The sequence below is a fragment of the Varroa destructor genome, unplaced genomic scaffold (genome assembly GCF_002443255.2).
Source record: "Varroa destructor unplaced genomic scaffold, Vdes_3.0 BEIS01000001.1, whole genome shotgun sequence".
Classification (NCBI taxonomy): domain Eukaryota; kingdom Metazoa; phylum Arthropoda; class Arachnida; order Mesostigmata; family Varroidae; genus Varroa; species Varroa destructor.
The window spans coordinates 62924225-62996313 of NW_019211454.1; the positions used below are offsets into that span (position 1 = coordinate 62924225).

The 72089-nt window shown below is 40.1% G+C and overlaps 3 long non-coding RNA genes across 3 annotated transcripts in view; 2 read left to right on the top strand and 1 right to left on the bottom strand.

Moving 5' to 3' along the window:
* The first annotated feature begins 24380 nt into the window (after positions 1-24380).
* LOC147758949 (uncharacterized) lies at positions 24381-30841 on the top strand. The gene is made up of 2 exons (XR_015328113.1): positions 24381-28682; positions 28935-30841. It is a non-coding gene; the product is annotated as an uncharacterized LOC147758949 (long non-coding RNA).
* A 6022-nt stretch (positions 30842-36863) lies between these two features.
* Positions 36864-40263, bottom strand: LOC147758950 (uncharacterized). The gene is made up of 2 exons (XR_015328114.1): positions 40022-40263; positions 36864-37572 (listed from the first exon to the last, which is right to left on the bottom strand). It is a non-coding gene; the product is annotated as an uncharacterized LOC147758950 (long non-coding RNA).
* Positions 40264-69596: 29333 nt separating this feature from the next.
* LOC147758951 (uncharacterized) overlaps positions 69597-72089 on the top strand; it is a 7326-nt gene continuing 4833 nt past the window's right edge. The window contains exon 1 of the long non-coding RNA XR_015318492.1: positions 69597-69765. This is a non-coding gene — a long non-coding RNA (uncharacterized LOC147758951). The remainder of the gene's footprint in view (positions 69766-72089) is intronic.

Consider the following 72089-nt stretch of genomic DNA (forward strand, 5'->3'; position numbering starts at 1 on the left):
AACGCTAGTGAACTGTTTCAGTAAGATCTCTGCGTCCGACGCAACGGCGGCGTCTTTTGCTGTCTTCCCTTGTCGTCCCAGTTCGCCGTTTCTCCCTCATCCAACTTCGTTTGTCAAACAGACTTAACTCTGTCCCTAGTGTTTAATTCAAATCCACAAATGCAATAATGTCCAGCGGCCAAAACTATCCTCCATAGTTGGGGACCCAATGAAGGGCTTCCTCAGTGCGTTTCCATACGATCGCGTAGCCGACACTAGGATCAAGACTAGCTGCTGCATTAGGAGAAAGAAAACCGGTTCTCGACTAGCTACTGGACCATTCTCCCTGGGTGGAGTGCACAGTCGTGAGGTCCAAATGGAGAGGGAGTCTGCGGCGCTCCGTACAACGGCTGCAGTAGGATTAGCATCGCAGACTGCTACTACCGACGGGAGCTGAAAAAGAACTGAAAGTCAGATACGACCCCATCACCCACAGATCTCTTTCCCGATACACAACTCGCGAGTGTGGCGCAAGCAGACGTACGTAACCCTCTCTGAACGATTTTCAGTATACCAAGGATCGCGTCATTAATAGCCTTCTTCCTCGAAGTTTATCATTGTTCGAGCGTATTTTAAACCCATTAGCAACGATTAACTGTGCTGAACACAGCTACGACCCGCTGAGGTGCACGATCGAGGAGTTCACCCGCCTGTTTGCTCAGCTTCAAATCACTGGGGGATAGCACTCAGTCTACCGCATTCCAGTGAACAGACATACAAAGCCGTCGGATCACTCTTCATTTGTTCATTTTAAATCTCTTTTTTGGGGACCGGTATCCCGCTACGATAGAGTTTTTCTAGGATAGTTTGATTTTAGTTTATATACAAATATATATGTTAGTGTGAAGAAATCGTATATTTCTGTAGTACCTGAGGGATACAGGTTAGTGCTGTATAGGTGCACCGGACGTAGTTTTTTTTAGCGATTTCACGGGTATGCTGACGGATAGCTTAACATCCTATGAATCAAATTCTCAAAAAAGAATATTTACTGCTGTTCTTATCATTAACCGAGGAAATAATTCAGTAACCACAGATTAATCAATATGTGCTTCACAACATTAATGATCAGATAAGGTAGACGTTGGGAGCCAGAATGCTGTCTGTAGAGCAGCTCTATGGGTCAACCTGAGAAACCTTTGATAAAGGTGGGGTAGCAACTGGTAGTAAGTAGATCGAAGCTTTTATCTAGGCCCATGGTTGTATTTTAGGACGCTAATGTTTATGTATATTTGGCTAAAAACACAAACACTAAATGTGCCACGAAGTGTGGCGAAGCTCAGGACCGAACCATGTGAAGTAATATCTAATGGCCTAAAGACCGGAAGCAGGACACGGAAAATAACGCAAAACATTTTTAATTCCCGCTAAAATTGATAACGACATATTACATTTTAATGCGTATAGTATGGTAATAAAAGTGTATCCTCAGAATTATCGAGGAATAATTCGAGGAATTTATGAGATGGTTCGTTTGCTTGCATTGCGAATTTCGAAAATAACTGCCAATGGTAAAATAGACGCGCTATTTAACTGAAATTGAGCGAAAGCATTGAGAAAAGTGGGGTAATGTTTATGTGTGTGTGTGTGTGTGTGTGTGTGTGTTTCATCGTGAAGACGCCATAAATATTCATCTGCATAGTCCAAAGTGTGCCCGAGAACGGAGTCAATTGTTTAAATCAAAATCTAAATGTTAATTTATACTGTTTGTCAGTAGAAGATTTTGCCATATATTTGTATCGAGAAGGACAAAACCTTGTCCACAAATCATTGCCTCTGAGACGACTACTCGAAAATTGGACCACTTAATTTTCTACTAGCCACAGCCGCCGATATCCACTATTCTCTCGCTCTATAGCCGTCCAGGCCCTAGATCCGTTTGGTGGAGCATGTCGATTGTTATAGCTAATGTAATACAACAGATATCTGCATGCAACGGACTGAGTATTTATTGCGTGACAATAAACCGTATGTCAAATAAGTGGCCTTTGATTGGGTGCCGACGCTGTCGGGTCTCTGTGCAACATGCCAACAGTTAAACGCCTAACCTGTAATTGCGGAAGGATTACAGATTTTACCTAGTTAACAAAAATCTCCGCGAAGTGATTGCTCGGCTCTTGCTTATATTATAACATTTTCAACAGGATTTGCATGGCAGCTCGCGTACAGCCAGCCGCACGCACGTGCATAACATACAGGGTTATCAGCATAATATGTTCAGTCGGTGTTACACATGCAGTTAGCACATTCACAAGACGTGCAAGATGCATGAATGTTTGCAAGTTTGAATAAATGTAGGTTAAGTCTATGTTTTACGAAATTATAATATATTTGATATCTGTAGTTACGTGTCCGTACACCTCTGTTTTCCCTGTCTTCTGTCTCTAACTGGATGCTTCACCTCGTCCCAAGGGTTAAGCCAGGTCACGCGGTGCACGTTTCAGCCCTACTCAGGAACTGTTCGATTGTGGCTCGCTTAACGTTCAGAAGTCAGAAAAGCGTCAAGACAGAAAAGAGCGTTAACAAAGATATAGGGACAAGTAGACAGCTCTATATCTGCTCCATACGAATGCAAGGCTACCATTGCCAGAAACAAGTCGACCAATGAGGTCAGGTCGAAATTGGCTGGAAATAGAATAAAAGCAAAGGAAAACGCCTATTTAGAACTGGAGATACAGCACTGAAATGGTATAAGAATATCTCATACATCCAGAAGGCCATATTTATTGAATATGTCCGTACAACTCAGCTACTACCGCACTCACCACAGTGAGTTACAATTGTTTCATTATTCGCGTATTTGACGTCTGACCATTTTCGGCAATTTTTTATACGATCTACATGTTTGTGTTGCAACTCCCATGCAATACATCATGACATTTCTGTATTAATACCACAGCGCAGCATTACAAGTAATGTAGTTGGTCACAGAATGAAGTCGAGATGAATGGCACGCTTGGCGTAGGCTCAAAGGACAATATGTCAGATTATTGGCCTGTTTCACAATGGATAAAACTTTTATATTTGTTAAGTCTGATAATAAGTTGACGGGGCTGGTGTTGTAATTATTGAAAAATGGCGCTGGGGCTTTTTTTGAGAAAGAAGTGACGACTGCCAATAAATATATACACTGACCGATTGCCAATTAACTTGCAGCACTCCGTCATAGAAGGCAGTTTGGAAGCGTTTCCTTTTGTTGATTGGCATTTTCAAACAGACAACGATTCGGTTTGCCATTTTTTTAAATTATTCTAAATCTGGTTAACTTCAAGGAAAAATATCACGTAAAGATTTGCTCATTGTAGATTATAGATAGAGATGTTGTACGTACGCGATTAAGCATTACTTCGAACGGCCGGCTCCTAGCAGGAAACAAAACTACTAGACATAGATGCGTAGGCATACCTGGCTGATTTCGGCTGCTTGTACACGTGCTTAGGTGCTAAAAGTAATACAATTTCTAAAAAATAAGATCTACAAGAGATACATTTGGTGTCTTCTCTTAAAGAAACTAACGTTTCTTGGAATTTGAGGTTCTGGTTCCTGTTCTTGAAGTACTCTTTTACTACCTTCCTTTCAAGAGTGAGACGTGTAAAAGCATATGACCCTCGTGCCTGTATAAGTTGGTAAGTGTGTTCAAAATTTGACAGGACGCGGTACCTTTCTTTGCAAAAGGAATGCCGTAAGGAATTGACAGTCATTCAGTTGTCTACCTTGATCAAATATCAGGCTCTTGATGGATAATAGTTTGAAGTCGTCCTTGTCTTTAGCCAGCGCCTAACTCGGTATCTCCTGTGACGCAATGTTTACACACTTAAGAGATAGCTCTCTATGCGTTCATTGCGTCCGCGTAATGAGTCAACTAGTAAGGTACAATGTAACCTATTCCGGTAACGTTAACTTATCCTAGTAATATAATTTTTGTTTTATGTATGCTTCTTTATTTTAACCACATCAACTATGCTTTCCATGGTATTTACATGTTTACTGAACTACTGTATGTATATATTCCTGGTTTATATTTATTTTAAATGTCCATTCGGTTTGGTGGAAACTCTTTGTAGTTTTTATCGTCCGCTGATCGTAGTCCGCAAGCTTCTATAAGTATGCATATTACCGCATCGTTTCTTGACCGGAAGCAGTTGCGTCGACCTGGTCGAAACTAGATGACCGTCGCTTGGTTGGAACGCAAAAAGTAGCTTGATTCACAGTCCTGTCGGGTCTCAGCATCTGCCAAACGAAATTGTGTAATCACGCCTGTAAGGCCGGCAGCTTTTCTCTATGTATGAAGCCTGGACTGAAGCTCTGCTGTGCATCTTCAATGAGTGGATACGCTGGAGTGATACGAAAATGATAGCATAGCCCCCTTCCCATCGAATTCCCCGAATGACCCCTTCGCTTGCTTGCTCCCCCATTCGTTACTCACTAACTATAGGTGCTGCCATCAGCCCTCAGCTTTCCTTTTTTTTCCAATATCAATGAAGCCAATGACGTGGTCGATTCGACACTGTTTCTGCTATCACTATAGCTGCTGCTGTTACCATCTGGGCGAACTCAACGGACCTTCTCGCTCTCTTCCTGAGCAATCCTTGCTTACTCATCTGAAGTGTCACGCACAGCTATCGTAGTTGTACAAAAAGCGCTCACGGATTCTAGCAACAGTCGCAGTAACGACGATGGCTTAGCCGCGGCAGAAGAAATACTATGATGAACATTGTGCCAAATGGCCAGTCAGAGCCCAGTCAGCCGTCGAATGGACTCGCAAAATGACGACCAAACGAAAGCGTAGCAGTAAGGAAATCGTTTATTGGAAATTGATACCTCCTACTGGGACTCATCAACCACTCCTCATTCTGGGCGATATCGAAGGCGGTCCCCTTGCCGCCTCCGCTTTTGCCCCTAGCAGCAGCGACAGCGATGGCAAAACCGGAACGATGCAGAGCTCAGTGACCAGCCTCTAACAAACAACACAAGGTCAACATGGAGCGCCTCTAAAGACTTATAAATAAATGAGCGAAGAGGGGACCTCACGTAATTAAGCTTCCTATTCCTATTGGCAGCCTTATCGGGAATCGAGATGGCTGCAGAGTTTGGAAAAGTCGATATGAATTTCATAGGCTGTATTTGTATCATATTTTAGATATACATTTGTACGTGATCGTATCGTATTGCTCCAATCAAAGCGGGCCTCATCCAGTAACACACCTTCGCTGCATTGAGTGATTGATGTGCTCGACTACCGTCACGATATGTACAAGCGTAATGCTTTCGTTAATATCTCGAAAAACCCCCTGGAAACTAGTCGTTACTAGTTGTTAAAAACTAGCTCCAATCTAAGGTGAGCGCCAACAAGTAGTCAAGTTTTGCTTGATCTCACTTGACCCTTTACATATGTAAGTTCGTGTAGTATCGTTATTGGTAGTAAAAAAAAAAAATAATATTAGTAGTAAAATGTATAACATGTATATTTTAAAGGAATAGTTGTTCAGAATACTCTGTAACGAAAATGAATATTGCACACATATTGATGTATTCCACAAGCATTCGGGTATATATGTACTAGAAATACAGGACCGACAGATTACACTCGGCCACAGCTGACGCCAGTGGTCCTTTGGCGCTGCGATCGTACAGGTCCAGTTGTGCAGTTCGTTATAACCCAACTTTACGAAAATAGAGGAAGCATTTTTGAAATAGTCTAAATCTTCGCTGGCCGACTGCGGCGAGACATGGCCTATATGGTGAACTCCGTCGTTAACATGTTTCGTGCTAAAATGAAACCTACGTCTGCTGTTTCGTGTTTGGCATCAAACGTTAACAAATAGCGGTTTGCGAAATGCATATTGCTATGAATAGCACATTACCGGGATTTCTGCCTCGGTTTCTGCTACCTTTTTTTTTTGGGCTGTTATGCATATGCTATACTACGCACCTTCGTGTGCTGTGCTTGCCGATAATTGTTATTAGTATTACTACTTTTCGGGATTTATTTATCGGGAAATTTTGGGATTAATCATCATCTAAAGGGTTGCTGAGCCACGCATGGAGGTAGCCTTGCCTTGTCATGAATATCGAATTTGAAATTATTCCGTTTCGTGTAATGATCAAAGGTACATTTGAAAACGTTGATGGTTCCCGTATTCGATGTGTGGACGAAGCAGAAGCAGCTAGAAAAAAACAAACATGACCACTCATGCTGCCTCTCCGAGTACTTATTCGCTGCTAGTTGCTTAGCAAAAAAGGTCATATTATGGGGCGTGTTCTCCGACATTATTATCTGTCTGGATAATATTGAAGTAATGCGTGTGCCGGTCCTCTATAGTATAGAACATTTATGTACTTCGAAGGACAGAAAGAACTGCGGTGAACCAGTTAGAATCGATGTGAGAGCTGCGTAGGGTTAATAGCGTCTTCAAGCTGCAAACTATTCTACTTTGTTCGACCTGAAAACTCCCTTATCGCGCACTTGTATCAATACGCACAGAAAACCTCTGCTGGAAAGTTTGTGGTTTTTAATCGTTAATGTGATCGAAGAATCTCAGCAAGCTAGAATCTAGAGCTAGAAGCTAGAGGCTAGGTTCTTTGAATAAGTATTTGCCCAGGTCGATTTAGAATTTCGACAGTCTTGTTGGATTATACCGCTTATATGGTTCTACTAAATAACTTTAGTTTTGAGGAAGATGCATCCAACGGAAGTTCCCGCGCAGATTTAAAGAAATTCAGAAAAACTTTTGGAAAAAGATATCTTGGCCCTCGAAACAAAACTAATAGATAGATAGTACATTTATTGTTATGACTGCGCAAACGATATAGGCCAATAGTGGTTATTCGAACGCATTTATTGTCTCACAAAAATAGGGCTACTTCGTTGATTAATAACGATTGTCTAAGGAAGTGTTTCACAATAACAAGAAATTTCCTAATACTATTGAGCATGCGTACAACTGTGAAAAATCAACCTTGTCACCGCGTATCTGATATAATAAAAATCAGATCTTCGTAACTGGTATCTGTACACAAATGTCAACCGTTTACCTATTGATCACCAACGAAAAGCCTATTGTTTACTCCAAGTGAAGGTCTAATATTTTCCAAAGCGTTCGCCCCACCTTAGCACTCACCCAGCTCTCCGTATCCCAAGTATTCTCGTATGCTTCTTGAGTATGAGAACGTTGTGTAGCAATAATATTCCATTACGGAATTTCATTGAAAAGCAAAACAATTCCCATGAGTTGACACCCCACTCAACAGATTTCAGCGAGTGCTCTGCTCATAAAGCCGGCGGAATATTTTATCTGGTGGCGAAAAATCTATTGTTATTGATGTCTTTCAATGCGAGACAGCTACGCACGAGATCAGCATTTGAGGGAGGCGTACCTTTCTTCACCTCTATCTAGCCATCTCATACGTATGTAAGTATCGTTTCATGCGCTTATCAAAGTGTGCCCGCCCAAAAAAATCGCTTGCTTGTTATTTACGCACCAATGCCTTGCCGCCTTGCGTTACAAGATGGGGGAGGCACGAAACCAGACTGGTGCGGGCCGAACACATACAACCCAACTAGTCTAGCTTACACCTGGGCCACCCTTATCTCCCGGCACGAGTCAGACCGGACATGGAGGAGCGGCAGGGCCCGAAGACGTATGCAGACGACAGACGATGATCCCCGATTGCCCTCTTCTGATAAATTAAGAAGATACCGTTGGTAAGCGTGGGAAAAGGGGAAGCAAGAACCCAGGAAGGTATTGAGTGTGTATCACCTTGACAAAGGAACGATAAGGTCGTCCATGAAAATTGCTAGGCAGAAAGGGACTAAGCTAGTAAGGATCTACGGGTATTTTGTGCGAAATGCTGGTCAATTCGGAAACTAGTTTCAACAGCGAACGTACATTTCACATGGATTGTTAGAGCGGTGTCGAGAAGCAGCTGTTTTAAAAGGCGGCATGTTGTGAATCAACTTATTAAAAATATTATACAATAAAGTTATTTGTGTAATTTTTAAGCTGTCGTACAACGAAGGAATTGATATGAAAGAGCATTTCGATCTGCCGAGCGAACGGTATGTCAATGATTTAAGCGAAGTCTCGTGTATAAAGTCACATAAGCAACCCATATTTGAGTTTTTTTGGTTTTTTTTTTTAGAAAAAATACTTTCTGAGAATAAAGAGGGAAAAGCTTTAATCGTCAGGCAACAAGCGAGTCTCAGACGCAAGCACCAGCATGAGCCTATACCAAAGGGGAACATTACGCCAATGAAATAATAAATATCCCTTAAAGGCGCTATTATTGCTTCTTTGTCTGGTCGAACATGTGATTCACTTGTTGACAAATGTAAATTCGATAACTAACATGTAAATGCTACAAGTATACACTGACCTCGTGCACTACCCTTCAAAGGCGTCGGCCTTCAAAGACTTCAAACATGCACTCATTTAGAACAATCGAGACTGCATTGGCAAGTATATAATTTTAGGCTAACGCCAAAGCAAAGTTTGAATGTACAATATATATATGCACATTTAACACGGTGGCGTGAGGTGTGTAGTGAGCGTATAGGTAATATATGTGTTTGAAACAACATAAAGCTACATATTCATCATATTAAGCATGATAATAACCTTAAGCTCGATCTATTCACTCTTTGAAGCAGTTCAACGACTGCTTCTACTTTCACAGGCCAGTTAATAACGATTACCAATTATAATAGTTAAAGGTCCTAGCCTTTTTAGAATTAACGCCTTTTTCGTCGTAGGACAATTTTGCAGCCATCAATACTGGCAACCTTCCGGCAGTTCCTATAACGTTTTCCGCTTTATTTAAGCTGCCAGTTTGGCAGCCATCTACCCAGCTGCAATGATCGGAGCGGTGCGAAACGACGACAGTTGTCAATACCGAATGTCTCGATCGTCTCAGCGCCCACCTAATTGACTGGACCTTCGCATGTACTCTACTTTAACAGCATTTTCGTCTGCTCTGTTTTCAGACCGAGATCATATACGTCAAACAGATTCACACAATTCAAAGCCCGCTGCGATACACCATGGCGCAAAATTCTTAAATGGGTTGCGGCTTATAGACGCGGCGTTACTCTACACTGATACTTTACATGTGTCAATTAAGACATCGGCAAACTGCTGACAAAAAATGTAATCCGTGAAGGTAGCATATTCTATCATAGTGATCGTAGACCGTAATCGTATTTCAACGTATTCAGTATTAATATTTCGTGCTTATCTCTCGTACAACGCTTATATAGAGCGTATTTTGCCGTCACTTAACAACGAAGTCGTGCTAATGTTTAGTGATCTTGACTGGTGATTTCAAAATGAGAGCAGGAACAGATGTCGCTGAGCGAAAAACATCAATTAGAAGATTGCTTCATTAAAACAAATGTGTTCAACAATACAGAAGTGTTTCCCATACAGTCGCCCACAGCTAAGGGATCGCTGCATACGATCGCTATTAACAATCGAAAAAACGCGAAAACCTTGTGACCGTTTATGAACTTCAGAAAGATAGATTGGTCTTGTATAATGCCTTCTAAAGGATTGTGGACTTTCTGTGTCGAAAATTACGCTTCGCCTCCGATGCTGGGTCCAAAGGCGGTAAACCTACCGAGCAAATTCGGTTGAGTGCCCGACCGATAAGAGCCCGTGTTTATTGCGCAAGCGAAGTCATATATTAGGTGATTAAGAACTCGGAAAAGGTTTGTTTCTCAGATGAATGACATTTTCAGATTCTCGAAAAAACAGCCATCATACCTTCAAGCATGTTGACAAGCAATGACGAGAAAGCTGCGTTGTAGCGAAAGCTAGACATCCATCAAAACTTATGACATGACTTATGATTTCTGGTGAGCGCACTGGGATAATGTACTTCGCACAGGAAATACTAGAGCAGCAGGAATATATATGAAGTTACCCAGAGCAAAACGCTGCCTCAGGCACAGGAATGGTTCCCTGACTACCACGCCTTCGTGCATCATGCCTTGTCATAGAGCATAAGCCCCTTCTAGGTTATTTACTGTCAACAGCGTTCAGGTTATGCCGTGGCCTGCTAACTCTGTAGACCTTAATCTCATAGAGAACATCTGGAAAAGCATAGAACCAAAGGTTCGAAAGGACAGGAACTCGAGTGAATCAACCACATCAGTGGGGCAACAGGATTCAGTCGTAGCAGAGGCAACGAAAAACTACTATCAGGAGCGTGCCGTAGACAATTACCGCTGTGCTACAACAAAACACCCCGATGCCCGCAGCTGTATTACATCGTTTATCAACAGTTTGAGCAGTAAATACTTGCCGATACTCTGTTGAACTGCAGGGTACCGCCGTAAAGTAGAATGATGAAGCCAAAAATCGCTTGCTTTGAAAGTTCGAACAATTTGATTGAATTTATTAGATTGAGAACCGATTGTAATATTATATAAAGGCTCGTATTTACGGTGTTGCACATTTTTTGCGGAGTACCTATAGCAATTGATTTCATACAGTAGGTGCCGAATTAGAACGTGACACATTGTTATGGGCTTTACTAACAAGAAATGGTATCACCCCAAAAAAACAACACTTTTAAGCAATGAACTGTCGGGAATACCTACGCTCTGTCAAGGCTGCGACTAAAGTACGCCTTGAGCTTTTCCCCAAGTTCTATCTCAACATTGGTAATCCAACACGAACAAGCGATTGTTGGCCTGTTTGGTCCCGCCAACGAAATTATGAAGTGGGCTAAGTGCAACTTCATATTCTCCGGCTGATTCAATGTTCACTTCCTGCCTTCTCGATATTGAGGACAATTAATAGAAGCTTCAGACTAGAAGCTACTGCACAGAACTGGTATATATGTCTATCCACTACATATGTAGCATCTATCAAAGGCCGCCATTCTTAACATTATAATTCCTTCAATTAACATTGACGTTGCACACATGAAGATCCGTGACCTAGCACATAGGCACACATGTTTGTCCATCAATATAACGACGAGTAATGACGCAAGTGGGAAAGTACTACTCGGGTCGATATGAAATCAGGCACGTATGTATAGCTACTTTATTAAACATCTTGCTATAGACAGCATTACGAAAAAAACATGTTTCTTTTTTTTACCAGGAGACTCAAACTGAAGTACTCTTTGATCTGTGTAACAATAAAGATATCCTATGTAGTGAGTGTTTCGTACAGATAGGATCCTAATGTGCAGATACTGCAATGGTGATGAAAGAATGCCAGCAGTCGGAATAGTGTGAAAAGATACTTTGTGGAATCAGCTCAATAAAATCTTAATAGATAAATAAGTACGAAGGAAAAAAATTTGACGTTTTGCTTGATTTGACTGAAAAAACTAATAATAGTAACGTAAACGTGACTAATAAACCAAGTGTAATATCTGCACACACTGAACATATGAACCCTTTAGCATATAATAATGCAATTGTTAATTAACGAGGTATACTTGTTGCACTACGTCCGTTTAAATAGGATTCCCCAAAGAGAAATTTTGCTACAAGCATTCATTGAAATCAGTCTCAGGATTCATATGGCAATTAATAGTTAATTTTTTTTGTTAAAAGTTTTTTTTTTTTGTTTATCTTAAAGAAATTCAACCAAGTGCTGAAAGATAACAAATTATACTCCAATGTAATGTCCTTTACGGTATACCTGCTGAACGTTTTCGGCCGATGTTACAATGCATACACTGCTAATTCCACCAGTTTTTTTTCTGAAACTCAATTTATTAGATTGTTATGTACACACAAAACGGCCTATGATAACCGGTACATATCAGAACATTAGAAAATTTACAGAAGAAGAAGCAGTTTATTTTTTTTTCTCATGTCCGTCATCTAAGTTGAGTCCTAGCAACTTTTCAAAAATAAGAAATTCACAATAAAGATAATTAACAGTTCACAGGGTGGTTTTCGCTGCTATATCCAAAAATTCTGTTGAACTGTATTTTACCACCAGGCTGACTAAATCTGCTAAGTCAACTCAAAAACTGAGTTGATATAAAATGCATGCAAACAAATAGCCAAAATGGGGCAACCGCCTAATAAGCTGGAGCTTTTACTGTTCCGTAGTTTCTTTCGCATTTCACACAACTATACACCACCTACTTTTCCGTTTTATATATAATTCCAAGGTCTTTTTTTCAAATGCTCCTTCTTGGGGGGAAACAACTGTTCATTGTTGAAACCCCCTTGAATTGAAGCGATATTTTTTCTAGGCTAAGGTTCAAAGACATGATTAGGCTTGTCGAAATACTAGCTAAAATATATTTAGGTATCCCTTTGATTTTCTACGGCATTTCCGGGATGTTCTGTCCAGTAATTATGAGAGAGAGAGACGTGACTACAAAATAATATATTGATATATCTTCTGCTGCTGCTGAAAGTGAAAAGAGCAATCCGCTTCAACGCAGTATCAAAGCGGCAGACAACGCTTAAGACATCAATCCTTTGAAAAACCTCTAGCGAGGCTTCATTGCATAAGTTTTCTAATTGGTAAAATGTGATCCACTTTGATCTAGGGGAACGTGGACCCAACAATTCTGTCTAGCTATGGCACAGAATATATAAAAAGTCGGGCTCCCTCGACCCAGCGCTCGTGCAAACGTAGATCGTTCATTTTTTGACGCTATCCGCCTTTGATCTACATCGTTTATTTCACATCAGCTCTAGAGGAGTGATTATTGAATAGCTGGTAATTGTAAGTTTTCATTCAACCAAATGATTTTCGTGTAATTATTGTTAATACGGAAGACAAGAGCTGGCTACATCTTATTTACATGCTCGACTGGGCAGTATAGGCACATTTATGGAATATATTACCGTGGCCCAGATACCATGATCACAGAAGTTTCAAAAAAGTTGTTAACCAAATGTTCAACAGCTTCTTTTAATAATCAACGTTATCAACGATAGTTCCTGTGACAAAACAATGCAAAAAAATGAGCGTCAACTTTGGTGTGAAAAACTTAGTGTTTACGCAAAAAACCAAACTAGTAGTCATTACTTAATGTAGATGAGAGAATGCGTACCGGGTATAACAATAACAATGCGAACGCTTTTTTCTTAAAAAGGCTATGATGCTGTGCGATATTTATCGTGCGGTAAAAACAACTATCGAACGACAATACAATGAGTCTACAGATTTCGGGAAAACGTCATTTTCAAATATCTCGAACATTTTCGTGAATGATAACCGATTATGGGGTGTCGCGCGAGATAAGCCTGCGATTATCAATTTCGTGACTCAATCGCTCATATGGGCTGGGTATTGTGCACTCTGGAACCAAAGGATATAATGTAGGATAACTCCTCGCGGGTAGATAAAGCTTCTTAGCTTTTATTACTTCCTAGATGCATGCCTGATTACTGCTTCGTTCTGTATTATTATTACAAGGAGGTGCTTTTTTGTTTTTTAGGCTGAGAGTAAGCAAAGTTGCAGTGATGTGGGTACAAAGTTGAACCAGCTGATGGTACCCGGCACGATATGGGTGGAACCCGCTGGGGCTTACCTCGAATTGAGTAAACCATAAGACGTGGGCAGAATCACTAATATTATATTGTCGACGAAATCGCCCTTGTTATAGCGCAAAAGAAAAGCAAGAAGCACGCTAAGTACTTCCGGGAAGATCAAGACGCGGGCAAAATGCCCTATTCCTTTATACCTCAAAATGATTGTAAACCGGTGGGGGTCATAAATGGCCATGAGCACATACGACAGTGTTACGAGCGATCAGAGCAATATACGAAAAAATATTGACGCATTTCCGTTGTCTCCTTACTGTAAACCTTAACCAAATGTTTCCGGAATCCAAGATTAGTTTTATAGAAAAAGGAGGAAAGCGTGGTACACTAATTTAATGACTAATATTAATTTCACTAAGCGTCTGTTTCTATATGATCCGCATAGGACAATTGTAGAAGCATTGGATAAATATCCGAATTTTTCCCCACTCGTTACACACATTTTGCTCTTCTTTATGCCTGCAAATATACAAAAATAGTTCGTCTTAAGAAGGATCTGGGATATCACGCACAACCTATTTCATAATAATCTATCAGCCTTCATTAATAAGAGCCCTTTTACTTAGAGCTTTTGCGAGAATCGACTAAAGGTCAATTGGTGGCAACTACGGAGACATCAGAAAATGCGCCGAGCGGTTAAGGGTTTTTATCCTCAAAATTTAATTTCGATGCCCAGCCAATACTGAGTCCTTGAAGTAGAGTTCGATTTCTTATACCGAATTTATACAGGTGTTCCTTATTTAATATAACAATACAGTGAAAATGAAGACGCTCAGTCTCGTCCGATTTTGTAAAATTGTTCAAATATACATTACGGATCAAAAATAAAACAAGCGTCATTTAAAGATCTCTATTTCAATCGTCTTTTCCATTAGCAATCACATCAGTCTCACAGATAATATGTAGTACAATATAGGACGTCCCCCTACCAGCTAGCTTATTATTCATTATGTACTCTCTGCTTACATGGGTATGTTGTCATTAAGCGTCTACCTTGTATAGATCCAAAGGATTATTGATTACGGTAGAAACGGGCACAATCAAATAGCGCGAGAGGGAAACTAGCATGCAGCACGCAGAGAACGGCTCTTATGAGTACGTTTGATGTAGCATAAACAAAGTAGGCCAAAGCTCATTCTGATGCAATCAAATGTTTAATAAAGGTTGAAATGGTTATGATAGTATAGAAAGCCGAAACGGAATTGTGATGATAATCGGCTATAGGAGGATGCCGTACATTTATTATAAATCTTATTCGAACCTATTAGACTGGCATTTGGAGAATCCACAAGATATAGCCAAATATATGTGTGAGATACAGAAACAGTGAGGAAGCGTATAGGCATAGAATTATTGAACAAAAATGATGATCCAGAGAAAAGGCAACTAGTACAACTACTGAATCAGCCTGCAAACTCAGAGCCTACAAAGCAAGTCCTGTATGTTTCAGAAGCCTGCAGTTTAGAAACGAAAGTAGACCTCTAAGCAAATAAACACATAAATGGCATCGCCTCCGGTTAGCTTCGTAGCTTCGGATGAATCAAGAAATTTAAGCCCTCGATCATAGTCTAACGCGATTGGTATAATGGCGAACGCGACCAAGGTAGCCTTTGCCAACATATCCAGTGAATGCCCTCCGCGTTTCCTATCACTTAGATAAAAATTTACGCTGGTAAACAGTGACGCTTATACAGGGAGATGATATGTAAATTTAGTAGGCTTGGTTTTAACGGATTAAGCCAAACCGCCTGGGCCCTGGAAAAAGTCTCATGCTAAACTACGTTAACCCAGTAGCGTGCAGTAATGTATTCCCTAAAGGAAACATAGATTGACGCCTAATTGTTAGTCGCCTAGCTAACCCGAATTTATGAATCGTCTACGAATATGAGTTTTTGGGGACCTCTTAAAAGCTCCGTGTCCGATGTTGTTGCACCTGATATAAATATCTATTTTTGCAAAAATCTTTGTTTAATGGGCGCCTCGTTAGGGTCTTGAATCATTTGAAGTGTTGATATGGCGTGTGACTGTGGCATGCAATAATAATCCTTTTGTTGCTTACAATATTTAGTATTTCGAATATACATATATATGTATATATATATATATATATATAAATATATATATATATATAAATATATATATATATATAGTAATAATGACAGAGCAGTAATAATAAAACGTATACTGTATATATTTAACCATATTCCATCTTAGATGTACTATATACATTTATCGAAAATGCACAAACGTGGGAGCCGATTGGTACAGTGTGGAAAAGCATCATTAGACAAATAGACGTTTCCTCAGGTATACGTAAACGCATTATTTAGTCTGCTACTGCATAATGTGGCGTCACCTCGAGTTCCTTCGCCTTTGCACTATTTCATATGAGTCGTGAGAAAAGCTCCTAGGAAAGAAGCAGACGTTTCTTTATTATTCAACGATTGAACACTTCGAAAATTATTCCACACAGAATGGTCCTCCAGTGTCGTACTTCGTACTTTTGTTAGAATAAATAACTAAGTGGGCTCTGTCATCCTTTCGGAAGTATACCCTATCGCTGACACGGTACTTATTAGGCGTTTCGAAAATCGCCAAAGCAAATGATAGGTGATAACTATACAATAAGGAAGAGGATTATTGGTTATGAGATTCCGTACGATCGTAAACAGAGAGACCACAAGAACAGTTTTTGCAACAGGACTTAGACCAGACCGTAGAAACGCTTGATTGGCTGACGTAGAAGCCGTATGATGCAACTTTGCATGACATGTACTTCATTGTAATTAAATTGTCTAACTACTAATACAAATTTACTTCGGTTCTTTATCCAGTTACGTGATTATGAGATCTCAGCGTTGTCCTTTACCAGCTTCCTTTCTGTTTCCCCGTCACACAGCATAAAGCAAACTAAAATTTGGATATCGGTATATTTCTCTACTCGGCCAGAATACTGCTATCATACGCTACGTAGTAATCGGACGTATCAGATTGTTGTGCTTGCCGTCATACCCCCTCCATGATCGTTTTTCTCGACCCCGACCGAATTGAAGTTAGCTAAAATTTACTAGAATATAATGTCTTACCACGTTACCATATATTATATATTGTAGAGTTATCTATCTATATACTAAACAATCTACTTTTGAAGGTCAATACAGTAAGCAAAAAGGTACGGGGTGGACCACCTATTTAACTATTCGTCTCCGCAGAATATTATTTCCATTGTTATTACTTGACTCCCATTACCGGCACGTATTAAATAACGTAAATTTAAAAATATGATTGCCCGGCTATTTCCCAAGATCTGACTAGTCAGCTTATACTGAACAATTGTTCAGAGCTAGATTGGGCAGTTGCCTTTAAAGAGTTCATCAGAAAAATGTCACGCAGTGATTGTAGGTAGGTTTGCCGAAAACAGCCTGTGCCTCAAGGCTAATGTAAAAATTGTTTTTTGTGAGCTGAAAATGTGACCCTATTTAATTTAGTAAGGTAATCTGAAAAATTAATGTGATATAAGTGAACGGATGTTGTACGTATAATAATAATAACTAACGTCGACCTTTCGAACGTGCCAGAAGAAAATATAGTTGTTGAAAGTGTGGCAACCGCTGATCACAAATCTAACTAGTAGTGCCAATCTTATATAACCACTGAACTGTCCAATATATGCTTATATGAAATATGCTTCTTGTGGAATGAAAGTTTAGCGGAAAAAAAGCGGTGCCGCAAAACGTCACTCGATTAACTCAGTCGTCTCTTCATCGTTGCTTCGGAGCTAGCGAATGAAGTGCAGGCTGTTGTCTGAACTAGCCAGGCCGAACAGTAGCCAAGATGAGCCTAAAAGGTTTAGGGCGCGCCTGACAGTCGCCGCGCGGCTCCGTGTCGGCTTGTCAACGTTTCGACCAACAACCTGACCCTGGTAGCGCGAGGCTTCTGAGTAATGACTTGGAAGAAGAAAAAAAGGATGAAATAGATAAAAAGACCCGGAAATCAGGAAAGCTGGCAGCGAAAGAAAAGGGGCGATCTTTGAATGAATACAACAATGTACTGCATCATCACCACCGCTACTGCAGGCAGAAGCTGAAATGGTTTCTTTTATGGAGGATGGTTTCTTTCTAGGTCTTCATAATGTTGAGAGAAAATGCGATTCCGCTGGACGTGCTGTTATTTCCACTAGGGATAAGAGGCGGGGTGGGGAGGTTAGAGCTTGTGATGGTTTTGCTGCTGCTTTCTGCTATTTTTTTTCCTCATTTTCGACCGTTTTTTACTCTCTCCGCAGATCTAGACCTAGCAGATATGGACGAGGATAAAGAAGAGAGATAGGCAAACGACACTAAAAGCGATGACGACAGTCAGTGGCGTTAGCCGTGGTTTCAGAAAGATTGAAGCTAGAGGCCGAAACGTCCTAACGCTCGTAAGAGAAAGAAGCGAGGGGAGGCACGCTTGGAGCCGGTGGTTGTACGATGAACTGAACGAAAACGCTTAGAGTCAACCATACCCGCGGACGCGAGCACACGTCCAAGAGCACGCAGCCACATATATAGAGAGAGCGTGAGCTAGCGGGTGAGCGCTTTAGAGTTCTACAGAAGAAATGGGGCACCGGAACAGACCATCATCTGCTGCTATAGCTGCTGATGCTGTCGCTGCTATTCGTTTCGTAAATTGTTTTTGGACAATGAGCGAGACTTGAGAATGATTAGAAGAACGCGGATGACGACCACAAAAGAAGCGCGTTGCTCGTTGGGACACGAGAACCGGGTAGAATGCGATAGTTGGAGCTGCCACTGGCTAGCATTGAGTCGGCAGTTATTGCGGAGAGTTAGCATAAGGGCTCGGTCACTCGCGCTCATGCGCTGCGTTTAAAAACGAGAATATCCACCACCGCACAAGCCTCCATAGCACCCCCTAAATGTGCTTAGCGTTTAGCTGTCGCGGAGGGCGATGCAAAGAACGGTGGGGAATGAAGCGAGATAATTTCAGTTATTCAGACGGACAAATTGTTTAAATTAGCTTGGAAAATGAATTTAGAGGGATGGCATTAATCACACTCATATTTGATGATGAGTCTACACTCTCTGACTCTACCACAGCAGCTACCGAGCGGTAGCAAAAACTTTATTCGCTTATCGATATATTTTACGGATCGTCACTGCTGTGAACTTAGTCACTTTAGTCTCATATATATCTACGTAAAAATGAAGATCAATCGTTTAACCCTAATCACACGCAAAAGGCTAGCCATAGATGTAACTTTAACTATCTTATGTTATCTGCAAAAGTTGTTGTGCCAACTTAGATTCTTTAAAATATACTGACGATGCCAGTTTGCATAATATACTTGTCTGTAGAAGCGTAGTATAAACTGTGACTAATAGAGTGCCTAAAGAAAAAAATTCATCTTCTTAATTATAAAAGTCTTTTAAATATGCATCCATGCAAAAAAGTTTTCTATCGTTTTCAGGCAAAACCGTTGCTACTGTTTGCGATTTTCTCACATGTCTCAATTAACGTATTTATGCCTTTCAGCTACAAGACTCTCAAGCGTAAGTTTTTGAAGTCTGACGTCTGACCCTGCCGTTATATGTTTCTTTAGACGAATGGCTCTCAGCAAAAAACGAAGTGCGTCTAGTCTGGTCTTAAACTCAGACCATCACGTGCCTCTAAATTTAAACGGCAAACTCTTTACCACTGCAGCATCTCAGAAATTAAAATTTTTAAGTCTGATATTAAAAACATCAACCGGTCAAATTTTCAAATCCTTTTTATTGTCGAATGACATCCTTCCAATTCGCTTTGGCAGTGAGCGGCTCGAAGTCCAGCAACGACGCCGGCTGCAAACGAACCTTCCGCTCAAAGTCCTGCAAAGTGACTTTAACGAGCACCGCTTTCTCCTTCGTGTTTTCGAACGTTGTCGTGGAGGAGAATGGCTTTGCCATATTTATCGAACTTTTTCCGTCGTATAGCCTCGTTTACTTAATGCAGCTAGGCCATATAAAAATCCTTGCCAATCTTCGAGTTTTTCCCAGATACTGTGTAATGTATAAGACCTTTCTAGACACACCAAATGCAAATCATGCTCTTCTCCAAATGGAAGTCTGACTTAGGCGTATATCCCAGAATTGTCCATCGCTTCTCTTTTCTTCGAGTCGACGTAGAGACGCTCCTTCTCATTATTTATAACAATTCTGCGTTCGAATGTCTCATTGTAGCTTCCGTGCCGAACGAAATGTTCATAGGGCAGTCAGAAGTCGCGTTTAACTCAATATATAAAGCATTTAGATTTTAAATTTTTGAAAAGTTCCGTAGGTGAAAAATGCGTCCCAATAGCCGAGGATCCGTAGCCTATCCTTCCAGTCAATGAACGGGTTGTCTGCCATCCGGCCTAGTCGTCGACTAGGTAATAGATCGACCAACAAGGGTGGGGTGCGCCCTACAGGCACACAGTGGTACACTTAAGTAAAGCTCTCTCTATACAACACGAATCTCCCATCCCGCTCCGGTAGATTTATATCATAACGACTTAGAGTAAGTACCGAAAATCCTTTTCTTCGGAAGCATCTAATTTCCTACAGCCCAAATAAAGTTTTATCCACCACAAAACTTAATTACAATGGAGTTGTAAAGGTCAGGGAGCTTTTAAAACAAATATAGGCAAAGAGCGGAAAGCCAAAGGAGAAAAAATATTTGAGACAATACATTAATTATCAACCAATCTAATATTGCTCCTTGCTTTTCTTTTTATCGCACAATGGCGGACCGATTTACCCCTAGACGTCTCTTATCATTGATCGCTTACACGCCAAGTCGTCTATAACGTTCCTGATTCTGTTGCACAGTACAATTGTAGGTACACGCTGGCAAAGATGCGTCTATGCTTCTGCTCAGCTATATTTCGCGTCACGCTAAACAAATAAAGCTCGAAGGACATGGGTTCAGAGGAGGAGTAGCGGCTTTATTTAGCTAAAGGATACCAAAATCTGTCTCGAAGAGAGCCTCACGGCGGCCCTACGCCAGAATCGCTTACGGCATGCTATACACTATTGATATGCTACCACCAGGACTACTCGTTTGGTTACTGTTCATATTATATGTGGAGGATTGGTTCGCAGAATTATGCGCGTATTTCGAATGTTCGTACGATGCTATACGGATGAGAATGTATTGCAGGGTCGTAAAAGAGATTCTGAATCCTTGTTGGCTACGCCTGGCACCAGGACGACGTCTGCATTACATAACACGTCTCTTTATGACATAAATAGTTCATGCACATGTTAAAAGAGAGAAATAAAAACGCAAAGTGGAATCAGGCAGGGCAGAACAGGCAACGACATTGTCTAAAGCTCGTTGCCACGCCAACAGAGACAACGTTTATACGTACGCCGTTGTAGGCCCAGTGTTTATCGCAGTGTTATTGCGTAACCCACTGGCTAGCCAGTAGCTCAGATCAAAGCGCCATATAACGCTGTTTGATAACTGCGACGGAATGGTCTATAGGCAGATTGCATGCGGTAAACAGAACCGAAAGAAGAAAAAGGGCAGCGCGCTGCAGACGCCCAAAAAGAGTACACAAACACTATATCATGACATATCGGAGAAATATGTATAGAATATTGCAGTATCCAACGTCAATTTCAATGGGAATTGCAAATTTTGATTTATGCTACCTTCGGAGACGGATTATAACACCCTCAATTAAACCTATAATATTAATTAAACTTATCGTAATAAATATGCAGAAAAAGCGTTGCAATGAAAAAGAAATAAGGTATAGCACAGATTTGTATCGCTAAATCAATTTCTGTCCGCCTATAACCCATAACAAATTACGCGCTCAGGTAAAAAAAAATCAAAACATGCAGATCGGAGATGACGTTTTGTCACGTATATATAACGTATATATAGTAACACATAGCACCTATACGAGAATCATTGATTCTCGTATAGGTGCCTGTATGTGGTTTAGCCTGTATGTGGTGGTAAGCTTACACAGAAGGCTTTCAGTTGGGGCTCGTAGAAATCTTCAAGTGAAACTTTCCTGCACCCTTTAAATTGGTGGAGCGTCATGGCCATATACTGAATATGTTTGCTCAACATTTGCCAGCTTTCTAAGATAAAATGTGACCCGTTCGAACTGTGAACGAATTCGATGGAGACGCATATAAAAAATGCCGTCTAGAACGCTCACCCATAGTTATGATCACAACATCGTCTGCGCAGCCTTAAACCTCAAGGAGATCAGGTAGAATCGGGATCGTTTTTTTGCCAAATAATCGCTGATTCGCTGTATCCCATAGGCATGTCAGTGGGTTTGAATGGTCCCTTGTGAGTTTTTGACGTCCTGACAGTTCAAATGCAGTTTGAGGACCCCTGACTCTACAACGCCATACAGCGGCTGGTACCATTTGTGGTACAATACAACACGATATTTCTTTATTTATACACAAACTGGTCCACATGAAAGAGAGATGCCTGTGTGAACAACGTGAAGAGCATGCTACAATAAAACATTCTCCTGATATTGTTTTTGTTGCCGGTTTTTAGCTCTGCGTTCAAGACTCTTCTAGTGACTGCAAAAATAGTAGTAGAAAGCACCTCAGCTACATGTGATTTATTATCTCGGCATCTATTTAGTATATTCAGATTATTTTTGCATACTATTTTGCTAAGAAAACATCATTATAAACAACTTTATCGTACTCAATTTCATAGACAAAGCCATAAGTCATACAAGCTTCCTTTGCACCCATTATAAGAGTGTTTCATCCTTGATTAACCCTAAGTTTCGCACTGGAGAGACATACATGAGAACTGGTATCACAGCAATCGCACAAAAGAATTGGCTCTACTGATTTCAAGTTAGCGTAGGTTTTTTCGTTTAAAAGGTGCAGATCACAATGCCTGATTTGAAATGAAGTGACCATTGCTCATTACGAGGTTCGTTCGCGCTGCGGCTCCTACATGACGCAGTTGACTAGCTGCTGTCGATTTAAGATTACCAATCCCATAGAATACCTGTGGTCTCAATCGCCGGTTTCAAACCCAACTAGAACCTACCAAATGGATTGGGCGATTGGTAAGCAATGCCCGATAGTTGTGACTCGAGAAACCAAAAAAGTACAGGCAGGCTTAGTCGATATGCGAATTGTTTCTTACAGACGAAGTCCTATCGGTTTAATAAGTGATCGCTCCACTGGTAATACCTTGCATTATTTTTTGTGTCCGGCTGGCTCCTTAGGTGAAGCCTGATCGCAGAATTGAAGATATTTAGGACATTCAAGTGTGCGCTAAAAAGTTGGCAAAAGCGGTGCGTATATGGAGTATCCTATTGATTTGTGCATATAAGCTAAGACAGCCTTACTGATTAAATGTTTTTTGAGGTACTTGTACTCGTTTTCGGCCGAAAAATCAACACTATTGAAAACTACGAGGTTCTTTTCACATGGATGGTATGAGCGTAAGTTTTACCTTTCACTGCTGTTCCTTTAACATTTGATGAACAGGTCTGTAAGAAGAACTTTTACATAATATCAGTTTTCTCGTTGCGCAGACCCATCCATTTTGCGTGCCGGTACTAGTGAATATTTGATGCTTGTACGTGTCGATATGTGTTTATGGATCACGTTAGAATTGCTGAAAGGGAAAAGTGCGATTCCGTATAGAACTCTTGTTATTTCTCTTACCTTGCTTAAAAGGTTTTGTAATTTCTTAGCCCTTCCTTCCGATTTGCAGCTGAATAACCAAGGAGAGTCTTGTGAGCTAAGCGATATTTAAGCATGTTTCTTAACAAGATGTGAAGGTCCCAAAGGAAGAGCATGTACGCCACAGAGCGTCTATACCAAGCTTTCGAAAGTACATGTCACCGACGGAAAGACGCCAGTACGCGTTATGTGGGCTTGCTTTCATTGCCTTATCTTCTTTGTAATCATATAATGGACGAAACGAAACACACTTTTGGTCTGGTGTTTGGCGGATATTACAAATAATTGTTTTGAGACCTGTATTTCAGCACGAGAAAGGATCTGGCTAGAGTCATAGTCATACAAAACTATATTCATAATGATTGCAGGTGCCGCGCTCCTGCGTCCGTGCAGGATCTGTTACGACTTGAATTAAGCTATTGATATTATGAATTATTAAGGTTAAAAAAGAAGCTTCTTTAAGTTCATCTTCACTCACAATGTCAGTGCACAGTTCGTGTTTTCGAGAACAGCTTCATGGCTCTAGTCTATGGCGAGCAATATAAATCGGCTAATATAACATTGTATTCAATATGATATACATCGTTGGCTTCAATAGCTTGCTGTTCCAAGGTGTCCTACAAAACACTCCTGTTGCCAGCCGAGGAGGAGTAGGCACAAGATATCTGCGTTAAATCGTAGGAAATCCGTTGACGAAGACCAGTTTCAATTTGTTAATGTGAAAGGTTCTGTTGACGTTTTCAGCTATTTATTTTTCTAGTAACTAACAGGTGCGCATATGCAATTACTCGTTGCCGCTAGGGCAACTGATGAAAAGAAAAAAAAATCGGAACAAGTTTTGTTTACAGAGGCTAGTATGAAATAGCGTAACGTAACTACCCCCACTTTTAACGAATGTAGATACACTTATGACCTCCGGATGAATTAGTGAAATCCCACAATTTAGTACCATGATACTAAAATTGTTTTATACTATTTTGGAAGAACAAACGTGATACCCACACTATCATTTGAAACTGCAATCTGCCCTTTAACGCGGCGACATACGTCTCGGTTATTAGCGTGTGCATTTATGTAGACGTGGCCTTTCGCGCACGTTTTAGCGCAACTCAGAGATAAAATAATGATTGAATAGCCTTGGGTCGTTTTCTAAACAACATTTTGTATTTTTGTGACAACTTATCGGCTCTGCACGGAGGCCTCTTGCTTTAGTCGTCGTTATCGTATCTTCCGAGCCTATAAAGACTAACCTGTGACGTCTTCGGCACCCTTATACTAACGACAGCTAGATAGTTTTACTGCTGGCTATAGCAACCGTTATAATGGAATCGGGACAGCAGAGTAGTAACCAGCAACTGCCTCAACGGCCGTGTCACGGACGAGTTGGCCAATTGTGATGCTACGCAATACAGTGTTTTACCATGACAAGAACTACTACGTGCCACATCATAGATAGCCGCCACCAAAGCAAATGGACAATAAAAGTAGCGATGCATCGATGCGTCTCTAAGCCGGCCTTAACATCTCCTTACATCTCCTGTGAAGGACGAATATCAGCCCGGACTAAGTAAAGCTTTTGCTGAACGTTTAGCGTGAACTACAGGGCGATCTTTTCTGGCCAATACGGCTTTGTCAGCGACAGTCCCAAGCTCTAAAAGGGCTTTGCTGCCTGACTTTAGGTAATCTACACTGGTAAGTCTAGTTCAGGTTCGTTCATAACTGCCAAGTCTAGATTGGCTCCACGGAGGGAATAGTTTTTTCCATGCTTTGAGCTGATGGCTGCGTTTAGGTCTATCTGTGTACGTACTTTTGTTATTGGACGGCTTATTGTAGCAAGCGAGTGGATGTATCACTGTGGCACAAGCGGCGTATTAGTGACATACTGCGAAACAACCGAGCTACCGGAAGGTCCTTGTACGAAATGGGCATCTAGCACCCATCATCAATTGCTGAGTATTACCATCTAGCATGCTTATTAAACGTAATCGGCCTCGCAGTCTTGTGAGTTGTCTCTAGCCCCCTTCACACTTTTTATGCCGCAATGTCGACTAAACGCAGCCGCGGCCGTCCGCTTACCAAGCCACGTCGCTGAATCTCTTCTACGGATTTCGATTTTTGTGAATTACTCTGTAAGCGCTTCAAAAAGCTAATCTACCAAGCTTGTTCTGACGACGTCGACGCTTCCTATCCGTTCCGTTCTTCAACGGCTTTGCGCCGCTGACATTAACTGCTATCTCTGATAAAGGTCACTACAGCAGCAGAAGATTTTAAACAACTCTTCACTCCTCTCATCGACCCGGCCACCTTTGAACTATTGGTGCAGCGTGCGTTTTTCCATGGTGAGTGTTCTGAGAAGGCGATTGACACGATTAAAGCTAGCGCTCACTCGTGCGATGGGTCTCATTAGCTACGAAGAATGGCGAATTACTGCATATGTATTTTCAGCCAGCATAAAAGGCGGGTCGATGACCGATCCTGGACAGCTCACTAACGGTACAGTACAACGTAATAGACCCATTACCTCTGCGTCGTAGTTACAGGAGCGCTGCACCTTGTTGGACCGGGCGACCTTTTCAAGACGTTATTTTTTAGATGGTACCGAAAGTACCTTCTGCCAGTGCGATCAACCAACGTGGATGCAGAGGGAAGGACGAAGCCTATTGCTGTCTGGTTAAACATAAAATTTCGCATCGCATTTGTTGAAGTTGGGCACGCATAGCGGATCGCCATTGGTGAAGCACATAAACCCGGTGTTAATGGAACTGCTAGGATTGGAATAGTCTTTTTTGCTGTATTCTTACAATTTATGCTACGTCGAATAATCTACATTACGACAGCCCATTCAATGAAGACACTTGGCATAGTAAGATTATTGCGCGCGGGCTCTTCCAAGTTCGAAGCTTATCTTCGTTCAAAAAACTACTCTTGTCATATCAACAAAGTTACTGTAGAATGCGTGAACTTAAGATAGGTATTCCTAAATGCGAACGTATTAGTATAACTTGTATGACTGGGACTTAGCTATTAGATGATATAAACTGAGCAAGAGCGCTCTCTGTCAGAATATCTGAAATGTATCTTCGACACAGGGGCCAAAGAGCCAGTCGTGTTTGAACTGTAGAACAAATGAAAGCTCTAAACAACCGTGGGGTTTAACAAATTAATTTAGGGACGACAAGCGGTTTTCACGGGGTGGGATCGAAACTTACTCTAGCTGCACCACGCAACTCCTTGTTAATGCCTCAAGCAAGAGCCTCCTTATTCAGTGCGTACGGCGCATGTCCTCATTCTTCTCACGAGGAAACTATTGATTTTCCTCTCGCTAACTACTTTAGCGGTATCAAACGAGTGCATTTGATACTGAAGTTGGTACCTATCAGATGCTAAAAGAATATAAGCAGCTAAATATTCGAAGAGAATATTTCGTAGAGTGTAGCCGGTGTGAAAATATTTTCATCCCTGCGCTCGGTATCCCTTTTAAATGTTATCCGGGCGGCTGGCTTTCAGCACAAATGCACCGTGTAGGTTTATCCCTTGTATTAAACCTAAACCATCACACGTTACCACTGCACCGTCACAAAAGCCCATCGTGAGTACGCGCGATTTCTAAAGAATATTAGTATAGGTCGTATCATATAGAACAACATAAAATAAATCCCTCAGTGAAATTGGCCAGGCTATCTAAATAGCGCCATACGAAGTTGATTGGTACAACAGTGAATAGGCTGACCGTAACGGATGACCGTTTGCGAATGGTGGATATACGCACTACCTTTCAGAAATGCTATACACGGCTTTAGCGCTATTTTGGCCGTTCAATTCATGAGGTTTGTTGTCTTTGCGATAGCCAAACACCATTTATTAATCATTTCCTTGTTCTCCGTGCGTTCGTTCTGAACGTTCGGTCCGTAGTGTTGTCTTTTTGTGCCAGTCACAGAACCGATCCTTCTTTCTTTGTGTACCCGCGATATTTGATGTTCTGAGTTCCTGAAGTGCGGTTGTCTTCGAGTGCCTCGTGGATTCACTTGCAAACCCGTACCCTTGAAACAACTCAAAACGGTCTCTGAAGTTTGCCAATTTTTGTTTGGATTCATCAAACCTACCTAAGGATGCTCGACTTTTATGATCTTTTCTACTTCGTTACCGCGGTATGAACTCGAAATGACGGGTAGAGATAATGTGATTCCTTAATTGTGACTAAATATCTCCTCATTCGATATTTATATATAACTTTGCACCATGTTGTCGGGGGGTAGAAACGATGAAAATGTGTTATTGTATACGGCGTATGCCTAACAAAATTAGAGAACCGGAAGAGTGGCTAAAAAATGTCGACAAAACTAAATAGTGTTTGTGCTACGAGTCCACAAGGGGTTTGCATTCAGAGTTCATTGAGTTACCAATACAACCATCCTTTAAAACGGACGACTGGCTCGTAGACAGCCTTCCCATATGAAGCTTCGCCGCTTTGCTATCGGCACTGTTATATCGTACTGAGAATATCTATTACATCATTTGTAAACACAAATATGGAGTCGCTAATGTCTAAACTCAACACGCGTAAGGGAGGGAGAGAGAGTGAGAGAGAGAGAGAGAGAGACAGAGAGAGCGAGAGTATCCATTCATTGAGAAGGCCGATAGGCTTTCCTGAGCTGTTATTGAGAAAAATCAGCGGCATAGACAAGCAAAATCTTTTTGAGAATAGCTTAAAATATCGTTTACCTAGAGACATATACAGTCGCGTCTACGTTTATGTTTTGTGTTTTTTATACTCAATTCAGTACTAAATAGGAAGTGTTATGATCACGTATGGGTGAACCCTGAATTCGATAAAAAAAAAATCCTGCGGCTCCTTATCTAGGACTTGTGGCGTTTCAGATTAACGTAAACCTTTTGATTGAAACTGAAGAAAACCTTTGTCAGTGTAACATTCAATCATTGATCACCAAGCGCAACTACTGTATAAACAGCAATAGTAAATAGTTCGATAGTAGAAGTTGCTCGATTTTATGAATTATTACGCCATTTTTTATGAGTTGAACCCGCCTACTTCATCTCAACGTCATTAAGTGTCCGAGGAAGTAACCCAAAGACGCGAAAAGCTGTTATTATTGATAAACGCTATATGGACTGAGCGTAAAATAAAAACAACATCTTTTGCTTCGCTGATGTATTGCGCCATCTTTGTGCGAAAGAAGCTACATGTGAGATATGGCAGATCATTAGGAAAATGAAGGCACGGTTAACCAAGAAATGTCTCCTAGGATATTTAGAATGACAAACTTGCGCAGGACCGCGATTTACGCCAACTGCTTTTTAGAATTTCTAGCGCGAACACGCATTTCTATTTGTTTTAGGACTTAAGCTGGGGCTCAATCCTTTGGAGACAACTTTCATTCAAATATTTCAACGTAAGTCGTTTACAAAGCCGAGCTGTACTGGTTGTTGGATATATCGCCTATATGTCCGACAATAAGAGACCCACAGTCATGTAAATTTCTTTTATTCAGCGATATTTGTTTAGCCATCACTATACACTTATCTAGTGGTTCTATATGATTGTGCGAATGACCTTTGATAGACAAACGATCGAATGAAGGGAGTCTACGCAAGAAAAAGTCGAATTTTTTCAACGCCATTGCAACTTTTGTCCTGTTTCGTAGGATGATCCCCACCGGTACAAGTGCCTCATGACAGCCGTCCACTCAAGGAAGGAATAAGACAGGCGAGGTATCGTAAACTCGTTGAGCTGTCGTTACGGCTACTGCCGGCCACAGTTGGCGGTCCCCGCGTCTAGCGATGTCTATTTTTGAATGCTCAGACGTGGCATAACAAGGTGATAAACGTCAGTCTCGTCATTTACCAGTCGGTATCACACGGAACAACAACAGGGCACACACACGAACGTCGCAAGCTTCAGTCATACCCATACGCAGTGAACGCTGTCTGTAGTGTGTGACTCCCCTTTGCCGGCCATGGTCTCGCTGTTGTTGCTTTGATTCTTACACTGTAGGCCTGGAGACCCATATCATTCTGTACGATTCGTAAGCTGTCAGCTGGTTATCTACTTGATATCGCAAATACTGGACAAGAGTGACATCATCAGCAGTAAATGCCGCGCACTTGTTTGACTATTATGACGGCCAAAAATTCCGAACTATACAACAATAATGTGGCAATGATTTGGGGCAAAAAAATTGGGTTAATAATTAGTTAATTCTGTGAGTCAAAGAGATATTGACACGAACTGTCCGAAACTTACGAATTTTAGTTAGATGTAATTCGAAAATATCGGTTTTATTCAAAATTAAAAAAATATCATATTCAACATAAACATAGGCAACGGCCTGAGAAACACTTGACGGCGCTACTTGGTGCCATTGCTAGCAACTCTATATCTCTTTTTATAATGCAATGTTATTGTATAAAAACAAAGAGGTTGTCGTATTGTAAGCTTGCTCTCGGACAGATAAAGACAGTTATTAGAGATTCTACTTACTAAACTATACTCGAAGGAGAACTTCGATTTGAATGTAAACGTACCATTTTATACCAAACAAGATCTAATTAGTGGCACCCAGTAATTTTCTTAACGATCTGTAATCTCCTAAAATGCTTATTGAATCTTCAAGTGTGAGTCTTTTGTATATACGCTTTTTCAATTTTTTCGAAATTCAACTTCAATTTTGCTATCGTTTTGTTTTCGATTGGCTGCACAGAAAAAAGGCCAGTAGTAAACTTATCGTTCTACTCCATCAGGAATGTTTTGATCCTGGCAGCTTTACAACTTCACTGCCCATCTCGTTACCGTGTCTTCGATTACAAAATGTCAATGATCGAGTACCCAATATTATTGCATTACAGTATCTGTTTGTAATACAATATGGAATTTATATATGTACGAATAACCTGAGAAAGCTAAAAAAAACATATGTCGAACGCGTTATTGTTAGGTAAGCTCCGCATACACATCCGAACCGTTTTAACACACGTTATCTGCCACTCAGAATCAAAAAACTCATTCGTCCCATCTGTTTATGCCGACCGGAAAAGTCTAACGTACAAACGCTGGCTCTAAGGCGCTTCTGTATACGCTTTGAATCCCGCATTTGCGTGGGTCCAAACAGCGGCCTTAGTTCGTAGTGAGCAAAACGAATAGGTTAAGAGGCGATGCTAGACGCGGTGACGGAAAATGAAAGATCCTGCTAAGAAATAACTCGCCTATGGTCATCGCGACATCGACCCGTGCTGCCTTCGCCCTTCCTCAACAATCCTAGTACTCCGTTTCCTTCCCGTATTAATAGGTCTGCCACCGATAACTATAAAATGAATTATAAGCCTCTATAAACCACAAAACTACACACCTTTTGTCACCGGTTTACGATACTGGTAAGCTTAGTTTGATAAAATCAATATTCAGTAAATTCATAGGAACAGTGTAGGAACAATCTTCACTTCTCTATTGTGTATCGGACAAATAACATGGTAGATAAAGACCAACTAAATGCGTACACATATTATGTTGGAAAAGCAAGTTTTAATAATATGTTTTGTTAATTGGAGATATAAAGGAGCGTTTTTAGTTTGTTGCTGCTTAACCGAAGCCCTAAATACCAGATGATGTTTGCCAATGCTTCATGCCATTTTGTATGTCTTTGGAAACTGGCGTAAACCCGTACACGGCAGATGAACGCTATTGCCTTTACTTGAAACCGCATCAACGTCGTTGGTAGCCTCCGTCGAAATACGAAAGCGGAAGGCGATTTGCTTTATGGTCAGTGATTACGACGAAGCTACCGTAACTGGAACAAAGATATCTTGGTTCCGTCCTCTTCCCCGGCTTCTCGTGTGCTTTGGTACTGTCTGAATAGTTATAAAGGCCGCCAAATACTCGAGCACCGACAGTCAGAGGTCGGTGGCCTAGGGGGCTAAGACGCGCGCTTCGTTCCCCCGCGTCGCATAGAAGCTTGCCGCAAAGGAGCAAAGCACGTCATCTCAAACGCCCGCGTGACCTGCGCAACAAAAAGAGAAAGGAAGCCACGCTGACAAATCGAACCACATCTTTCATCACTTCCTGTGCCATGACGAAAGGAACGCGGAACCAGCTCCAGCATTAGATAGGTATAAGGCAAGAAGGTATGACATTCTGACCGCTGTAGAGGAAATTCCCTTATAGAAACGAATGCGTATACAGGGATTCCACTAGACGTTTATCACATGGAAGCACTCTTTTTTGTTTGGTGGCATCTTGTACAACAAAAAAAAAAGTTTTACAACAACGAAGCGGCGATTTTCAAAAGATTCAAGTACATACCATATGTATATCTATGGTATGTACTTGTATAATAAGTCATTTGCTCGAAGCTACTAATTAATTGGTCGTCCAAGTTGTATGCAACATACGTGTGTTACTTATTTTTCGTCCCCAAAACACCTTCCGAATTCGATCGCCAAAATAGTTTTCAGGTTGGAGAAGTTTCGTTCCTATCGAGACGCTTCCTCTTCAGATAGTTTTTGAAAGGGAAAAAAGTCGTGACGTATTAGGCCCGGCGAACACGGGATCGGGGCAATGCACAGATCAACGTTTCTTCGCGGAAACCACTGTACAGGTAATGGATTGTGAGCCGACGCATTGTCGGCTCGGATTAAACGACTATGCGACAGTCGAACAAAAAATATGAGGAGCACCTTGTTTTTTGGGGATGGATCCTGGGACTTCCTTTGGTCAAGGTTCGTTTTTGAACTGATAATCGAACGAGTGCGTTTCGTCGTGCGTCCACGTTTGCTCACTCGTGATAATGTCCTTAAGCAAGTTTCACTTCTTTAGAAGCGCTAAAAGGTTTTCCTTATAAAGTTCTTGACAAAACTTAATGCACGCACGTTACTCTGGGAAAAATCGTAAAATGGTCGGTGTGGAGACTCACTCAATCTCGTTTTAGGACCCGGGTTTGCATCAGATTTTTTTTATGAAATATCACTTGTGTGTAGCAGAAGTCCTGCTCTTTTTGCTAGAACAAACGTGAATAACAAGCGATTATCTAGTGGCGCCAATGTTCAAACGACTCACTCATTTTTAAACAATACGTGTATGCATGTTTTTCGCGCTCTTTGCCTTTCTACAGTTTGCACGCGATTCAGACATGGGATTTTATTTTTTTTAATCGATGATGTGCAGTATAGGAAGAGGGAGAGGGTAATTTAACAACTTGTGTGGGCTTGTCCTTCCGCACTTTTTGTAACCAGGCCCAATTGGAGAATTTCTTGCAGTGCGCTTGATATTCAAACTAATCGTATCAGAAATCACTCACTTAAAAAGATCAAGCTGACGAGATATTAAATAGTCACTAAATCATTTTCCGAACCCAATAGGATTCTCCCTTCACACATGATTCTCACATTTTTTTTTTGCGTAGAACTAACTTCGCATCGAATATAGCCCCTATGCCCTTTTTCGCTATCCAAGTGGCTCTGAGTACACTGATCTAGACGTTCTGCTAAATTACTTTCAAATTGTGAATGTGCGCACTACAAAGTTCGGTTATTACAGCCGATAGTTTAAACAGGCCCCAAACCCAAAGATAATGTACAAGGATCCTAAATGGGAAATGTCATACACAACGTTTTCCTTGGGCAGAAATCTGTTAAATAGGATAACCACATAAACACATGCAGAAAAACACGCGTCGTGTGGGTCGGTTAGATCATACACGGAAACGGATGCCCAGGAACGATCCTGCGCAACTTCGTTCGTCTGTTAGATGCTGGTTACGGCGAGTACAACTGATTGAAACGCCAAGTCCAATAAGCTTTTTGAAGTATATGAACCACTTCGCCAAACGTGGCAATGCTTCGTTTTGTGTCGTTTCATTTCGATTGTAAATTGCATTCATTCAGAAAACTTCAAGACAACTCATAGACCTTGTATTCTTGTTTAATTGTATTTTTTTTAACGTGTACCTATTTATTCAACATGAGGAGGGCTTACACCAGTTGTGTAAGTTGTTTGAAGGTATTCTTTGTTACATGTTAGTTCGAATTAGCTAGTATTTTGTATTTGGAACAGGCCGTTCTAGGTTTGAAGCCGGGCATAGACACACTTCGTTTTCTGCTGGGAACCAGCCGTCTGATCGAATGTCCAATAGCGATTTCGAACGAAACACAGAAAGGCTGTGCTAAGTAGAGTTTACCGTCTTCATGTAGCGAATTTCCGAAAACGGGTTCTGTCTGGCTTTTGGGATGTCTACTGAATCGCTGCTACTCGTGTTCCCAACGACAGACAGACAGACTACGCAATTTGTGTGAATAAACAGAGTAGTTTATATGTGGTCATTTTATAACTATTCGTTTATATATGAAAAGTGCTTGTTTATTCCGTGCAGGTATACACGGGGGACACTGGAAGCGTACACACAGCGTTTTGAATCACACGTTATTTGGTATCTTTCTAGGAAGACTCGACCGCTTTAAACACCAATTGCGCACATTTTGTTATATATTCATTGTATTAGTTTCGCGTCCTGACCGCTATAGATGCCAGTTGACCAACTCCACTAGTCTATAGTCTATGTACATGAAATACATCTTCTATTGAACAGAACAATTGTATTTTACATTGAAATGTGTGCACGTGGGTAGGCTTTCTCTTTGTTACAGCACGCCCATGAAGAATGAAAGATTGAGCTCTTCACTATCGTGCCTGATTGGACTAGTTTAAAGAGCTACTGTTCCTGTATCAGTTGGCATTGGTTGGGTAGCGCGATGATGCTACAATTGCCGGGATCCATCAGATCTCGCTTATTAAACAGGACTTTTACAGCATTAGTCAGAGTCAATCTTTGGCGTCTCTACAAGCCTCCCTGGCTAGAAGACTATCTACACCACGTAATCTTGGCAAGTAACATATAAATCTGATACTAATCACATATACAAGTGGCGAAACTCGTGTTGCACAATATAGCTGAATCATAGCGTTTTATGAACATGATAAAAACATTTAACCTACTAGAGGCCTTTTTTGGCCTAAGTATATATAAATATGTATTTGTATAATGCTGAATGTATTTGAATGGGTTTGAAGGAATTTTCAATTGCTTCCTAAACATTCAACGTTATCGTTAGCTGCCAGTTCTGCTGAAAATGTCCTGAAAGAATTCTTCCAGTTTTTATGTTTTTTTTTTTTTTTTGAGTTGTTTTGTCTTTGTTAAATAGTAACCATTCTAAGATATCTTTACCCGGCTACTAACAGCAGTTAAAGTGGACTAATCTATTTTACCTAATTTTATTTAGTGTTGAAGCAACGCTTAACAGAAGTATCTTCATAGAATTCTAAACGTTGGCATCTGATGACTGAGTTTTTTAAGATAAATTCTGATGTGATGAACCTAGCGTACCCTGCGTACTAACAACAGTGAGTTGTTTTTGTTTAAGTACTGTTATGGTGAAAAAAAATCGCTGGACAACGAGCTTCCAAGGCATACGTAATAACACCGATAGATATTGTCGAATAGTTTCCTATCTCACGTAATCAACAGATGTACAATTTCAACTCGTGAAATTTATCTGCTTTTTTTTATTCACAAACACCGCTAAAAACGATAACGTAACCCGCCCGAGTGAACTAGTTACCGGGCAATTGTAGAAACACGACGTCTTTTGAGCTACTATTATTTTATGTTTCTTTGAGTGTACGATATATATATATATATAATACCGTGTGTACGCAATTCTATTAAAGACTGACGTTTTCAGGCATGCCAACAGGCACTGCCTGAAAACGTCAGTCTCATGTTTGCGTGCCGCAAATACGCAAGCCATTTTCGCATTCTTCGAAATTCCTGCATCAACTGATTTCCGGCTCACCTCAAGTGCCTAAACTTTATTCGATTAAGAAGTTTTTTTTTTTCTAAAAAGATCTATATGTAGATTATGGTGCAGAATTTTCAGGGAGTGCTCAATCGATCACGGTCTCGAGCTTCAGGAATCTCGTATTAATATCTATTGTATTTTAAAAAGCCGACGAAAAGATAGTAATGCTGGCGGAAAGTTACGGCGTATAGTATAAAATCCAATCTCGAACCCATCATATTCGACTATTACTACCGTCGCTATATGAGCGTATGCATAGAAGAAAAAGCATACGAGTCAAACGAAAGTCTTTATTTGAAAAAAAAAATCAAATAAAGTGATAATTTTAAATGTCTCTATTGCGTTACGTAATGCAGTGTATAAACTAAACTCGCTCTAGGTTGGCATAGGTGGCGGAAATATGACTGAATTTCTGAGTTTTTTTTTTCGAAAAAAATTAACGACTGTAAAAAGCATCGCTTTCACACAGCATTTTGTCTACTTGTACATGACAATGGTTTAGATTAAGGATGGTGATACCATGTGACAGTCCCGTACACCAAAGTTTTTCCTAAAAATTAAAGTTTACTTTAAAATATGGTATCACTATAAGAAAGAAAAACTGGCATGTATTTAGCGACAGTATATTATGGACGCGCTTTGAATATCTAATTCTGTAACCTAGCACAAGTTAGAGTAACTTAACATATATGCATTATTTTTAATGCGATATTTGTACGTTACATTTCGTTGAATTCATATGATTTGTGTCTAGATCATCAAAGAACTATGTCCAGACACAGATGGTTAGTTATGTTAAAATAAAAACGTAAAAACTATCCCATAGGTTTTACACTGCGTAGAGCGTCGACAACAGCTGGACCAATACTAGATATTGCATTGTACAGGAAAAATCGCTATTATTACTCTTGCAAAACGAATGGTATCATCTTAGAATCAAGGATTATCCGTGAAGCAATATTATTCGTAAGTAGGTAGAAAAAAAGGCCCACTACATAATGGCCACGGCCGCACTATCTGTAGAAGTACGAGCGACTCTTACACAAATTCTTCTTATTGCCCTGGTCGAGACTGGGGGAAGATTTTCACTTGGCTTTTTAGGGCCCCGATGTGCTCAGTAGTTTGCTATAGAAATACCAGATTTTTTCAGTCTCGCTGCTCCTTTTAAGTTGCTTGGCTTATACACCATTAAAGTAACGAACTACGCGACGCAGTGAATTTTGCGACCAACCAATAGAGCCGAGTGGGTCGGAACAATAAGCTGGCCAGTGTTGCTGTTGCTACCGCTGCCAGTGAACCTATTGTTTAGTTAAGGCTGTTTCGTAATGTCTAAATCTATGTGTCTATATCCAAAATCGATTATGTGTAGCATGCACCATATTAGTTAACATCATTTAGTTACATCATAACATGCAAGTCAACATCATTTTTAGATAATTAGTAATAACAGTATCTTTAAAATTTCGAAGTATCGAGGTTAGTACTGCATAAAATAGGTTCTTCAACGGAGCAACCTCAAGTTAATTTATTTCCTATCTCATATACACAGTAGAAGCCTCTCGTTCTAACAGTGTCAACCATCAAATCTAAGATTTAATTATAAAAAGCTTTCTCAGAGCATCCATTGTTAGCCTCCGGAATCTTTGTATGCGAGGTTTATGCATCTAACTTGATTCGGTAGATGATTCGAATAGAAAATTCCCTATCATCAATTCGAAGGTTCACAATTATCAACACCCTCAAGGAATATACTGAGGACATATTTTATTTTAGGTAAAATAACATATCCATATTTGATCGCTTACTTTAAAGTATCCGAGTTCGCTTGTTATCTTTAAACAACTACTTTTCTTTAATCCACTAAAAAAAGTATGAGCGGTCAGATATTCAAGATCAAAAATGATAATATACAAATCGAGAACACGCGACACGTTTTCTTTCGTTTCGTCAGCAAATTCCAGGAACAGGCCCTATGTTGGTTTTCTCTGTTTGTTTCCTGTCGCGCGATCTGTTACTGGCGGGACTTGTCAGGAAGCCGTGGCCCCGACATGTCTCGGCAAGGGTTGAGCCGTCACCGAGCCTTTCCTACGTTTCTTCACACAAGTAGTTCAGTCAATTTAGGGGTATAGTCACATCTGTTACGGTTCTCCTCAGCACGTATTATATTCAACAGTCATACACCGTAATCTTTTTCGGTCGCTAGTTCGGCTAAGTCGGTCAAAACTATCGCAACTTACATATACCAGCTGCTTACCAGGTTGCATCATTCGCGTATCAGTCGTCGGCGTTCATGCTGCTCGTATATTTCAGCGTCCGTTGCAGGTATTCACATAACACGTAGATGCTAGAGACGTGTAGAGGGGACCTCTTTCTTAAAACATAGGTCCGTTTTTGGTGTAAATTCCAGTATGGTCCGATTACTGAAATTATCCACTTCTGAACAAAAAAATAATAGTGGTCTTTTTTGTGGCTTTTATCTATTTATTGTGGCTTTTATTATATCTATTTTCGCTGATATTTTCTGCTATAGTCGCATATTTGGGTATACACATTCACTAAGTAATTTGGCCTATCGACTGTGGCCTCAATAAGGCGCGTCGACTGGATTTAGTAGAAAATCGTCGTATCTTCTATCATAAGAATGCGTTTCGGCTAATGACGATCGAAACCCATTTGAAACAAGGAGAAACCATTGCCCCGCTTCAAGTGATAAACAAGCGGCGGTATATCTATTCTCACCCAGAATGTCGTTAATAAATAAATAAATGTATAATAGGTTTTGTCGAAATAATGAATTGTAACGGGGTACGGTTCGAGACCGGTCAAACAAGAATCCGTTCGATTGTATAAATACAACCAAATCATTCTGTGGTACTAGATAATCTTTGAACCCCTATTTGCACAAGATATTGTTATTATTACCACTGCCATCTATCCCTATCTATTGTCACGACAATGCAAATGACATAGCTATGACTTTACGTACGATCTAACGTATGTTAATCTATTCCATGTTAGAATCGCCATGTTGGCTGCTACTCTTTATCTTACGTTCTCGCACGTATACATACAAAAAGAAGAGAGAGAGAGAGAGAGAGAGAGAGAAATACAGCGATCAACAAGTCATATATATATTTTTTCTTATATCGTTTTATAACTCAAGGATCAAGTCATATAACAGCCAGTATGCTATAAGGCTTCAGCTTTCTATTATGACACCGTTGTTGCGACATAGTTTATGGGCCTGCAATGACCTGCCATAAAAGTGTATGCATAAAAATGTCTACACGTATGTATACGGGTGCATATAATGAGTTTGTACGAAGAGGCAACCACGTTTCGGGTGGTGAACTATGATATACAGCTCCGTCCGATTGAAATTATAGGCCTTGGCCAATATTGAATACATGGGCTACAATAGAGGCTCGAAAATTTCCGAAAGTGTCTTTCTTAACAGGTATCAAGTGTACTGATGGAGTGATACAGGCTGAATGAGAGCTTCTTTAATTTGGATAGCCTTGACGCTATTTCTAATATCAGTGTTCTGCCCGAGTGGTATAATCTACCACTAGCCCCTAGGTCAAAAGAACACAGGTAGAAAATATCTTAGGGTTCATGCAACCTTATGTGTATTTGGTAACATTAATTATTGACCTTGCTTTTCTGTCGATTTGTTGAAGCAAAGATAAGAGATATATGTGTCGCCTTCCGTTCCAGTTGTCTACTTCTAGCTAATGAAGTGTGCGGCCACTTAGTAACGCCGGCACCGTGCTGAACTAGTATCCATACATTTCCAGTTGTAGAAGCGTCAATCCTTTAGGCCTCCATTGCGTCGATCTTATTCCGTAAGCACTAGATAGCACCTGTACCAATCTCTAGCGACAGTTCTTTTAGCAGTAGCAGGGGTTCTCCTGCACCCAAAGGCTTTTGCAAAAAGAGTTTGATTTATCGATCTCTAGTTACGTACACAACAACTGCGTATGAGCTGCCTAGATGATTGATCCATCTTTGTCCAACCTATTTCTTGCACCAGCAAATGTGTAGAGAAGTTAGCTGATCTCGCTTCTGCCCGAGAAAGTACTACACAATCTAATAACTATTTTCGTGTTTGATATATATGCTCAAAATCTAGGAACATATTTTCTTTGATGCCAAAATGAGAAAAATTGGTAGCACCAGCCTTGCTCCAATACCCCACTGGTTTTCTACCCACAGGCAGTTTGAAAAAATGCTCAAGAGCTCAACTTCAGTTAATAGAACCACAAAATGTGTTACTCCCTACACTTGTGTTGGATAAAATAATGAAACCATTAATTCCAATTTTTAATTATTTTACAATTAAAAAAAAATGCATTTTTGAATGAAAACATAAACCATGTAATATTTTTTAAGTAGGTCAAATATTTTTGATTTTATTATTATTATTAAGTGTCGGTAAAGTACTGGCTCCTAAAATACACACGACGTCTTTACGCCATGGACAGCCATTTTCTTCTAAGCGCGTGCAATGCCCCACGATGTTGATCGCGGCAAGAACATGGATAGGGTATTTTTTTTTCATATCTTCTCATGTACGTGCATGTCGCTTAAAGATATGCGCTTGGCAAGTGGCGTGACTATCACATTTTATCCTCTGCCCCGGCAGCCAGAGTAGGCTATTCAGACAGCCGAAATTGGAGTTAGCCATTAGCGGAAGATTTGTAGGATTGAGGGTTTAAACGACATTAATATCGTCAAGAGCCACCACCAATCTTCTCCAAAGCACTGGGAAATGTCCGGTTGTAAACGTCGTGTACGATATGGAAAGATTCCCAGCTATATTTCGAATTTGTCTCGGAGAAATACCGCCTTTATCATGATGCCTATTTTCTCAAAAATTACTCACCAATCTCATCGTTTGGTGAATCGAAGCCTTGACCACATAGGTACCGTTAAGGAGGCACACTGCGACAAGCCTAGGGAAGAACGACACGACACCGTTGTAGGGCGTTTTGAGAAAGCCATGCTCACTAACTCGTACTATTTATAATACCAATAGCAGCCTTTTTGCTTTGTTCATGTGGGTTGACTGTGTCGTGACTCTGTTACGCTTCTATCTGCAACACCGGTTCCCTTATCAACTCTCCACATACGTCCACCCTATGTGTTCTAACAAACGCTGGTCTGACACTTTTTGCCGTTCTTATTGTTGATCGTGGCGCCACCCCTCGACAGCGACTTAAGCTACCCCAAGCGGCACATTTGAGGCCAGCATTATCATCTGTCAGGTAGTATCTATGTTTAGGGGAAATAGTATGATAAAGTCGGAAACCGCTTTGACTTATCGTACAGACTATTACTGAGTATTCTTAGATACTATGTAGCCTCTTGCAGATTTTTCTACAGCTGTAATTAAAAAACAAAAGACCAAACATAAAGTCGGTACATAGAGAAGGGGTTAGGGTTTAAGTTAGGATGTTCAGAGTTTTGCTGGCGGTAAACTAAATGTTGCCAGGTGCAACCGTTGCAAAAATTCCGCCACAAACTCTATTGTGAACAGCGTCAGAGACTCCTCATTCAATAGCTCTGACGATTTGATGCTTTGCGAAATATTGCTTTCACTTTTTTCAGGCTCAGTAATTTTGATTGGTCTAAGTAGCTTTAGCATATATGGCTTTTATTTTGATTATAATTACTAGCAAATTCATAAGCTTTCGAATTTTCGATAGCTTCTTCCATGCTTAAGCGAAGGGTAATATTAATATTTTGCAATATATCAGCATTGGCAAGCATTACTATCAGGAGTTAATAATCAGGAAAAACAAAAAACTGTTATTAAGGTTAATAGCTTTTTGTATGGTTATGTTATTTTATAGGTCTGTTAGAGGAGCCCCATGTAAGTCCAGTAAGATCCGCGCTGGCTGGGCTCCTAGTGGCGGCCAATACTCAATGACAATCCTATGCCTAAAGAGGAAGTAATTACTTGTTCACATAGAGAAAACAGCAGACCGCCAAGAAATGTTATACTATCGTATTTATTATGAATTGTTTTTCAACAAAAAATATTGGCTTACAATTGATTTTTTGGCCATTCACCATCTTCCAGATGACCTTGATATATTAATTTAGCTTAATTTACGGCATAAAACGATCAATATACTTGAAAATCTTTCTTTCATCCCATTTCGAAAATTTCCTTCCAGATCCTTAGTTTATATCCAAGAAGTTTACAGGAAATGTTGCAAAATTATTATTTGACACGGAAAAAACATATTTAATATCATGTTGACAAATTTAAAATAAAAAGATAGTAAGATATTTTGGTGTCCAATGTTATTTGCCTTCAATAAAACGTACAAATATAAGAAAAGTTCTGCGGTAATTACACGTGGAGATAATTAAAAAAAAAAAAACTCAAATTAATCGAAAAAATGCTTATTTTTAGTGAGAAACCAACGTCTGCTCATTGTTATGGGGTCGATCAGATATTACGGGTGTGAGACCCTACTAGCAATAAAGAAACAAGTTTATTTCAAGATTTTGAACAGTAGTTCCTAAGGAGAACTCTAATTAATCGGCAGATATATGTTGTCTTACTTGTTCCATAGGCTTTGTCTCGATTGGGAGAGAAAACTTTGTGTATGCGTGTGTTTTAGAGTGTAGAATACACATCTTCGATATAAATGTTTATTTAACTTTACTTTGACAGATACATAAAAAAATCACTGCGTAAATTAGGAAAGTGACGCTGACATCGATTTTTTCGAGTCCAGTTTTCTAGTCCAGTTAATAAAAAAAAAATTGATTCAACTTGGGTACGTGTCTGTACTCTAGGCCAACGCTGCTCGGAAAAGTACTACTCTTAAACTCTGGATGATTGAATTAAATTGATTTGATCTGACTGTCCGAAATGCTGACATAGAACGGCTGATCAGAGGTGCCGGAACTGCGATTTCGCGAAACGAATTGTAACGAAGGCTACGTGATTGTCTTTCATAGTTTACGTCCGTTATTTAACCTTGCCGACCTTCTGGTTAAGATCAAAGCGCAGACTATGTGATTTGAATGAAAAAAACACACTTGAAACATTTCGTTTGTCAAGACACCTATTCCGAAATGAACCTGTATAACAGAAACACTTCTTGATGAGGCAAATAATATATTACATCCTAAACACCATACAGAATACACCTAGAACTGACCTTCTCGGCCGACTATTGATGGCACTTCCAGTACCGTTTGTGCCGGCGCGGCTTATTATATGCGGCCATAAATACAGTAACGATCAGATTTAATGTCTGCATTTACTACTACTACTACTACTCTGACGCTGCAACACGTACTTCGCTATAGGTGATTTTTTTTTAATAAACTTCAGAAAATTAATATAGTGACCGAGGCAAAGTTTACGAATCAGCCAGAGCTGGCAGGCTGGCTAATTGTACGGTGCAAACAACAGACGGCAACAAAATGTATACATCTGCCAAGGCTAAACATAAGTGGACTTATTTCCAAGAGACCTTATGACATAACAGCTATAAAGGTCGTAAATAATATGTAACAGGTAACGCTTTGACCGAAAATAATATGAGACCTGTTTTTCTGCCAAATTTGAAATGATTGTCATCATCTTCACATCCCTCGTAAAAACGTCTGGATGTTCTTAAGGGATTGCATATAGAGCACCCGAATGAATAGAAAGCAAGTTACAAAAGTAATGCTAAACAAATGCCCGAACTTACCGCATCGTCTAACGAAAGTGATGATTTAGTGAAGGCAGCAAAACGGTATGATTTATGTCATTACAATGAAATATACATAGTGTTTGAATGCTTGGACCTGGTAGCAATGAATGTGCTCCGCGTTGGCGACACCATTTCATCATTATGCTGGTGTCCTATTGTATGATACATGGTTTTTTTTAGCGCTTATTCACGTTGATGTATGTCCCTTTAGATACAGGATTGTAGAAGGAACGACTTTCTCAGGACAATGTTTATGTATGTGTTGCCTATTTCGTCGATAACTTTTAAATGGGATTAAATAGCATGCTATCGCTGCAACCATAAAAATAGTTTTTCTCAGTTAGATTGATATTAAGTTACAGTAGATGGAATAAATAACTTGTTCATGTTACCGGAATGTCTGTTGATTATTGTTGGACCTTTGAAAATTTGGGGGTTTTACATCTGCGTCTCCATTTATCATCGTTTATATCACGTATCTCGAAATCAAATAGAGATCACAGACAGTGCAGCACACAGACACAATTATAATTAATACCAAAATAATGAAATCGGCAATTGTTTGATTAAGCCTTTTTTTGATTGATCCACTGCAGGAAGAATGAAATAATGAGGTAAAGTTTGTTCCTCGTTAGGTGAGAAGTCCCAGTGTTACGACGTGTTCATCGTTCTTGATAAGTATCATTGCAGTCCACTGACCTCGAGAATGAGGCCCGCCTCAACTTATTAAAGTGGACAATGACTGGCAGCTAAAGGCCAGCCATAAAGAACTGAGGCAAAATAAACCTCGAGGCTATTTGCGAATTGCCTTCATTACTTCATCTAGCGACTGTAACTTAATCGTTGTAGAGACGTGCGATGAATGATTATCTATTGTTTCGTTAAGCATATTTTCTCTACTAATACTGTTACTAAACGACGTGAAGCATAGGCGATAAGAAAATTTATCTATTGAATCGTCGTACACGTTTATGGTACGTATATGGTATACGTTATCACGAATTGAAACGTTATTTATATTTAATTTCGTAGGCTATTAGAGCTTCCCATCGATACCGGGCACACATGTACACTGACAATTTATTCTAAAGGTGTCTTTTTTTTTTACCAGAAATTGCTGTGTGCAGGTTCGCTGCTGCCGGATAGGTCATGGACAAATCTTTACCGGTAATTACCTTTGATCAATCCAGCTCTGAGTAACCAATTATGGTATAGATTATTGTTCGTGATCGAATCTTCGCAATTTACAATGTATGGAGTTAATTATTGCTCTTAAGAAGGCTGGCCGTTTTACCATGTTGTTCTGTAACATACAAATTGAAATCTGTTATGTTGCAAGACCTCTTTTAGGCTATAAAAGTCTCACACGGTTGAGAACTAGCCGCACAACCGGATTTTATCTACCCTATATCTCAGATCTGTCACCGATCCTTTCAACGAAAGCGTTGATATCCGGCAGCGTAACTTCCACTTGCGCCTATCCTTAGGATTAGAAGAAGAATACGTTGTCATGTAGGTACCAAAAAAACTGTAATGCAGAAAAGAAAAACGTAATTTTTCGAAATTAGCTTAATATTGTTTCTAATCGTATCTAAAATCGTAAAATTTCTAAAGTTTCTAATTGTAAAATTTCTGGCCACATTCGTGCCTCTGCATTTAACTATGGGCGAAGTTATTTTATACCTTACGTAGACTCCGTGCCTAAGGTAAGGCTGAAAAATCTACAACGCTATGTCCAACCTCGGTTGCTAGACATGCCCGTACTTGTCGAAACAACAACCGTAGCTTCCGTTATGCCTTAGTATAACGATTTTCGAACGCTGGTCACGTAATCCTTTGTTCTTCACCTTTGAAACTGCAATACACTTATAGGTAAATGTCCTTTTTCCCAAAAAAAACTAGCGCGTTTAACGATGCACTGTCCACGTCACTTTAAAAAGGTGTCCATTTTGCCGGAACTTCTCGGCCTCCGAAGCATTTTCCTATAACTGTAATGGAAGTGAGCAGATCCACTTCGAATAAAAGTGATAAATATTTCTGTTAGGTAAGATTATGGTAGAGGTCGAGACATGCTTTTCTATATGAAAGTAACTCATCCATAGAAGCTGTACATGTGCCCGACCCAGTTTTTCGAAGAAAAATTGAAGCGTACACTGAAAAAAGTTGAATGCTTTCGAGGATTATAATTAACTATTTAATTTTACCGAGTCGTTGAAAACAAAAAAACTAAACAAAAAAAAAAAACGCATGGTCGATTATTGAATGTGTGTGCTCGTGTTCGCAGTTTAAGCAACTATATAATATCTGATATGACTACATAATCAAGATATAATTCAAAATTTCGCTTGAACCGATTCTATCCATCATCAACACCGGGCTCATTGAACATTGCTCGACTAAGGTTCCGCCGTTGGGATCTATTTCGTAGTTGTGTGAGATCAGTATTCTTAGAGACGCTATAATCTACGATGCCATCTAGCTAGCCGAAAAGTAACAGTTTGTGATATACTATGCTAGCACACACGTGCGGGTATATATTATTCGATAGGTGTATTTGTATAAAGACGTGTTATGGGCTGTCGTGTTAAATGGAGTTTTCTTTGCGTAGTTAAATATGATATAGCTTGTATTTTCGTTCTTCATCCTCTCTAAATCTTCACCATCGTCCAACTCCACAAAATAACATATCAAACATTCGCTTATAATACAAACTCGAAGGAAGTACACGAGCACTGCTCACAACTCTGTGGTTCGAAATTCATGCGTTTTCTACAGCACAAAGATCTTTTTGCGTTTTCGGTTCGAGGATGTGCACTCAAATTCTGACGCGTACATCGTACGATAGTAGCACAATACAAAGTGGATTCTTCCACTTCCATTGGACCCCCTCATGCGACGAATTCCTCTTCTAGTTTCTGGCTTTTCTGGAGCAACAAGCCCATTTAAGTGGTCCGAACCACGATATGGCATCGACGCCTGCCAACGTACAATTGGACGAAAAACGGGTCCAAACAGCGACATGACAGCATGGTCGTAGCCGACGCTCGATGTATAAGTTTCGCGCGAGTTCAATCTCAGCCCCAGCTATAACAAAGAGACGTTTGACGACATGACAAGAGTAATGTAGCAAGGACAGGCGTAGCTGGAACGATGGCAGTCGTCGACGGAATGCGGGATCTCAAAAAAATCTTGAGGGAAGCAATGCTATCGGAGAAGTGCCAACGCAGGTAGTAATAGCAACAGAAGTGCTCGTTGTAGGCTAGAAAGGATGCACCAGAGTATGTGAACAAGGGACGTGAACAAAATGGAGACGATTCCCTTACCCTGAATCCTTTGACCTTTCGTGTACTCATTTTGCTGTTCTTGGACGAGAAATTCCGCCGAATGACTGCGAAAATCTATCACTGGCAGCTCGAATGCTCGCTCAGGGTGAAGCTACTTCTAAAGCGGCGTTACAAAGAAGTATAAACTCATATGGTATTTATTTTGATGGAGGATGTTTGCTTCTCAATATAATTCTAAAACCAGTCATGTGTTATAAGGAAGCTGAAAATAATTAGCCCCGTGAAATGTCTAAATCCGATTATAGACACTACCTGAGAGCGTTGAAAGAGGGACAATTTGATAAATGACGAAAGTTGCCTGCTAATCTTAGAGACACGTTGTGGTCTAGGTTCGAATCTCGCCGCAGACAAGTTTCGTTTCGTTTCGTGCTGGGAATCAGCCATCTGACGGAACAATTAAATCGTCTCGTCACTTGGCGAGCCTTATTTCGCCGCAGTTGAAGTGTCTTGCGGGTTATAGCTGGTTTCTATAAAAATTACCGCTAAATAACAACCCGATGACATCGATGTGAATCAGCCCAGTTTATTTAGCCCACTATTTAAACCACCACAAACACTGCCCAAGCACTTCTCGAAAGTCTAGTTTAATGAACTAGAACCTCAGATGCTCGATTTCAATTCATCTATTCCATGTACATAGGGTTGTTCGAGTAAAATCTATTTACCTGCGTAAAGAAAATTCTGGATACTGTTTCAACATCGTAGATCTGTGACACGCTAGCCTTGTAGGTAGAAATGAACTCGAAATATTCACCGAATGCCCTAGACAGGGCTTCTCCTCCTAACGGACTTTAAGTTTAGAGAACTTCTTAGTAAGACTAACTCGATTTGTGCACGGCAGCAACTAAGCCAAGTAGCCTGCACTGTAACCGACCTAGGTCTCGTCTGAACGGATGACAAAGTTGTTTCCTTCCATTAGAAGGCTCCGAACCAGCAGCAACCGCGGAATTCTCTCTCGGGGCGCAGATCACAAATCTTTTACTAAATTTGCAAAGAGTGTTCTAATTCAGAATATTCTAGATTTCCGAGCTCGTGCCATTGTCAGACCAGGCAACAGGGTTTTGTGACGACCACTCAGTTGTCTTAAGGCAAGATCATGGACGTAGCTTCAAACTCGAACATTAGTTTTAAGCATAGTAAGAACGTTTTGAGTATTTAACAAGCAGGTGTGAATTAAAACTGATTTAATGTTTTTATCTAGAGGAAAAATGAGCCGCGATATTTCCGATGAATAAATAGAGCCATGGCAGCCTATGCATCATCGCACGCTTTTCTCATGATGTCGCCAAGTAGCTAGCAGTTGTCGTATATTACTTATATACACTTTTCTAAAAAAAAAAAAATGGAGAGGACCTCACTTTGCGGTTTTTATGCTTTTCTTGAGAACTTCTAATGTGAATATTGTCTGTAGCATACATGTAACAATTTACAGGGTAGCGGCGATTCCCGCCTCTTCTAAAATTACTAAGTCTTCTACAAGACACACCACGCGGGGTTTTCATAACAGTGAATTATCAGGATTAAAATATAATCAGCGGATCGCCTTTACGCAGAATGTGAGCTTCGCATTTTGATGGTGAATGTAGAAATCGGGGGGTCGGCGTAGTTGGCGGATGCCAGCACCGCCTCTAGCAGTGATTGAAGAAAAGGGCGATTTACCAGTGGATAAGGGAAGCAAGCAATATCGGAGTAGAGGTAATGATGCAGAAGGACGCTGCTACTTTTCAAAATGGCGGCATAGGCAGGCATTCAAAAAGAAAACACACGTAGAAGCTGCCAACGAAACTGATTGCGCACGCCTGACGTCTGACCGAAGCCTAGGCTGAATGGAGTATGGTAAACTTTCTAGTAAGACTCATTCTACAGTGTGCGGATGCGCCAGTCGACGTATATCTTGACCGAATAATTTAGGACATAGACAAGAGGGGCTTGCAGACTAGAAAAAAATGCTTTAATGTAGTCTTTTTCAGCAACCGCTAAATATTATGTGAGAATTCTAAACGTACAGCGTAACTAAGACAGTGGTCTACTTACGCTATAAATGTATTTATACTACTTTTTGCTTTTTTTTTTCCTATTTGTTGAAACATTTTTTAAATTTCTCTAATTCTCTAATCTACTAATTACTGTGCATTGAGCTCCAAAGAAGCCGAAATAGCGGTGTAAGACCTATTTTTCTTATAAAGTTTCTACTTTGTGGACCATATCGTATACGATACTAGCTCTAAAAATGTTGGTTACCTCAAGATTCGATAATTTTAAGTATTTCATATTTTAAATACAAGCACTCAAAATTTTTTAGTTATGGCTGGCCCTAGGTTATTAATTTTTGTACGCGCATAAGTAGGCCTATACAACGTGAGGTTACTCTGACGGCCTCAAATTTTTGCGTAGCGTTTGCTGTGCGCGAGCGACAGTACAACCTGCAATCCAGCGAAATGTCTACGGGACGTAATACACCAAGAAAAAACGTCCTTATATACATTCGCGCAACCAGAATGAAAGCCGCATAAATCCGCTCAAGAACTGCTGGTCCGGGACACGTATTTCTGAATCATAGATGGCAAACCGTACTGAACTTAACCTTCAAACGGAATGTTTATGGGTGGAAATGTTAGGCATGTAATAGTGGTGCTCATGCAAGGTTTATGATACGGATGACACAGAGCAGATTGCTCACGTCTAGCTAGGATTATTTTTTGGTAAAGCCGATAAAAAGCGTCGGTGAACTTTGAAGCAGCGCGAATGTCGCGCACGGTATGTTTAGGTTAGGTCGAACTTATAGGGGGAAACTCTTATAACCTCCGCTTAGATTTGGCAGTTAGTGCTTTCAGGCAGTATATACAATACAGCCTACGCTATAATATTGACATCGTTTCATCAGACAAGATGATAACAATGCCATATTAAGATTTTCACTTGGTTACTTAAGTTTCGCTTTACCGTATACCATTCCATAAAATATTTAACAATAATATGATACGAATTACAGTAGAGAGAACTGAATGGTGGATACGTATATTATGAACGCGTCACTTTGGTAACGATTTTCAGCAGACGACTTTCAGTAGCGATACTCTAGCGGAATAAAAAAGTCACACGCTCACTTAGTGTTTAACTAAATAAAAAAACGTTTAGGTTTGTACGCCAGTTCTAGAGAAGTACCTAGACATTGATAAATTTATACAAACAGGCACACATTTTTCTGCTTCGCACAGTATGCCTACAAAAGCTTTATAGAATACACTGAATTGAATAGAATGTTCATTTACACGCAGGGAGCTGTAACAAAGGCAAACAGTATTCGCGCTCTCTCTCCTCTCTCTCTCTCTCTCTCTCTCTCTCTCTCTATATATATATATATATATATATATATCTATATATATATATATATGTACATATACCACAGAATAGAATTTTTCGCGTTTGTGGAATAGTTACAAGTTCTACACACAGGCTTTGTCAATGCCGCTACATTAGACCTAAAGTCGAAGTACTGATTAGTAAGATTTGATTTGTACGTTAAAACGAAAGTGTGAACGTTTTACCTTCCTACAGTAATGATGATATAGAAGGCAGGCTTGATAACCTTTCAAGGAACACCCTTGGCCTAATCGTTTCAAATATAGCTTTTTTGCTGATGTTGAATCATTGATTTATGTTTCATGAGATCTTATACTAAAATATTAAAAAGCTACGATAAAGTAGCTATTAAAAATAAACAATTCCTATCATCATTGTAACACGTAAATGTGCTGTTGTGATATTTACAAATGATAGATTTTTTGAAGTATTTTTCGAAGGTTTAAAAGTACTCTAGTTGATATACCGTTCGCGTTGGAAAGACGAGCGACGGCGCTCGATATAGTATATTTTCTACCGATAACAAATCGGTAGAGTAGGCGGACATAAGGACATTGTTATCGAAGACTATAGCACGATATTATAAATATTTTTTTTACTATTTTGTAGCTGATCTGCAAAATAGAGAAGAGATTACGTTATCGATGCAGTATCAAGCCGATAACTGAAAATTCTTGCTGAACGCTGAAAACGTTATATCCAATTAGACCTCAGATGCTTTAACAGACCGTGACCATTCTACTCGTTTCCTAGAACTTGTGTACTTGAACAGTTATATTGTACCGCATCTGTACTGACGTTCAGTATTTCCACTTCGAGGAACACGACTTCAAATTTGTCGACTCACAGTTCTGGATTACGTTTGATAACTAAGTTAAGCAGAATACCCATAAGCGATCTATTCGTAACTAAAGTTAGTGCAATACTATTTAGAAAAATAGTTTATTGCTTAGAAGATTTAAATCTAAGAAGGCTCGAACTATTGCGCAGACGTAACTTGTTGCCCTCCGGTCCGACGTCGGATATTGCCAGTGATTATTTACTAAATTACAGTAGCGTTAGTTAGTTAATTAGTTAGTTATTGGCTCGATTTAATTAGAGAAAAAAAAAAAAACATAATGTGCCGGTTTCACAAACAGGAGCTGGATTAAAATTTTTTTTGCTGCATTCTGAGACCTTTAATTAATGCATTGCCCATTGGGGTCAGTAGGCTTTTTGAAAGAAAGTTGCTCTGCAGCTACGGCATCTATAACACAATACCAATCTTATCGATCGTAGGGACCAACGCCGCTACGACGTATTGACCAACTCGTTCGTTGGATAAGGACGCAGCTATCATAGCTTAGTCACGGTCATGCGGGCCCGCTTGCTCTCCGCCACTACTAAGAAAGCGAAAACGACGGCTGACCAACTGATAGGGGTATATAACCACGTTTACGAACTCACTTTTTTCGAGGCGTTTGTTGACCTTTGATAATTTTTTATTTCTTCCTAAAACCAAACTAAATAGCCATCGCAAGCTCGGCGCACTGAGCGTCGCGGTATGCTGTCAAGATGAGATTTCGAGGGCTGGCAGAAGAGCAGGGTTGATGAAACGAGCAAAAAAACGAATTCACGGTCGGTCTTCGCTCCATTTGTGTGAAGTCTATAATGAACCTCGTAATCAAATACATTTATGATATATGTATAATAATCTGCTATTGAAGTGTCTGTTTCGCAACTTGTATATGCGATTCAAGTTAAACAAAACGAACAGTAAATACAGATAAAATAACGAGCAGATAAAAGCTGGAAAATCCACTTCCAATAAAAGATTTTAATATGCACGTTTTGCTTAGCCCGATCGGGACATAGCAAGGCTGTAGTAAATATTCGGGATGCTTCAGGTTTCTTGCTGTAGTGATTGTTAGGCCATGAAAAATGAATTCGCGTTTATGAGGGCACACCCAGTTATCTACTGAATGAGTAATCAAAAACACTGACGCAGCAAATGAAAGTACGTAATGTTAGTAACAAATAGAAGGGACACCCGAAAACACCTGCTTTCTTCAGTAAAATAGAAATTATGGAATCGTTTAATGTAACTAATCACGTCTTGGGACGTTTTGCCTTTCCCTTGTCTTCGCCTATGTTTTACTAGTACTAAAAGGAGCAGAGAACAAATACATCCACTAAATTCTTACGGGTCTAAATGCAACCGTAAATATGGGTTCATACATAAACATTTTAAGGCAGTGTTATTTACCAACGTATTAAGCTTCACATTGTTAACTAGCTGTTGTACATATATAGACTACTGAATATTTTTTTTGTCTCCGGAAGACTCGACTGTGTCCTTCTAAATGAAGGTTTGGTGGAAGCTGTCGAGTGAACTCTCTGAGAAAGTTCTCGGTAGAACTGCCCCGCCATTTTGAATCTGCACAACTCAGCACAATTCTCAGCAAACGAAAGCATTCCGTTAAATGTCAATAAAAGCAAAATGACGAGACGAAGCCCGGCGAACTTCGACACTTATGTTAATGTTCTGGCCGTTTCCTCGTTTGGCTTCTCCTTTTTGGTAGCAAGACACCGACATCTATACGCTCGTATATAAAATCTAAAAAATAAATTCTTTGTTTGCAGGGTTAGCGAGCGAACGGGAAGTATCTACACGGCATTAACAGTGGCTTGTTGCATGAAAATACGCAGAATTCGATGCTTGATCAAGCAGAACTTAGTCAGAGTTCCAAGTGATCGGTTATCATCAAGCGGTTATTGGTCTAAGTTCCGACTAATGGCACAACGTGAACACGGATCAATACATATTGGAAGTTTCAACAGAATTAGACTCTTTGTTAGAACTCTATCTAATAGCGTTCTTTTTAGCGGCTCGGGTAGCGCGCAGTAGATGCTGGATACACTAGAAGTTGAGTAAGCTAACAGAATGTTATGCGCTTGCAATAAATCTGTGCCGATAAATTACGTGTACGTTTAAATACGCATTTTACTCCACGCTATTTGTTAATATTATATGCCTTGATTAAGATAAACTTAAATATCACTGCTGGCAACGGTTCTCCATCCACAATTTTGACGAACATACCGTGATCTTTGGCCCGTGCTTATGATTTAGTTTTATAGCGTAAAATCGTTTCGATCATTGGTGATCAATAGTAACTGTGGAAAGAAATGTCATGCGTCTTCGATAATCATTAATCTGATTATCTCATGATAAAACATTTGCTATTATCTTGTTTTACTTAGTCAACTGTTCAGAGCCGCCGTCGTGGTACAATGTAACCCTGCACTGTTTGTGGCTATACCAAAATCGGTCCTGACCGAAACTGGCAGACATATTATTGTTGCCTACTAGGGGTTTCTGCCGACGTCTATCGTTATTTCAGAGAAGGACAAGTTTACTTTTGCCTTTCATTTACTTATTTGCCAGAGTTCAGGTTCAATATGTCTGGAAAACTTGCACAATCGAATTAGTTCTCTTGTCCTCATATGATTGTGCCTAGGTTCATTTTCATCGGTTGAATATTTTCAAACTACTGAAGAGGATGCCAAAAAATACATTTGCATTCCCAGACGCTTGGTCTATTTCGGTAGTAAATACCGTTTAACTAGCACGGAATCTAGCCTAGCTTCAGTGTCATATTATTTTTAGAGTTTTACTGTAAGAACTGGAAAATAGTTACATTTTTAAGTTAAACAACAGCGCCCCCCTTAAAAATGGTAATGCGCTATCGGCAGCAACCTTTACAGCACCATACGCCATATAATCATGTTGTGTGTTAGAGGTCGAACAGACTGCTAGCCCTAGCAATAGATTCAACTTTCCCATAAATTTGAATTTACCATTATATCCCAAAGCGATATTATTAGCGCCCTATCTTTTCGCCTGCGAAGCCAACCCTTAGCTGTTGAATATAGACTGCTATAATAAATATGAGTAAATTTATTTTGAAAGCTGCATTTGTGTCGCATACGGAGTCTTCCTGAGGCTAAGAGACCGATCTGAACGCAGGCTGGCGAACGATTCTGCTAGCGGAATATTTTCGAAACAATGGGCGCCTTATAACTGGATGTATCACAATTTCAAGTAGGGGCGCGTGCCCCAGAACGGAAGATCATAATAAATTCTTGGCACGAATCTTCGCAACTACAGATCTGAGAGGTCTTAGGCTCAAAACAATTTAGCAAAAAAATTGTGAAACAAAATATGGTTCAGTCCTAAGCCGTGTTAGAGTTGAGTCTTCTTCTTTTGAAGCTTTTGTCCGTCCTTAGTCTTGTCGATACTTGCTATGGGGTGGCTGGTAATTCTCGAATCCATAGCATGCATTATTTCTACTTTTCCAGTTAAGCATAAGACCTTTGATGATTGTCGAGAATATTTGTACATGTTTCATAAATCTCTATTACTTTGTATCTGTGTACCTCACGCACCTAGACGACTCTTCTGCTTCAGATTGAAATTCACAAGTTGATACGACGTAGTAGCTCATGAATGTTTATCTGTGTCAATTGTAAGTATGAGACAAGTTCGATGCATTCCAAACGTCCACTGCTCTACTTCGCCTTCCCTGTTCTAACTACTTCGGTTATTGTCTGCACCTGGATTGCTTCGTAGTGCGCTGCCAGCATCGTAATAGCCAATATGACATGTAGAAGCAACTATATCTTCAGTAACTGACAGTAACTACGTTCCCATTGAGTGTTCCTTCACTCTTTCTATTTTCTGCCCGTGTAACTAGACGGATTAACGTTCAAGTTACTTCTACCTATTCATTCGTAGCACGCTTCATATTCACCCACATTCATCGATGGTACGGAACGAAATATCAAGTCAATCGGAGGAGGGCATATTTAGCAATTTTATCGAATGGATATTTCGTTGCTGTTATTCTGCTTTTTTTTGTTTTTGTTTATATATATATATATATATATATATTTTTTTTTTTTTTTTAAATAAGTACTAGTCGTCTGGGATTAAGATCAGAAAGGGATTTCCGACACCCCACTGGTCGTAGTAATCACCGTCGTCATGGTGCGATCTGAAACGCAACTTTGTTTATACGAAACGGCGAAAGCGAAGAAGTACAAGGGATTAGGAGAAACCTGGGATGCCTGAGGAAAGACAGAAGGGCTGAAAAAAAATAGCTAGGAACAAGTGGCATGAAACTATGCCACCCAGAAGGGATAAATCTTTGCTTGCTGGCTACTTGACAATGGCGGACGTTCATCGTGGAGGAAACTGTCGGCTGAAGCCGCTTAGAACAGTTCTCTGTGTTTTCGACGTTCAACAGCAACGAGAGAGCAAAAGCGATCGCAGCGAATGAACTGAAGGAGGGGGGCAACTGTAGCGACGGTCGCCCCACCTTCCATCTCGTGCTGCAAGATGGCTCTAGAATGGCGTTCCAAAACGGGTGGTGAGCTAGAGATCAGCAACCCAGCATGAATTACATCTTCAGAGTGGCGCAAAGAACGAACAAAATAGATAGAAAGCGCGAGAGAAGGAGAACTCGAGATCAAGAGAAAATGTCGTGGCTAAGTGCGATACCACGAAGCAAACTCAGCAGGCCTTGCAGCAAAAGACGCTGCTGGGTAAAGGGGCTAGTATCAACACCTAGGAACATAGCGACTCTCGACTCTTTACCGAGAGTCTTCCGTATCAGAAAGGACATTCCACTGCTGGCGCGCCACTAGCTACGAATAATGGAGACAAGCCATACGCGGTTGGGATTCCCGTTAGGACGGAAAAGGATGTGAATGGTGGGAAGAACAAATGCGTCGCGATGCTTCTGACGGGAAGAAGAACAGCACCAACAACATGAGCCAGCGCTGAAATAACAGCAACAACGGGGACGGATTGCAAAGACAGCAAATGAAAAAGAGCAGGACCAGTAAGATCCCCCCCTGACCCGAGCTAACACTCATTCGCCTTGTGCGTGACATGCTTACATGTGTTCCTCGTACGATGGAATGCTTCCTTATCTTTGTACTGGCGTCGCAGCTCCGATTTGGGTTCAAGCTTGAATACACTTATATTGAAAACAGAGGAGGCTGACCGGACGTTGAACCTTTGTATTCCAAATATCAACATAAAATATTTGTTGTGCGCAAAAAGGCAAAAGAAAGCATAAAATAGTAATGCGTTTATAATTTGCGGTGCAGGGCGCCTTCCAATACTTTAAGTCCGTTTCTGCATTCGCTGTACCCTTCTTTCTCGCTATTTTTGACCAGACTAAAATCAACTCGAAGTCAACCGACATAACAGACACCTGCGATGGATAGTTAAGCACAACTCATGAGAGGCACGACACGGATACGCTAGCGGTAATGCTGCATAGATGCAAAGGTGGCTTGTTGTGGTCCAAGGGGCAAACGAAAGAAGCATTCGCAGCTGGGTCATGAACCGGGGTTTGAATGATAAATGAACACTAGCAGCTCTAGAACCTCCTAGCAGCTGTGGTAGTAAGCTGCCGTTCTCGTTCGCTCTAATGCGTTGTCCGAGCGTTTTGTGTCCTGCTAACCTTAGGGACACATGGCCTAGGTTCGAAATCGGGTATAGACACACTTTGGTTCCTGCTAGGAGCCAGCCATTCGATGAAATGCCTGACGGCGATACTGGGAACAGAAAGTCGAACCGTTTAAATAAAGCTACTAATCCTTTGCCTCTAATAAATATATTGGATTATATATTAATATATGTTAAATGCGGATATAGCAGATACGTAAGCCAGTCAAATTTCAATGTGTTATATGTTTATTTGTAATCATCTCTCTAGGCAAGCATATGTACCTGTTACTATCATTGTTATTAAATGGCGCGACTATGATATTATAGCGTTTAGATTCCAGTACAGAAGCAGGAGCAAAAAAAAAATTGTTCGCAATAACGTAGTAGAGAAATTGCTTGGTCAAACACACAATCGTTCGGAATGGTCGTCCTGTTCTGATATGCCAGATACGTTCCGAAAAACTGTATCAACCACTAAAGAAATCGCGTTTTTACGCAATAATGCATCCATTCTATAATTTATAGATCAGTGTAAAATAATATTGGAATATGTGTTTGGCTAAGAAATGACAAACTACATCTTCTTTCGTGTCACGCTATAGAGTACTGTAAAACAACACATTTGTCACCATCGGCATCGTGCTTTTTGACTACGAGTTCGAGACCGAATAACAATGACCCTATGTCGTTGGCAAATGCATCCTTTACTCTAAGGACGCTTTGTAGATACAAATTAACGGTGAGCTCTACTCGTATCAAGCTGACACGAAAACCTAAACACCTTGACCTAAGAACCTTGACACAGTCCTTATGAAGATGCTTTATTACTGGATGTTGCGTTCGAAGCTAATGGGGCCGCAAATTCGCTGTTGGAACTGCGACGTTCGACGAAACGTTCATGATCTCAAATCGAAGGTGAACTCTGTGACCTATATCAGCAATTCAAGTCCATACTTTAGTAGTATGGGACAGCAGTACAAATGTCTATCCAAGTTCCATTTGCTATGCACGATAGTCCTGTCGGACAGAAAATTCAGCTGGTGTTTTTAACCTAAACGTTCATAAAGCAATGAATAGGTTCGCCAGCTAAGTCCGATTTGACATTCTCGTAGATCTGATGTTTCGCGATTTATATAACGGTACAAAATAACAGTATGCCCCCCCCCCCCCCTAAGAGTATGCCATAACTAAGTGAGACTAATGCATTACTACCATACTATTAATGGCTGGTATAGGATTATTTAGCTCTAGATCATTTCTTGTCCCAAAACACGGTCGACAAGTCACTATTTTTTTCAGAGTCGGTGATTGCCTAAATCGTGTTTTACGTTCCTCTAAATAATCGTCTCATTGAAAGTTTACGATTAACGGTGGAGACAACAATAAAAATTCTGTAGATATACTAGATTTATTTTACCATAACGTTCTTCAGGTTTTCGCACCCATTAGGTGGCAGTCGTTTGCCATTTGTGATTGCCCTGTATGCTATATCCCGAAACGATCTCTTTTAAACCAACAACACAGCGTTTTCTCTTTCGGTAGACTTTTGGCTCTACTGATTACATCGCTATGCGCACTTATCACTACTTTTCCTAGACACGGTGTGGTAATCGCTTGTTCGACGACCTATTACCTCACGAAAACCTGAACGGGCTGTTTATAGAGGGGCAGAGTGAATGGTTATGTCGAATACAAAAAAAAAAAGACATTTCTGCCATAGAATTGCAGTGATCGGTGCATCGGCGGCAACGAACACCTGTTTCCGGACATCCTCCCCACTGTGGACTAAGGCTCTCTCGTAGAAGAATCAGAGATTTAAGCAAAGCGAGTTTTTTTTCCATACAAGAACAAGCAACGAAGTAAAATATCACTAGCTTCATAATCCCCCCAAAGGAAGACGAGATTGAAAACAGTATCTGAAAACGTGTGTATATGAACATGACGAAAGCTTTCAAGTGAATTCAATAGATGTGTACCGATGATGCTTACCAGCGATATAAACCTATTAGCTATTGTCGAATGCCTCCCTTGTTTCAATGTTTACCATAACAATGATTCAGGTATGACAAAACAAAATTTTTGCTACTGACACCTGCTTTACATATATGCGACATTCTGACTACCGTTAATCGGTTGGATTATCTAGCTAACTGAACACGCCGGTTAGCTAAGACACGACGTTCCTATTTTACCTATTTAATATTGTGTGTTATTCTTCTCTTTTTTTTTTACGCTATTTCTTTTCAACGTTACACACCCCACAATATGCAGTATGAGAATACTCTATGGTTTTCCGCAACTATCGAATCAAAAAATAGTCTTGAAAGAAAAGGTCAGATTAGGTGGCAGTAAATGTACCTTAAAACGCTAGCCCCTCTTGACTTTCTCTCTAAGTGGCTCTATGAATCCCTTCAATCATGATTCATAGGCTGGGCGAAGGATCATCATACTTTTCCATATGCTTATCTCACATGGCAGGTGGGGCATTTGCTTAGCTCACAACGGCAACGGTGTTTTTATTCGACCCAAAAACGACGATTTTGTTCATTTCAATACTGTTAGATGACCTATGAGTGAGTGACTAAGCTGAAACCGGCCCAAAAATAAGCACTCCGAATACTTGCAAGGACTTGTAGACAAAAGCCTCGAAATACGCCACAGTACCTCCTGGTGGAGTCTTCTTGTTCGATTTATATTGGATTGATTTAATTAGATTTTGTAGGGTCGTTGAATATTACAGGGTTGGATATGTACCCCATCGTACATTCAAAATATGATAGCTAAATATTAGTATCACAGAACTGATCTATGCAAAACATGTTTATTAGGAGTACAATCAATACGACAAATGTATATGTATAGCGTTTTCTGTACAGTATACGCGTTTGTTAACAGTAGCAAGTTTATATTGCATGTAACACAAGGATGTGTTTCGTATCGAAACTAGATGGGGCATTATAAATGGTGGCTCTGTTTTATGTCTTTACCCAAGACAAGAATGAGTTTCTACGCGAATTTATCTATCGTAAACGTCGGAAAGGTATACTGCCAGGCAGAGAGGTACAGTACAATGTTTTACCAATGTAGAACGAGTACATGTCCAATCGGATTGTCGGTAGATATCATTTCCCAGGTTCAAGCCGAAATGGATTAATGTGTAAACCTCACTTTGAATAGACAAGATTAGAGTACAGATTGTTCCCACGGCACGAACGTTCCAGAAGGATAGCAGTGTTATAGAAGGGCTAACTGCTTATCAATTGACAGATTATCGCTGGTCTCCAGTGATTTCGGTACTGCGAACAGGCTGGATCGTATAGTTGTATTTACTTGGTAAGCTTAGTAAATCAATTCTCCTCTGACCGGAAGCTTTCCTCTTTCGGTTCAGTGCGGTAGCACAGGATGCGAGAGCCTTGCTAGTCATCGTGGTTCTCAGACTATTCAATATTTAAACGCTCGGTATTTCATAAAGGAAAAGACATCGGGCCGCAGCGAGACACCACATCCGCATCTACACAGAAATACAATGTTTTCCGAACATGTTTCCGAACGAAGGCTGCTTCAAACATTCGCAGGTCTATAACCGGTGTGGTCTGGGTGCCATTTCGTTGCCATGCTAGCTATAATGCCCAATCATGCTGCTACGGTGGCTCAAATCTCAGCGCTGGCAAAAATATTGCTAGAATTTAACCATCAGCAAGAAAAGGTATAAAGGACAATAATTAATTATCAGTAAACATAATAGTTGCATGAATGGTTGTCACGCTGTTTCTCAGGCCTTTTGGGAAAACCGTAAATAAGTCCAGCAAGATTTATTCGGAAATTCTTGATGGGAGCAGGTCCTTGGTGCTATACCTAAAAGGAGGTGACCTTTAAACTTCACGTACAAATAAATATATATATAAAAGAAAAAGAAATATAAAAAGATCTACGTAAAGTAATAATCAACGTTTACGGTCGACTTTTGCGCTGTTTTGTACCAATCGTCCACAGCATTTACCCGTTTGTTCAACGAGTTAGTCTTGACCGCCACCAATTATATGTTAGAAACATTGGTAATAGTTTATACTTAGCCGCGTATATTAGGCTATTTACCCTCTGACTAAAGTAGAAGCAATGGAAAGGCTGGGCTCTGAGTCAGGTTCTGTAAATCACTATTAGCATTCCCCAGAAGCCAGTTCAGGTAGTGTCTGCGTGGCGATATAGGCCCTTATCGATTGGATGGTAACGTTACCGTTTCAATGAAGCCCTCTGGTGGGAAAAGGGCGATTCCTCTCTGATCTATTAGCTCGCCTGGTTGGAACCGCTCATGAAGATTGGTTCCCAACAGGGCTGCCGCATTTGACAGTTTCGAAGGGTGTTTGACGCTGTTCAAGTATGTATCCTAAAATACCTTCGGAATGGCAACGGCACGTGCACAGGCACTACATCTACTGCAGTAAGAACTTCATGAATCATTTCTTCTTGTGGTAAAGTCCCACAAATGTAAATTATTTAAACATTGTGATTGGCAATGTGTCAACACAACGCTGTTGTGGACGATGTAGTGTCTGCATTTTGGGAATAAAATACTACTATAATGTATTAAAGGTAGCTACATATAATTAATATATTATACTGGGTTGCTCCGTCTTTGGACGTTTTTTTGCTTGGTTGAGGACTTCAAGGTAATAACCTCCTAATAAGTATGCTCCACGGAAGCACCATCACCCTCTAGATCATTGGAAAATATGAAAGGTGATCACAATAAAATGAGTATACTACCATTTTACCCTTACTTGAACAGTTACAAAATAAATTAAATATTATTATTGTTATTTACTTGACGCGGATCTCCCTTGCCTGCCAGACACCTATAATAATCTGCTTGTATTATTGCATACGTATTGTACACTTTCAAGCGTGACTTAAACATTGTCCACTGGTTGACCGAATTTGTTGCAGAAGTATTGCCTTTTGCTCATCTAATTGTCTGATCTAAGTACGTATCCGATTGAAATTTTCAATTCCATTGACTTTACCTACCCAGCACCAAAAATAATGTTCTGGGCTATAAATTAAGCAAAATTTGCTGCGCTACCTACTAGAACAGAACGATATGTACCTAGTACATAGTTTCGAATTTACGTTGTTCCCTTAAGTCGAGCATTGCACACACTGCCACTGCGCCATTACGAAGATAACGAGATGAAGGTTTCTAGGTATGTTTAAATATCAGTATTGTTGCACAGTCTTCTCATATGGAAACACCGATCTTAATAATCTGTTCGCATATTCACATGTCGAAATACAGATATACTAACGTTATCTAACATTTTCGCAATACTGTCCGTATATGACGTTTTCGTAAGACAAAGAGTTTAAAAATCGCGTAAGTTCATTTATATATGACCTAATTGTTGCCTTTGAAAATTTAGAATAGAAGATTCTCCAAGCGATCGCAGTTTCTAGTTACTTAGTAACTTAAAGTAAGTTAACTTAGTAGAGTTTCTGAAGTGTCACTATGCAGACAGACAATACAATAGGGGATTACTGCACATTGATCACTACCCTAAGCTAACATCCATTCAAGACGGTGTCTAAGCTCTTGCGTTCTTTAAAGAGTCGCGCAGAGTCCTACGTTCGAGCGTCTACTGTTTTACATAGCACTTAAATTGTTCCTTTTTTATAAGCAGTCATTAATAGCCAGCTGACACGCACAAACAATTAGATGATACTAACACTACGTTACCCTTAATTAAGTGGAAGCGGGTCGTGTAAATGTTTAGCATGCCAAAAGGATCCATGAATTTCCGTGATCAGAAATTACGAAACGTATGTAAATATTACATTATACATACATCCATATATCCTGATTTTTTTCGATTGATCCAAATGTTTGCAGTACAGCCAAGTGGCTCGTTTAAACGAGATACATTTTATAATAAGACTAGTCGAATGCTGCTCTTATTATGGACTCAAATTGGGAAACTGAGCTAATTAAGCGTTTTTTTTTTTTTTTTTCACAAAAGCGGTCGTTTCTAGACTAGAAGTTAACAGCGATATTCTACGCTGCTGCACAGCAGGCGTGCTGAACTTTGCAAAACTTTTAAGCGCTATTTTGTAGTAAGATTTAAAACGACTAAGTCAAGAAAGAAAATGTTTATGGAATGTATCAGGGAATTTCAATGCTTCTATACGTTGTCAATCATAGCGGTTGAGCTCGTCGTACGATATACTTGGCCACTGTCGCATGGAGACCCCGGTTTTTGATTCTATAAGATTAGTTAAGACTTCAGAACACACAGTCTAAACACAGCGTCTGCACGATGAACGAGCCGTTCATGCAATTTAGCAATACAGACTTTTGAAAAGAAAGCCCATAAGATTAAATGAGCACCGTGGCGGACGCGTTGTACATATTCAGCAAGCTAGAATCATCTGTTACAGATTGAAATTGATATATTCGGAGCGGGTGCCTTCTAAACAGATCGGCTGCATGTGCGTGCGTATATATGCACTGGAAAATCACGGCGCCTGACCACATACGAAACGTAACCTTCTATTAGCTTCATTGCCAACTCTCTTGGCAAGTCTACAAAATATTTTTGCTTGCATATTTTTGTTTACGTTAGATTTGAACAAGTACGATATATCACCCATCGCAGGAGCCTGAGCTAAAACCTGTGATTCCACGTATTCTCTGCTGCCGTGTATGCTCGTCTGACGTTATAGGGTATTAGTAGTGAGTTGTGACGTACATGGGCTATGCAGATGAAGCTGCAAAACTCAGAGGAAGGTTTTTATCATTAGCAATCAGTTTCCCTATTTTATTTAATAATCCACTTAGACAAATCACTGAAGAAATCGGCAGCTCTATTGGCCGGAAGTGTAATCCATGAGAATGTCCGAAACACCATCCAATCAAGCATTGAAATAACTAGCATTGTGATGCCATCGACATAGCCACCTTAGTTAAGATCTGAGTTGGTCAGCCGATGAGAATGATCATTGACGCACGCATATCCTAGGATGAGCAGAAACGGACCACTGTACGACTTCTAGTATAGGCAGTCTGTGGAGCCTCTTCTCGTTCATCGTTAGGACTAGCATTCGATGTTAAAAAGATGTGGCAGCCAATACGCAGTGTCAAGGTAGATTAATAAAGCGGAACAGGAGTACACAGTAATCTTAGAGAGATTTCGAGGTCCTGATTTCACAAGATATTTGTTCATTTACATTAGTGCGAAGATAGAAACGTAGTTTTCGCTTTTGTGAGATATGTTCTTCGGCTCGGTGCAAACTAAGTATGACACGTAGCATCAGTCGGCAAAGAGGTCCACGCATCTATAATGCAATTAATAGGCAAACACGGATTTAGGCAATACGCCGATATCATCAAGGCGCTTCCGCGAGCATTCGATTTGGCAAACCATTTCGCAAAAGTAAAAACATCCTGCCTATTGGCTGTGAAATGAGGGCGTGACCGGCCAAGATGGTGGAGCAGGAGTACTCTCGCACTTATGAAGACACCTCATCTGTTTATTGTTCCGCTGTTATTTCGTGAGAGGAAGTCAATACGAAAACGTTTCATTGCTCTCGGGAACGAAAACCTTCGTTATTCAGTTATGCACATTCGGCCAGCCTGCGACTCACCCACGTAATCTCATATGTCAATGTAGACGTCATATCCTCGAAAGGGGCAACAAATAGGGTTATACGATTCCAGCGTGATGTTACAAACAGACTATGACGCTGGATCTCGGTTTAACAAAATGTGCGCGCCTTTGTCACGCGCCATTTATATTATCATTATTATCTTAATTACTGTTGATTGTACGAAAGGATTTTAGAACAAAAGGAAGAGTCAACCTATAGCTAGTGAAGTTATAAATTATTTACACACTTGTGGTTCAGCCTGACGACCACATTGCGGTTTTGCCCGTTTAAGCAGCGAACTACGAAATCATCTTTTGCTTTGAAGCTGCTTTTAAGGGCAAATGCAACAGGAGCAAAAGCGATGTGCCTTGCCACTCGGAGGTAAAAATGGCAAGAAATCGATTTTTGGAAGAGCTTTTGACACCACACTGCCGCATGGGCTCAATGCCATCAGTGGGAGAAACCCCCTGCGAGTGCCTGGAAAACACTAGAATCGTACAAGTTAATAGCCTGTCTGTTGCTTAAATTAAGCGGACCCTTTGCATTAAAAACGGTTGTTATTAACCTAGAAAGTGTAATGATAGAAAAAATGCATTGCTTCGGCAAATTAGGTAAAAGAAATATGACAACAAAGCTGAAACCGGACGTTTAACATACACAGGCTGAAAAAGAGAGGGAACTAATGGTAGGGATATATTTGACAGAAAAATCGGCATGAAGGAACATAACTTCAAAGAGCGAATAATATATCGAACGATCGAAAAGAGCTTAAAATTTCTCTCGATGCAGGATGGGGGGTTATGCCAATTAACTCCTACTTCTAATAAACGATAGTTTGGAAAATTTTTCGCTAATAATGCTACAGTTATTACCTTTTAATTAGCAAAATAAATTTGTAAATAAGGATTCTCTTTGACAAATCACTCATTTTCTTAAAGTATGTGTTTTCTGTTAGTTAAGTTTGGATCGGAAAGCGAGATAGCTTTTAAAGAGAGATTCTGCCTCTGACACTTTTACTGGTTGTCAAGCATGATTACGTGCTAGCAAAAACGATGATACGAGCTACGTTGACAGTACACATATCGGCCTATTGTCGGAAATCTAAACAACTATTATGAAACAACGTACGCTCTTCTAAAAATAGAGTGTATGAAGTATAAACTAGTTTACGTCCAACAAAAAAAACATTATACTAAAAATTACACATCAAAAATAACCAGAATAGTTAAAAATGGACAAGTTTCATTCTACCCAAACGAAACAAGTTACAACAACTTAGCTGCGTCGTTTGATCATCGAGTTTACTGAATGCATGGAATACAAATCGGGATAAAAGAGCTGAGGAACGGTGTTGTAAAAATCGAGATCGTATTTGCATACTAAAGCAACGAAACCATCTCAAGTAAGGCATTTAGCTGCGTTCGTGACCAAGCAACGAGGCTCTTATGTGAAAAATTACTCGCGCTCATTCTTAGAAGCAACAACTTGAAGTTTTTGTTAAGATTTAGCCGAGAAGTGGGGATCTTAATGGCATAAGTACGTAATATATGTGTGTGTGCGGGATGCGGTCTTATTCTTGCATCTCTGTCGTCTAGGTAGTGGCTACTAAAACAAAGTGACGAACATACGAATGGTGTACTAAAAAAATAGGCTAGACGATGTCCAGTGAACTTTTGCAATGTAATCAACTTTTCCCACGGCCTTGTTTTTGAGACAGCTAGCCGTCAAGCTAGGTAATAGGGCTGAAAAAGAGATGATACTGTTCTTGCGGGAAAAAGTCATCAGTGGACTCAGACGAAAGTTGACATAAGCCCTTTACTTGTTGGTCATTATTTGTGTAACCATATGCATATGACATACTGAACAAATTAGGACGTTCGTTAGGTATAATGTAAGGGAGCGAACCTCTTTCTCAACTATTCAGGATGCATTAGTGCAGAGATGACCACACGAGTGGTCAACGTAGTTGGATGCCATTATGAAAGGTTGCTTTTTTTTGATGACGTTTACTTCGGCCAGGTTGGAAACACGACGTCGTTGGTATATGTCAACCGCCGTCGGTGCCACAAGTACACAAATGACTGATTCAGGCATGTAGCAGTCGATCGACAGAATCACGGCTTGAAAACTGGGCTTCCTTTTTTTGGGGTAACAACCTATTTGTGTGCTTAAACCTTATCTTTTACGTAGTCTAGATGAAGTAATACAATGGAGAACTAAGTCAGCAGGTGACAGAAACAAAGCCCTTGAAGTCTCCGTTCCGCTGGCGACGCGATTACGAAGCATGGAAGCGCTGTCGTGGCCCCGATGACTTACGCCGGCATCCTGGCGGGGACCAAACAGCATCATTTATGTTCAAAGCATTGAATGCCACATAAAGCTCTCCTACATAGCCTGCTAACGGTAATGATTAGCGAGCTAACTGTGGCTGGTTAACGGATGCATGGCCGGCAGTTATCGTAGAACGCCTCTACGAATACAATGTGCCTCATTGTCGTAAATCATCCCATTGTGAATACAAATCGAAGTTATGTCGCCGAAATGGTGGCTGTCCCTGATTAGGACAAACGCGTTGATTACACTGGAACGACCTGTACGTGTCTGAGTAATTATTGCCCAAAACGTGGAAGGTCCTTTTCGAATATACTGAGTAATTTATTAAACTACAATGCTAATGAAAATAAGTTATTGTCGTTATTGTTTTGCAGTTCTCTGTAATACCAATATGAAATTAGGATATCAGAATTGTCCCTATAAAGGCTATCGACGTCTTATAAACGTAACGTCGACGGTAAGAGCGCTCCTGGGAGCACGCTGTTTATTTACAAATAGGATACTACACACGGTAATGGATATCAATCATTCTGAGGTGGCTCGCATTTATCAACTGCAATGTCTAGAAAGGCTATAGCACTCTTCTTGCTACAGCCTGACATATATATATATATATATATACATTATCTCATAATGCTGCTTGCCATGCATCGGCTCAAAAATGCTACTCTACTTAAAAAGGGTTGAAAATGTGTTTACAACCGTAAATTATTTTTCAAAACACTATACTTAATAGATTATTTTTATTATTAAATCACTTAAGAGAAACCATGGGCACTTGTTCTACGATAACTTTGGTATATTTAATAACCGTAGAAATGAATTCTTGCATTTAAGAGACTGAATGACAGTGCAGAATGCCGCAACTAGATACACATAGCCGGCCCATGCATAACACTTAAATACCGGTTCTTACTTTACATGATCGTTTTATGTAAAACCATATAAATTAGAAGTAATAAACAAGAAAGGAGTGTCCATTAGGTACCTGGATGACGTATTTTAGCACAAGCAAATCGTAGAGGGTCAAAGAAAAACAAAGTTGACAAAAACAGCTTCTTTTACAAAATTTCGGGGGCACCACTCTTTCTGTTTTACGATAAAGGTACGAGTATAGAAACTTCCGAAGGACATTGAGATTATATTCGTACAGAAGGCCGTAATGTTAGCAGACAACAGGCAATTCAAGATAAACACAGCCTCATGTTACAGGCATTGATCTTAGAGCTTCCATCTGCTAATTTCATACACAAGTCAGAACCAAAGATTGCGCTCCCTAAGGATCTGTCTTGTTTCTTTCTAGCAAGAGTGCACAATTGGATTTCCTATTGCTTCAGATGGCTAATTAACCCCCCCTTCACCTAATCAGGCGTATGAGAGCTAGACACGGTAAACGAAGCTGTCTTATACTAAATCTAATCTTTGCTGATATATGCTAGACCCGCTACATAAGCAAGGCAGAAGTAAATTCCTCGTCAAGTACACGTTTCCGCGGATGCTTATGGTTTGCAGTACGAACGAACTTTTATAAATCATATAAAGGGGCTACGATTTAACTTATGTCTATTTCTCTTGCATAGGAAGACGTATTCGAAATCCGCTTACAAGTTTGCCACAGAAAAACAGAATCATGCATTGAAAGGCACTCATTATAGCGATATGTAAAAGAAGAATCCGACTGCTGTAAATATATTGCAATCAAATACAGAAAGAAACAAGTCGTATGTGCTTCGAACAGGGAAGAAGATTACAAAATGTACACAAGGCGCAATATTCATCTCTATTCTTCATTCACCTAGCGTGCAATCTTCGTTCCCAACTGGTAGCCTCTTGCTAACAACTTTTGTTGTAGATCAATACAAACATTCTAATTCCACCAATATATAATAAGTTAGAGCTTAGTATTATTTTTTGAACTAATTTTCCACCTCGTTTCCATTTCAACTTACTTAGTAATACGGCTAATTGATAAAAACCAACAAGCAGACAGCAGAAATTAATTTAAAAAATTAAGGGGCGCCAGACAATTAGAGGAGCATATGACGCTTGGTATGAAGAGAGACGGCCGCCGGATCTGGCCAACGGTATTTATCAGAATTATCTTTGCAGAAAAAGTTTAGTTAAATATCTTTGCGCGATTGAGTTCATTCATTAATATTCAATGTTTTTATGGAATAGGAGAGGTACACCGGCTTCTTGTAGTTCGGCCTGGTTAACTTCCTAAACCAATCTGTCAGTTGTTTGGCGTGCGTACGATATGATCGCTCCTATGACACTAGCCTTTTCGTAAATTAGATAATGCGATGTTTTCGTTCAGTGCAATTTCATACAGAGCCTATCAAATATGTGCATAGCCATTAAAAGTTGGTAATAATGGGTTACCATTAAAAGTTGGAACGACGTCCCTCTTATAATAGCGCCTTTACGTAACAACTTAAGACCTTTAAGTACAGAAAACTACTTTGCTATACAATAGCTTACTAGTTCTACTGCTGACGGAACTATGAACATTATCACAGATACGAAGATATCTACCATGCAGACATAGTAATTTGGCGGAAGATACGGCACTTGATGAAACAGATTCATTTTTTATAGGTTAAAGTAGCCCTAAAAAGTTCCGTTACAGTTGGTCATTTAATTGTGGCCTAGCTTTAAAAATCATAGCCGTATCTTTTTCCTTCAACTCAACTCTATTTTTTTGTTAGCGCTGATTTTACTCAAGCACATAATATACTGAAAACCAATAGAGTTTCCTGTGAAGGAAACATTAGGACAAATTGAAACCGGTTTGCTATAAAATAGATGACGCATGGCGATTAACATGAGGCGAGGTTGATCAGCATCGAAGGCATTATTATAGTTAAGTTTTTTAGTAGTTTTGCCTAACAATGCTTAGCTCATTATTTGGGAGGGCATCCGTTACATAAATGAAATAAGTTTCGGCTTGAACTTCCTGACTGTTTCTACTACCTTTTGCTTAAAGGTCTGCTAATGTAAATAATAGAACCCATTAACTTTGATCGAACCGATCAGCGTGTAAACGGGCTGAAAACGGAACGTATCGGTCTAGGTGACGTCTAACAGGGAAGTAACTCTTAGATGTTCCTAGGTCGTGGACACATTAGAAAGTACCCCGGTTAGTGGCTTAATGATGCTATCAAGGGTAAATGCAACTGGCTTCCATCACAGACTTCGTGACGAAGAACAGGTTAATCAACTTTAGGCCATGGTTATACTGTCTACCTCAATGAAAAAAGCAAAGCTAGCCTCCTATAATCCTATTTGTTTGTAAAGTGATCTTGGCACCTGGTTGTAACTTCTAACAGCGCTTTTATGCTGAAGCATATCAAGAGATTTGACCTATTTCCATGAAAAGGCCACAACAAAGAAATGAGCTTTCAACGTATCCCAGAATTCTATCAAAATACGTCTTACGAGTCGGGAAAGGGGGGTTACAGCATTGTTCATAACTGAGGTGTACAAATTGCCTTATCTCGGCGACCTTTTTGGCTCAGGAAATGACTTTAATTGAGCTTTAACGGCAAATATAATCATAGAATTAGAGAGTAGGATTTTTCTACTTGGCCTTTGAAATTCGTTTATGGGCACTAAGCCTCACATCTAATCTTTTGTCACGGCATCGCGGAACTTTGGTCAGCATTTTCTAACCGCTATGTTACACTTTCAGTTCACAAGTTCTTTTGTCCTTGGATCTTGGTCGGTACGTGTTTTGGTGCTTTTTCGATTAACATTATTGATCTTTCCAGGCTTGACCGTACACGAAAACGGAATTTGTCTTTAGTCCGTATGTTGTTATGTTATGAATCTGGGCTCTTGATGATAGTACAGGTGTGCTCAGGCCTAATTTCTTTTGGATTTATTTAATATCGAACTATATATATATATATGAAGCGTTTCGAAATGACCTCAGGAACGTGTCCAACAGAATTCGTCAATATTTTGACAATCAATGTGACAATGAGTAGAGTGCGAGAAATATTATCGTCTATGCTGATGCTTTCATTTTTAAGTTAATGTTTAGGTAATAATAATAATACGCATATACCCTAATAAACATAGTTTGTTTATTTTTTTTTTATTATATATACAAGATCGCCCTCATCAAGCACGTAAGAAAAGCTTACAAAACTCAAAGGATAAATTTACGTCGTTTTACCCTTCGTGAATCTACAACAGGCTACTCTTGCGTTTAGAGGCTTCGTTATTTAATAATGTATTTAGTGCTCGTCTGTTCCTGATTTCATTCTAGTATTAAGTGCGTCCCTTTCAAAGCAATCTTTCTTTGCTTTGTATCTGCTCCTTGACGACATTCAAAGGCAATTACGTTCGCGGATACCGATACGCGCTTAGATTATTATCCAGACATCAAAGTGCATTATTCTCCTGCTACACGAGCATATATCTGTATAAAACGAATTCTATCAATTTCCTTTTTGGTCATCGCCAAAACGAAATAAATTTCAAAGCGACACAGAGTCAGAATGGTCTTTCTTTTTGCTCTATTTTATTGATTGGGTTCTTCTCTTACGCGTCCTATTCGTTCATAGCTCGTGCATTGCTTTGCCTTTGTCGTGCAACGACCTTGTTCCCCGACTCGTCCATTGGTCCCGTGTCGATTTGCCGCCGTGTTCTCGAACGTAATTGGTAATTGGAACTGGCGAATCAATATGCAGCTTTCGTTGTTATTGTAAGGACCCAATTGAAACCTGGACAGGAATAAGGCAGCTTCGCTAGTCTTCCTTCAGCCTCTATCTGACTTGTCCGAGGTCTCAGTACAACAGCGCCACAAGAAGTATGGCGTCTTTTTACATGGGAACTACGCAGCACTGCTCGCCGACGGTCTAATGTCAAACGGACGTCCGCTGAAACAAGACTGTTCAATTTATATGAAGTCATTTAAAACCAAGCCATCTAACTACTCGTGCTTCACTCGTATCCGAGCGTCGCACGCAAACAAATGACTCAAAAATAAATCGAAGTTCGCGTATTTTCCTCACGCTGCATAACCGCGTGTGTACTGACTAAGCGTTGTAAGTGAGCTTTCATAAAATTTTAACTAGCTCAATTAAAGGTTCTAAATGTGCTACTTCAGGGCTTGAAGAGTTCGCTTTGCCCCCTGAGCTGGACTGTAACGTTAACGACGTATGCTTGTACTAAGTAAAAATACTGAGACACATAGCTCTTGTCCTAAAGATAGATAGGAAAGCATAAGGGATCGAACTAATGAGTAACATCTGTCTGTTGAGCTAATACGAATAGGACGAAGACATCTATAACCGACATTATCATTCGATGGTTTTTTTTTTAAATTTTCGTCGTCTTAAGAGTCCTCGTCTTTTTAATGCTTATATCTACAGCATTTCTAGAACTGGCCTGCTGTAACTCTTGCGTTTCCACCTTAATTATACCCATTTTAATAAGCCTGTGTGGTTATTTGTGTATGTAGCAGTCCTAAGCTCCCTGCCTAAACCTGCCGTTGTTGTTGGCTCTCTCTGAAACTATACCCACGCTACGAAAAGCATACTTATCGATCGCCTACAAGTACTCCCATAAAATAATTTTGTACCAGGAATAGCACGACTAATATGGTTACTGAAACTGTTCTCTATAATGGTAATCATGTCTAAACATGCTTCAAAGACATTATTTCGGTATATGCCATACACATATAATAGCTGCATTCACACGTTGAGGACCTTATGTGCCTCAGTCATTTATTTTTTCCTAGCAGTAGTTTCCAGTCAGTTTCAGGCCGGACGATGCACTCTGTCAAGTCTGGGATGGGAGCTGAATGATGTTACAAATTCTACTGGTGTGCTCCTCAGCAAATAAGGCAACAGCTGCACTTTACAGGCCACTATCAGGCAACATCAGGCCAAGCGTGCTTACGTATGTTAAGCTATGACAAACTTGTGTTTGTCTAGCACTGCAAATTGCGATGTTTTACTACTAACAATGGAACCGCAGAGCAAACACGTGTTCGTGATTCTCATGTTGGGACTGTCCTGGTGTTGCATATTTTGC